The sequence below is a fragment of the Myotis nattereri genome (genome assembly GCF_964212035.1).
Source record: "Myotis nattereri genome assembly, chromosome: 2".
NCBI lineage: Eukaryota > Metazoa > Chordata > Mammalia > Chiroptera > Vespertilionidae > Myotis > Myotis nattereri.
Genome location: NC_138076.1, coordinates 41749121 through 41810068, shown reverse-complemented (window position 1 = coordinate 41810068; position 60948 = coordinate 41749121). Strand labels below are relative to the sequence as shown.

The 60948-nt window shown below is 39.7% G+C and overlaps 1 protein-coding gene across 1 annotated transcript; it reads left to right on the top strand.

The window, feature by feature from the left end:
* The first annotated feature begins 3552 nt into the window (after window positions 1-3552).
* Window positions 3553-35360, top strand: RAP2A (RAP2A, member of RAS oncogene family). The gene is made up of 2 exons (XM_081082510.1): window positions 3553-4033; window positions 31565-35360. Exons 1-2 carry the CDS (start codon window positions 3720-3722, stop codon window positions 31800-31802), a joined length of 552 nt encoding a protein of 183 aa, XP_080938636.1. The 5' UTR covers window positions 3553-3719; the 3' UTR covers window positions 31803-35360.
* Window positions 35361-60948: the final 25588 nt, after the last annotated feature.

Sequence of the window (60948 nt, the reverse complement as noted above, 5' to 3'; positions counted from 1 at the left end):
ATTAAATTATTTGCATACTTGCTTCTTGCTGTCATTAGAACATCCCAGAACACCATGTATTTCATTCCACCTTTTCTAACATCTTTCACAGAAACCAAGAAAGGAGCTGGGTTTCCATGGTAACAGAAGTATGATAGTTGGGGGTATCTGGGCATAAGTGAAATAACTCTCAGATTCAGTGGGGAGAAGAGTAATAAAGTTTTTCTTTTTTTCCTCTCCCAGCAATGCACTTCAGAAGCTAGAGACCCTGAAGTGTCACTGTACAGTGTTAAGTCTTCACAATCATACAGATTGACAGCTCTTGGGGAAAATTCGATTTCATTTCATCTCATTTTTATCTTGTCTGTCTCATAAACATGTAGACACAAATTTTTATTAGGTTACTCTCAAAATAGAACATTCATGCTGGGGATGATTAAGGACAGGGAGACAGACACCCAACTCCCACCCAAATCTTCAAAATTCTCTACATGTCCTGACATCCTTTCTTATAGCAGCTAAACCTTCAACCAGCATTTCACATACAGACCACCATACAAGACAATGTATGTGTTTCTACTTACCTTTCTTTTGCCTCTTAGTGAGAAAAACCCACTTTTATGGCAGCATTGTGAATGAAAATGAGGCCTGTATCAGACATAAGAGGTACAACTATCCTGAGACCTACAGTCTCTACACTTCTCCTGCTCAAGGAAATCGGCATTGATGAAAGGTCAGGGAAGATAGCCGGAGAAAGGTCAAAAAGTTCTCTTATTCTCTGTTGTCCTAAGTGGAGTGACAAAGGAGCAAACTCACTGTGTGTGTGTGTGCATGTGTGTGTGTGAACTTCTATCAGATGCACTACAATCCAGAGCTGCTCAACTTCTAGGGACGTAAGAAATGAAACCAGTTGCTTAAGCTTACATCTGGACCCAGAACCCAAATGAAAATTTCTAAAATAAAGTAAAAATCACTGAACCTTTACTCCTTGCAAAGTGAAAGGCTTTTCAGCTGCACTGGAATGCAAGGCACTACCCAGGTACTAAACAGAGAGAAAATTTGGTGTTTCTTAACTCTGTTAACACCTCCCCCACCCCCCCACCCCCCAAAAAAAGCCTAAGAAATTCTTATCACAATGCACAATTTGAATTTTAAAAGAGACAGACTGTTACTAAGCTAACGTAACCACAAATGAACACACATGTTTTACACAAAATCTAAGGCTTCTATAAACCTAGGTGAACACTGTGTTCTTCTATAAAATCTCTTGAAACATCCCTTCCAAAAAAAAAGCTCAGATATGAAGCTTCATTTCATATCTATGTGAGCTCTCTTAATTTTAATTCACTTATTCACATTACTAGATTAGAATAAAATATCAGATCATCTTTAGTTTCAATGATCTTAAAACATTCTTTTGCAAATTGCCTTCACTGCCAATTCTGGCAGCTCAGATATAACTTTTCGTATGTGATATAATCAAGAAATAATGACCGAGTTATATTCTACTACATATTTTGACAAGACACGTGTCCTCCATTATTTTAAACAAAAACTTGGTGTGTGTTATACTATAGATAGATAATGCAAATGTAAGTTATCCATTCTAATATAATGGAGCGAAAAGGGCACTGCCAAATTGGAGTGCATCTATGTAGAAGTTTTGATAAGTGACAGAAAAGATGATAAAAGAACACCTGGTTTTTCAGGGAACTCAGATCAGAATCCCCTCTACAGGACGACCTTGTGAGGAAGAGAGAGAAGAGGTATGCCATGATAAAACATCAGAACTATAGAAACATACCGTTCCCAAGAAATGTGACTCAGCAATGGATGAATGCAGACTAGTTTGAGAAGGACATCATTTACGGAAGGTAAATTCAGTAACAATTACAAAATATAATCCAGAATACTTGGGGCTATAACTTCTAAATTTGACGTTATGGGTAAGAGAGAGTGTGTAATTAACATCTAGCAATACAGAGAAACAGAAGGTAAGTTTTAGAACTGAACTGTAGGAGGGACGCACGGAGGACCCGTGCAGCTGCTGCAGTACGTCTCCTGAAGCACGGAAAAACGCCTCACCCTGCAGACGAAAGTCCCTGTTTTCTCCATTCATCCCACAGTTCAGCCCACAGCCCTCAGCACTATTTTCATGCTCGTCATTTAGGTAGGATGCCGCGGAGACAGAGTTAAAAGCGGCATTCACCATTCCCGCCTGAAAAGCATCTTGCTCCAAGTCCTCAGCCTCGGACTCCTCCCAAACCCCGCTAGCCCTGGGGCTGTCTCCACACTCCCCGCCCTTGGCGGCAGGGAATCGCGAATTCTGGTTGGCTCAGCTCGAGCTTCGTCATTCGTCAGCTCACCTACGATTGGCTGGCAGCGCACGCGCAGGAGCAAACGCCCCGCCTGGCCTGGCAGTGGGAGGTGGGCCGGCTGGTCCTGCCACTAGCGGTTTTTCCCCTATGGGCGGTGGGAGAGGGGGCATGGGAAACACGTGGTACGAAGCGAACCTCTATTGGCCAAGGACGGTAGCACGGGGTCCAGAGACGCGATCTGGTTGGCTGGAATGAACCCCAGCTTCCTACTGGTCTCCTAGCTGGCTGTTACTATGAGGCGCCCCGAGGCCCTCTCCTGCGGTTCGGGGTTCCGCGCTCCCGGTTTTCCAAACGCCCACAGTTGACAGGGCGTGGGAAGGGCTCCATTTCAGCCCAGCGCTGAAGAAGGCGGGGCTGGGGGAAGGTGGCCCAATTCCCGGCGATGTCCCCGGGCGTGGGCGGGTTTTCTTAGTCTCTGGCCTTCGTCTTGGCATGGATTGCAGTGATCTGTCACCTCTCACTCAGTGTCCTGACCCTTAAAACAGCGCTAAATTTTATTGTATTTATGTTCGGCCCCTTAAACAAAGCTCTCTGTGTTTATACAACTTAAAATTCAAGCTCTCCGGCATGCTGACAGACTGGGTTGTGTCGGGAAAGACCCTCATGCTAAGGCCGCCTTTTGGACCTTGTCGGTCTCTCCTTTTCACTTCCCTCCTTAGATACTGCTGGAGGCTGCTTTGGTCCCAATCTAACCTCTTGTCCCCGCCAAATTCTGAGCGTGGGATTCTCAGGTTGACGCGGTTCCCGGCGCAGGCGGACGAACTGCGCACGCTCAGTACGCCCGCCCAGCGGCGGGCCAGGGAGTGCGGGCCAGGAGGTTGTTGAGTGGCAGAGGTGGTTGTTTACCTAAGTGCGGGCAGAGGCTTCCGCCCCGCGCAGAGCCTCCCGGGAGCGCGCGGCCGGTCGCCTAGGCGACGGGAGAGCGTGGGCGGGGCTGCGCCTCCGGAGCCCCGCCCCTGGATGCCGAGCCCCGCCCCCGGCAGCGCTGCGGCTGGAGCGTGGGCTCGGGCGCGCGCTCCGGCGCCGGGGAAAGCGGCGGCGGCGGCGGCGGCCGGCGGAGAGCTGGGCGTGGAGGCGCGAGGGGCGGGGCGGGAGGACAGCACTGCGGGCCGGCGGCTCCGGCGGCTCCCACTCGCTGTGCGCTCTCAGTGCCCGCAGGCGCCTGCGGAGCCGCATTGCCGCTCGGCTCGGCCCATGCCCGCCGCCCCCTCCGCCGGCGCCCGGGGGGCTGCAGCGGCAGCGAGGCGGGAGCGGCCGCGTCAGGCGGCGGGGTGGGCCGCCGGGGCAGGGTCCAGGGACGCAGCGCGGCGGGCGTAGGTCTATGTCGCGGGCGGCGGCGGCGGCGACGGCCGCGGAGGGACGATGCGCGAGTACAAAGTGGTGGTGCTGGGCTCGGGCGGGGTCGGCAAATCCGCCCTGACCGTGCAGTTCGTGACCGGCACCTTCATCGAGAAATACGACCCCACCATCGAGGACTTCTACCGCAAGGAGATCGAGGTGGACTCGTCGCCGTCGGTGCTGGAGATCCTGGACACGGCGGGCACGGAGCAGTTCGCGTCCATGCGGGACCTGTACATCAAGAACGGCCAGGGCTTCATCCTCGTCTACAGCCTCGTCAACCAGCAGAGCTTCCAGGACATCAAGCCCATGCGGGACCAGATCATCCGCGTGAAGCGGTGAGCGGGCTCGGGGCGGGGGCGGGGGGCTTCGCGGGGCGGCCGGGCGGCCCCCGTCCCGGGGCCGGAGCGCCCTCTTCTTTCTCCCCGGTGCGCGGGGGTGGCCGTGGACGGATGGAGCGATCTAGGAAACTGTCTCTAGGGTCTTAGGCTTTTATGATATTTTTTTCCATGTTGCCAGCATCACTATCATCATCTTGAGTCTCACATTGGAGTGCTTTGTTTGTTTTCACACCTCCAATTTTGCATCCCGCGAACCCAACGGCGCAGCTCTTTGTCTCATGGATATTATTAGTAGCGCTTGGGCGGAAAGAACCCCAAAGGAAACAAAGTTTAAAACTTGCAGAGAGGCTTGAGGGGTGAGTTGGTTTGTGATGGGAGGAGGGCAGCTGTGCAAGGATAGTGGAGACATGTTCAGACTGAACGAAAACAAAAAAAAAATCTACCTTTGCAATATTGGACAGCAAACATGACACATACAGTGTTGCGTCCTGTAAAAAATGTCAAGTCGAGAGGAAAGAGACCTTGCTCATCTCATAAGCGATTGAATGGTGCCAAGACGTTTTAAAAATGAACTCTTCAATTAGGGTGAAACTTTAAAGACAGATTATCAGATTATTTGAAGACATCCTAACAGCGCAATGGGGTTGAGAGAATATTAGCATGTAGGAGCTCAAATATGCCGTTCACATTAAGGAAAACGGCTTAACTTTTTAAAAAATTTACCAGTAGCTACCTTACCCCTCTCCCCCTCAAAAAAAAAAAAAAAAAAAAAAAAGGAGGGGAAAAGAAGGCATTCCTGGAAACAAAACAGAAGTTTCTTCAAAGTTGTGACAAGTATATTATCTTTTTTTTTTCTGTTTTAAAAGTATATTATCTAATGTAAAGTTCATGCAGCTAAGGTCTTTCATAATATAAACTATGTATTTTGGAAATATGGCTGGTAGTTTCAATGGCTTAAAATGTTTGTTTTTGTCTTAAATTGACTGCATTTTTCCCTATTTCAAACATTAGAAGTGTAATAATATCTTAGTTCAAAGTTTTAGCAAATTTTTCTAATTACTGTTTAATTATATATTACTGTTTTGTCTGGGTCTTATAATTAGGTAATACTTGCTTATAATTTTGATATAGTATCTTTTTCCCCACATAATTCTGCCTATAACTTAAAATTAGGAGACATTTACAGAAAGATAGTTGTAGGTGTACAACCACATCACAAGTCAGTTTGAGTTTACTCAGTGAGAAAGAGCAAGGACCAAGTCACGCGTACTCAAGGGGTGCTCAAGAAATCATTATCAGCGGTGGGTTTTTTAAAAATGCTTTTATGGATTTTAGAGAGAGAGGAAGAGAGAAGGATGGGGTAGAGAAACATTGATGAGAAACATCAATCAGCTGCCTCCTGCACGCCCCCTACTGGGGATGAAACCCCCAGCCTGGAATCCAACTGGTGACTTGGTTCATGGGTCCGTGCTCAACCACTGAGCCACACTGCTGGGCACCAGCGGTGGATTTTTAATCCAACATATGGATCAAAGGGGAAATCCTCTCCCCAAGACCACCGTCCCCATTAACTCATTGATTATATACTGTAATACCTAAACTAAAATGTTGAATATTATTTCTTCGATTAAATTTCAAACTAGAATAAAGTAGATCTTTTCATGGCCTCTGCTGCTGTCCTAAAATATGAATCTGACAGCTTTTTACTTCTCCATTCTCATTTAACAATGTGTTTTATTTAACCCACTGTATCTAAAATACAGTATTATAATTTAGTTCTGGCCGGTGTTTCTAAGTGGTTAGAGCGTGGTTCGATTCCGGTCAAGGGCAAGTACCTGGGTTGGTTGCAGGTTCGAAATGGGCCCAGTCTGGGCACATATGAGAGGGAACCAATCCATATGTCTCTCCCTCCACCTCTCCCCCCGACTCTCTCTAAAAACCAATGAAAAAAATATTCTTGGGTGAGGATTAACAAAATAAATATATAAAATATCATTCAACATATAATCAATATTCAAAAATTGATGTATTTTACTTTCTTTTTCATACTAATTTTTCCTTTTTGTTTTTTTAAAATATATATTTTTTTATTTTAGAAGAAGGGAGAGGGATAGAAAGATAGAAACATCAGTGAGAGATAAATATTGATAGGCTGCCTCTTGCTCGCCTCCTACTGAAGTTTGAGCTCGCAACCCCAGCATGTACCCTGACCGGGAATTGAACTGTGACCTCCTGGTTCATGAGCCAGTGCTCAATCACTGAGCCATACAGGCTAAACCAGCCGTGGGCAAACTACTGCCCGCGGGCCGGATCCGGCCCTTTTGAAATGAATAAAACTATTGAAAAAAAAGACCGTACCCTTTTATGTAATGATGTTTACTTTGAATTCATATTAGTTCACACAAACACTCCATCCATGCTTTTGTTCCGGCCCTCCAGTCCAGTTTAAGAACCCATGGTGGCCCTCGAGTCAAAAAGTTTGCCCACTCCTGGGCTAAACCATACTAATTTTTCAATATCCAGTGTGTTACTTACATTGTGGAACATCCCAGTTCAGACCAGCCATGTCTTAAGTGCTCTAACAATAACTACATGTGGCTGCTGGCCACCATATTGGATAGTGCAGGTATAAGTGTATATATTTTGGACTTAATGAGATATATTTTAAAGTGTCCAACACAATACTTGAACAAAGAAATTGCTCCAAAATTCCAGTTGTTCTTTTATTAATAATAACTTTGTCACCTTTAAATTTTATCCTTAATATAAATGTAATATTATAGAAAATAAATTTGTGGTTGCATCTTTAATTTCTAGTGTAGACACGATGAGGCTAAAAAGCAGTTAAGATAAAAACAAGATTTTGTTGGTCCTAGTGAGCTGGTTTAGTGGATAGAGCGTCAGCCTGCATACCAAAGGGTCTCGGGTTCAATTCCAGTCAAGGGCACATACCTGGATTGCAGGCTCCTCCCCGGCCCAGGCCCTGGTTGGGGCTCATGCAGGAGGCAACCAACCTATGTACTTCTCTCACATTGATGTTTCTCTCTGTCTTTCCTTCTCTCTTCCACTCTTCCTAACAATCAATGTAAAAATATCCTCAGGTGAGGATTAGCACACACACACCCACAAAAGGTTTTGTTGGTGTTCTCTTAAAATACTTTTTCTTATTAAGGTCTAATGTTAAGGGGCAAAAGAATGAACATTTAACTTCAAGTCTAGTGCTAATGTATGGCCAAACAGTGGAAGAGAGCTTTTCAATTGTTATTGTATGGAAGGTTTTGCTTTAAAAAAAAAAAATGTGAAACAGGCCAGTACTCCTTTAAATATTTACAAGTGCACAGATATATACATATGTACACAATCGTTTTTCAAACCAAGTGGGCTAACTGAAAGTTACTATATAATTTATATGCTTTTTTTTTTAACTTTGGATGAGATCACACAAGGAAGAGTGATAGGGATACAGAAAATGTTTCAAGTGGAATAACACTAGAATTCTTTCTGATTTCATAACTGCTTTGCTCATTCCTCCCAGTGTAAGCCATGGTCCAGACTTGAAGTATCCTTGAACAAGGCATGTTATTCTTAGGATAAAGCCCAGGAATCCGCAGTGTGACCTTCCCAAGCATGCAGAGTGCGCTCTTGGCCTTCCTGCCTTTGCAGCCTTACCTCTTGCAACATTCCTCATCCCTTAGATGCCAACACCCAGACCTTCTTTCAGTCTTTTCAGAGTCTGTCTCTGAGCTTTTCTTCTAGTGGAAATCTTCTGCCTTTTGCAGAGTTAATTCCTAGACTTCCCCCTCAGGGAAGCTTTCCTCCTCCTCCTCAACTGAATAACTCCTTCCCATCTTCCCCCTCTAGATTAACTTCTTGCCTCACCCATCTCCCAGCCACAGGTACTTCAGACTTCAGTGGCAACCTGTACTTCCCTCTTTCTGAGGCACTCATAAAGCTTAGTTATTTGTGTGGTGATTTATATACTGTTGATCATTAAACTCTGATGTGGGCAGCACAGCTACTGGTACATAGAAACAATCAAGAAAAATATGTTGGAAAAAACTAGGGTTCAGAGAGGAACATATTTTTATTGTCCTTTGGCCTCAGTTTCCCCAAACATTTTCATTTTATAGATGGAGGAAATGGTTCTTTAAAGTTCATTTTGCAGATGAGGTAGGTGATCTTCCTTCAGCTCTAACATTCTGTGAGAGTTCTTATATCTAGTTAGGGCAACAGGATCAGAGGTAAAGTTTAATATGAACCATAAAAAATCCAGAGCACAGGCCAGCATTATGGCTCAGTGGTTGAGCGTCAACCCATGCATCGAAAGTTTGGTGGTTCTATTCCTGGTCAGGACACATGCCTGGGTTGGGAGCTCAATCCCTGATGAGGGGGTGTGCAGGAGGCAGCCAGTCGATGTTCTCTGTTATCAATGTTTCTACCTCTCTCCCCTCCCTCTCTCTCTCAGAAAAAAAAAAAATCAATAAAAATATGTTTTAAAAAAATCAGGAGCACATCCGTGGCTGGTGTGGCTCTGTTGGAGCATCATCCCGTGCACCTAAAGCTTGCCAATTTGATTCCTGATCAGGGCACATACCTAGGTTGCGGTTCAATCCCAGTCAGGGAGGCAACAGATCGATGTTTCTCTCTCTTTCCCTTCCCCTCTCTCTAAAGTCAGTAAAACATATCCTTGGGTGAGGATTAAAAAACTAAAAATCAGGAGCACAATATTAGTGGGAAAGGACATGGGAAATACATAGAATATGTTTGTTAGCTATTAATGAAATAGACCAGATTGGCTAAACCAGGAATTAATATAGAGGTGTGAGAGGAGGTAAGGCTTAAAAATGTGAAGTTACATGATAATAAGGTTGAAGACTTTGGACTTGATCTTAGAAGTCAAGGACCATTATCAAAATTATTATAGAAATAGTAACATGGTGGTGATATGATATATGGCTTAGTGGCAAAGAACAGTCAGGAGGAATAGTTGTAAAATATTGTAATATTCTATTGTTTCTACATGAAGTGTAAAGGTTCTGAATTAGCATGGTGTTTTTAGTAACAGAGAGAATGGATGGAATTAATGTTGTAAAGAATGAATTAAAGTGAATGGGAGAAAAAGAGGGAAAGGTCGCAAGTAACTGACATTTTGAAAATGAGTGAATAGAATTATGGCGGAATAGCTGGGGAAGATTATTTTAAGCTTTGGAGATAGTAATCATCCACATAGATCCACCTAATAAATAATTAGTATATTTGAGTAAAGCCTGAAACATCATTTATGTATGAATATAAAAGACTCAGGGTGAGCTGTGTAGTTCAGATTTGTAGAGTGCATGAAATCTATTGTGTAGAGTCTAGAGATAGAAATGAATGAATATGGCCAGAAATAGAAATTAGAAATGAATATAGCCAAGGATAGAACTTGAAAGTTGTAAGCTATATGGAGACTTCATACTTCGCAATAGGCTAGAAGGCATGGGGTGTTTTAAGATTGGGAAAAAGGCTGGAAAAAGGTGGTTGCTTTGCACTACCGAAAGTGAATAAGTTTCTGTGTTTTTTTTTATTAATATTTCTATATCATATAAGTGATTACTTTCAAATGACACAAGTGATTTCACTTTTGCTCTTCAAAATAAGAAGCCGTATAAAAACCTACTCTTAAAGTAGAGGCAGATTGCCAATTGCTACACATAAATCTTGACTGGTAACAGATTGGTGCTGTGAGCCAAAACCTGGGAACACATCAAATGATGTTTGTTTTAAGTAAGTGAACTTTCTGGAGTCTATCACCATTCCTTCCTCCAGAAACACCTCCTTGCCCAATTTGATATCTCCAGGAACCAAAATTGTAATAAAAATCTGGGCCTCCAAGGTACAGATCATAATAGCCATGAGTCACTTTTTACAACCCAATTTTTTTCTGAAAGGGAATGTTTTTTAAGTTCACTTTGCAGATGGAGTAGATGGTCTCCTTTCAGCTCTGACATTCTGTGAGTACTTCTATCTAGTTCGTTCACTGAGAGAAGAGGTAAAGTTTAACCAGTTAACTGCCACGCGTCCAAAATGGAAACGATCCCCACACGCCACGATATTTTGAATTTAATTTAATTTAAAAAATCAATTTGCAATGAATATTATAAAAATAAATATATTACTGGGAGAAACTAAGATAGCGGCATAGATAAACACCAGGAAATTGCTCCCTCCCACAACAACTTCAAAAAAAACAACATAAAGACAAAACGGACATCATCCAGAACTACAGGAAGGCTGGCTGAGTGGAAATTCTACAACTAGAAGGAAAGAAAAGCATGCTGAGAGCCAGAGGAGCTGCGGAAGTAAAGTGCAGAGGTACGGAGGCTCGTGCGCGCAGAAAGGGGCTGGCACCTGAGGGCGTGGCTGTCTTTTTGAATCGGGAGGGAGTCACAAGCTCCCGACTGCTCTGAACTCCGGTTCCGGGAAGTCTCTGGGGACCCAGGACTCATACAGGGAGAAACTGGACTGTCTGGCAGTGGGCAGAACTGGGAACTTGAGGTCGGCTTTCCCTCAGAGGTGCTTGCAGCAATTACCTGGACACTAGACGCGCGACTCCTTAGGGCAGGGCTAAGGATTTGCCATAGCTGCTTGCTCCGCCCTTTGGTTCCCTGAGACCCCGCCCCACCCAAGCTTCAGCAGAGGCTTTTGCATATGAATGCCCCGGCCTTTGCAACCTGAAAATTACCTAACTACAGCTGAGCCAGACAGACCCAGAACTTCCAAGAGAAGGCCCAAGGCCCCACAGCGGCTTGCATTGCTTCACAGCTGGGCCTCATCAGGGTACCTCCAAACTCCAAAAAAGGAAGGGGAATCTGCAGTTCTCTTCGTAGCTCCTGCTGTGTAACCTCAGGCAGAGGCTAAATTAGCACCTCCTTAGATCCAAGAGCCAGTGTACCCAGTGGTCAGAGGGGCACCATCCAGATATCAACCCCTCAGATCCATAAGGGACACACTCAGGGTGCAGACTCAGTGAGCACCAAAACCCCACTGAAGCAAGTCTTGCCCCAGAAGGGTGTCTTCAGCACAGAAGTTCTCCCACTGCAGACACAGCTGATTCTCACTGCCAGTTGGCCTGGAGGTCAATTCCTCCCAGTGATCCTACAACAATCAAGGCTTAACTACAACAAGACTGTGCACAAAACCCACAAGGGGGTGCACCAAGAGTGTCCACCTCAGGTAACTGGGGAGGCTGAGCCACTGGGCCCTACAGGACACCTAGCACACAAAACCACTCTACCAACACAGGGAAGCATAAAAAATGCGGAGACAAAGAAACAGTCACAAATGACAGAAATGGAGGAAAGCAAACGACTGGATATAGAGTTCAAAACCACGTTTATAAGGTTTTTCAAGAATTTTATGGAAACCACCGATAAATTTAGTGAGATCCTCGATAAATCTAGTGAGACTCTCGAGGATATGAAAAAGGACCAACTAGAAGTTAAGCATACACTGACTGAAATAAAGAATAATTTACAGAGATCCAACAGCAGACAAGAGGATCCCAAGAATCAAGTCAAAGATTTGAAATACAAAGAAACAAAAAAGACCCAACCAAAGAAGAAAAAAGAAAAGAGATTCCAAAAATATGAAGATAGTGTAAGGAGCCTCTGGGAAAACTTCAAGCGTACCAACATCAGAATTATAGGGGTACCAAGAAGGAGAGAGAGGGCAAGATATTGAAAACTTATTTGAAGAAATAATGACAGAAAACTTCCCCTTCCTGGTCAAAGAAATAGACTTTCAAGTCCAGGAAGCGCAGAGAACCCCAAACAAAAGGAACCCAAAGAGGACCACACCAAGACACATCATAATTAAAATGCCAAGAGCAAAAGACAAAGAGAGAATCTTAAAAGCAGCAAGAGAAAGACAGTCAGTTACCTATAAGGGAGTACCCATACGACTGTCAGCTGATTTATCAACAGAAACCATGCAAGCCAGAAGAGAGTGGCAAGAAATATTCAAAGTGATGAATGCCAAGAACCTACAACCAAGATTACTTTATCCAGCAAAGCTATCATTCAGAATAGAAGGTCAGATAAAGAGCTTCACAGATAAGAAAACGCTAAAGGAGTTCATCACCACCAAACCAGCATTATATGAAATGCTGAAAGGTATTCTTTAAGAAGAAGAAGAAAAAGGAATTCTTACCATTTGTCACAGCATGGATGGAACTGGAGAGCGGATAAATACCACAGGATCTCACTCATTTGTGGAATATAAGTAACAACATAAACTGATGAACAAGGACTGATCCAGAGACCGAGAGGCATTGATTGGACTGTCGGGCCTTGGAGGGAAGGTAGGAGAGGGTGGGGGTAAGGGGGAAAGACCAACCAAAGGACTTATATGCAAGCATATAGGCCTAACCAATGGACACAGACAACAGGAGGGGTGAGGGCATGAGTGGGGGGTGGGGGGGTAGAGGGTAATGTGAGGATAAGGACACATATGTAATATCTTAATCAATAAAAAACATATATATAAAATAAATAAATAAATAAATATATTACTCACAATTCGGTGTTCTTAAATATTTTCAGTTGGAAATCCTCATGAAAACTGATTTTAAAGTCGGTCTATAGACGCTTATGGCAGGCAAATGGTTAATATAAACCTTAAAAAACCAGCAGCCTGTGATCTGCAAGTCTTATCTAGTTAAGATTTGGTAATTATATTAATAAAGTCTATAATTAGGGGAATCATTATAATGACTTTTTAAAAAATATATTTTATTAATTTTTTACAGAGAGGAAGCGAGAGGGATAGAGGGTTAGAAACATCGATCAGCTGCCTCTTGCACACCTCCTACTGGGGATGTGCCCGCAACCAAGGTACATGCCCTTGGCTGGAATCGAACCCGGGACCTTTCAGTCCGCAGGCCGATGCTCTATCCACTGAGCCAAACCGGTTAGGGCCATTATAATGACTTTTTAAGGAGAGGGGACAAAAGTAATTTAAATAGCCTGCCAACCATTCTACTGCACACAGTCAAAAATATCACCTGTCTCTGCACATTGATAAATCCTCTGACAAGAACAAGTGAGGGATTTGAAAGGTGACGTGGCTGACCATTGAATGAGAAATATTCAGGCCACTAAGCAAGTTGGGTAATGTTGACTTTCTCGCTCTCTTTTAGGAAAAAGTTGGATAATTACTTAACAGATGGAGGAACTGATAAAATGTTTCTAGAGGATACAACCAATGGAAGTGCCAACAAAGTTGGAAAATGTTTCATTTGAGTAATTTAATTTCTATACGCTATTTTCTGTGAAATTACATATGGCACATAAAAATGCATACATTATACTTTCATACACATTTCTAAGCAGCCATCTTTAAAACCATGTTTACCATACTTAATATAAGGTGTGTTTTTTTCAAGGATAATTTATTTTTACACAGTTCTTCTCTTAGCCATTGTCTTCAGAACCTAAGTCCCTGGGGAAGGATGTGTGATTCTACACTTAGGGTTTCCTTTGCTTCTGTTTCAATTTTGCCCTATTATCTGTTTCTCTCCATCTGTTCTGACCTACTGTGTGTGTTTGTTTTTGTGATTGTATGTTCTTACGTTTTTTTGGCCTATTATATAACAAGAGTTGTAAATTCTTTAAATTATTTTTGGAAAAATATTTGAGTGTGTATATGAGTAGACTTTTAAATGAGCTTAAACTGATGGACACAGAATAGTAGCAAAAGTAAAAATTAAAGATAGTATTCCTGTGGGAAATATATCATGAAATTTTAGTGGTGTGCAGAGATATGCCATATATATTTGCCTTTTTATTTACTTGTTACTTTGACAGTTGTGGTTCATTATATTAAAAATTATTCTCAGCCTGACAGGGAAAAGTTTCTTAAACATACATTTATGCTTTATCAGGTCAAACTGAGTCTTTCAGTAGAATAGTATCAATAAATGTTAATGCTATAATTTTAGACATCTGCATTTTAATAAAAGGTATAAGTAAAATATAAATATATTGGTAAAGTTTAAGTTTATAAAATACTTAAAAATAGCTAACCTTTAGTTACTACGATTTTAACATGATATATACCGAACATAATATTTGAATAAATGTAACTTGAGACTTCTAAAAGATTGAAACCTTTTTTAAAATATCAGACCTAATACAATAGCCCAGTTATTTTCCCTTTTATTCTTGTAGGAAAACTCTAATACACCTACATTACCCTGACTTTTAATATATTTCAGTTAAATTAAGCGTCACTGCTATGAAATAATATTTTTTTAAGCCTGTGAGTCAAAGTAAGGCTACTGGGTATCTGAATCAAATACCAATAGCATACTATATTGAAGTCATGGTTTGGGAAGTCCAGAAACAAAGCAACAATTGGAATCGAACCTGGGACCTCTGGTCCGCTGTCTGACGCTCTATCCACTGAGCCAAACCAGCTAGGGCTAAAGTGTAACTTTTGAGAAAGTATTTATTACTGTTTGTTGTGCATGTTAGAAATATAAGGACATACTTCTGTAATTTTGTTTGTTCTGATAAGGCAGGATAGGGCTCTTGTTCAGACTAGTATGTGATTGCAGGGATTCTCTAGTACTGCAACAGGTTGCTGAGGGGGTTTTGGAAACTGATGTTTTGAAGCGGTTTGCTGCATCTGTCCAGGAAAATATATTGATTCAGCTCTCCCTATAAGGCAGTAAAACTAGATGAAGATAACTATACTTACATATGTATTAAAATCAATTAGTAAAATCACCCAAGAGAAACATTGTAAACCTTTACTTAAAACATTTAGTATTACTTCTCATGCTTTCCTAGGAGTATCCCCTTAAAAATTAATAATTCAAATGTGGAAATCCTACATTATATTAATAATTCAGTACATATTAGTATTTTCTTCTTTACTAGGTATCTTTGCAACTCTCCAAATATGAAATCTTAGAGTGTTTTTCTGTTTTTGCATGGAGAGTTTTGTTCTAAATTCATCCTACTCTTAACTTAGTTCTCCAGTGACCATGACAAATACTATATATATAATAATTGCTGTAATTCAGTGTTTTATTTAATTGTGCATATTGGTCTAATCTCATCGTTGAAGACAGTTAAGCGTTACTGTCATTAAAGCTGAGCTCCAGTACATATTATATAGTTAGGGTAAAGTTAACGTCATCTGTCTCTCAATTTCCTCATCAGTAATATAATGTAATAAACAATGAGGTACTGAATGTAAAGTGTTTCTTTACATAGGAGTTCTAAAATATCAGTAAAAAATGTTTCACCAAAATTTAGATAAATAGGATTAAAGTCCAGGCATTTATTTGACTTTATAAAACAATGTACTACCTCATGATTTCTTAGGAATGAGACTCAGTTGCCTTCTCATATCCAGATAAATTATATAGCTAATCTAGTATTTCAATTCCATTTTTTCCTTTGCTTTCTCCTCTTTATCTGAAATGATAGTAGAGTATGTTAGAGAACCTAGGGCACAGACGCTGATTGCTTTGAGTCTTTCTCTTGCCCTGGAGACTGTTGGCTTTAAATGATGGCAGTATGTTTTTGTGGCTCACAGAAAATGGTGATGATTTTTTATACATATAACTTAAATATTAAAAATACTTTATAAAAAGCAGTCAGGCATAAATATTAAATATTTGCTAAATGACATTTTTCTTTTTAAATGTTGATAGTATTACAGATGTTTCCCATTTCCCCCTTTTTTCCCCCCTCTGTCCAACCCTCACCCCACCCTAGGTGACATTTTTCTTTTTAAAAATGTTGATTTAGACCTTTTTAAAATATATTTTTTTATTTTTATTTATTTCAGAGAGTAAGGGAAGGGGGGAAAGAGAGAGAGAAATATCAGTGATGAGAGAGAATCATTGATCAGCTGCTTCCTGCACACCCCACACTGGGGATCGAGCCCTCAACCACAGCATATGCCCTGACCGGGAATTGAACCATGACCTCCTGGGTCATAGGTCAATGCTCATCCACTGAGCCATTCCAGCTGGGCGATTATAGACCTTTTTATAAATTCCAAAAATTGCATGGGATGAAGGTAATGTTAACAGTCTTGATGGATATATATAGTGATGTGTTGACAAGCGTTTTAATAAATTGATTCCAGAAGAAGTTTTATCTGTGTATAGAAGTCATCACTGTCAACATCAAATACTATGGCTGAAGCCACATCATTTGTATAACATTGCCCTGGGCATTACGCAAAATAAGTACAAAATAACTATCTGATAAAAATTTACTATAAATAAATATATATTTGACAGTGTGGAGTTAATTATATATCTACACAGGGTGTCTCCAAAAATATATATACACACTTTAGCAACTGATAGCTCAATTCTAAAAATGAAATACATTTTAATAAACACCCCCTTTATAATTATTCAAAGTGTGCATAAACATTTTTGGGGATACTATATAAAAATATTTATAATACCAATAACATTGTTTTTATCAAGCCACCTAAGGATTTTTTTGTGTGTTCTAAATAATTATAGAAGGTCCAACTTCTTTTTTTAAAAATTTTATTTTATTGTTTAAAGTATTACAAATAGTACATATGCCTCCTTTTTTTCCCCATTGACCTTCCCTCAGCCTCCCCAACCCCCTCCCACACACACACACACACATGCCCTCACCCCCCCTCCCAGTGTCTCGCGTCCATTGGTTATGCTTATATGCATGCATACGAGTCCTTCAGTTGATATCTTACCTCCCCCCAACCCTCCCCAGCCTTTCTGCTGTTGTTTGACAGTCTGTTCAATGCTTAAACTTTTAATGCCAACAATTATATACAGCAATCCATGATTTACAGTGGTTCAGCTTGCGTTTTTTGTTTGTTTTATTTGATGATGGTGCAAAAGTAATACACATTCCATAGAAACTGCACTTTGAATTTTGATCTTTTCTTGGGCTAGAAATATATGGTTACAATATTCTTGTGATGCTGGGCAGAAGCACTGAGCTGCAACTACCAATCAGCCATGGGATCATGAGAGTAAACTGCCAATACTGTATAGTGTAAGCATGTTCTTGATGATTTTGCCCAACTGTAGGCTATGTGAGTGTTCTGAGCACATTTAAGGTCAGCTAGGCTAAGTAAGCTATGATGTTCAGTAGGTGTTAGGTGTATTAAATGCACTTTTCACATACAGTATTTTCAATTTACAATGGGTTAATCGGGAGGAAGTTGAGGAACATCTGTATTAATTTTTTTATATTTGTAAATTTGATCCTCCTTGTAAATATCTTATTTTCTGTTTGTATTTAGTCATAAATTACATGAGCAGAATTATTATTTTAGAAAGCAGTAGAAAAGTAAACTGATTTATAGAAAATTGAGAGAAAACAATAGATTAGTTATTGTCCAGGGAAGATAGCTGGGATAGGTTTTTTTTAATGCAGCAATAGTTATCTGGAAAAAAATGAAATATTTTTAAAGATATTATTGAAAGTAAATGATGAGTGAATGAATGGCTGGCTGTATCTTAACTCTTAAAAGGTGCCAAATGGATGCAAGCACCTACCATCTGCTCTCACAGTTTATCTGCCCCGTGTCATTCTGCTGGTCCTGGCCACACATACCTAACTGCACTTCGATGCTCACATTTTTTATTAAGAATATAACATCAAAGTTTAGTTTCAGGAGAAAATCTAAGACTATGTGTATATTTTGTTACTGCTTGCATTAGTAGTCTGCAGCCCTGGCTGGTGTGGCTCAAAATGTGGTGAGTTCCATTCCCAGTCAGGGCACATACCCAGGTTGCAGGTTTGATCCCTGGTGGGGGCAGGTCCAGGAGGCAACTGATTGATGTTTCTTTCTCCCTCTCTCTCCCTTCCTCTCTTTAAAATCAATAAAAAACATATCCTCAAGTGAGGATTAAAATAATAATAATAATAATAGTAGTCTGTATTGCCTCCTCCCCCTTTACTCCATTCACAGTATAGATTGTTTATAAAAGTAGTTGACAGCCTGGCCAGTGTGGTCCTGATTAGGGCACTTGCCTGGGTTTCAGGATCAATCCGCAGTGTGGGGCTTGCAGGAGGCAGACGATGAATGATTCTCTCTCATCATTTATGTTTCTGTTGCTCTCTCCCTCTCCCTTCCTCTCTGAAATCAATAAGGACATGTTTTTTTTTAAGTAGTTGTATGTAGTGCCTAATTCATGTTACAAAAAAAAAAAAAAAAAGAAGCTTCTTCCATGCGTTTGGTGGTAACCTGCTTCAGTTTTGACATCCGGCCCCCAGTACAAAACTCAGTAAACATTTGTTGAATTTATGGATAAAGAATAAAAATAAAACATTGTAGAGAGTGTACATCCAAAAATGCTTTTTCAGCCTGGTGACCATGGATATGTTTGCATTGTTTCTGTGACATTTTTGCTATGGGCTGCAAACTGTCATATTTGAAGATCATCACTTCATTAGCTCATTCTATTTTGTGTGCCTGTGAAGTATCAAGAATTAATTCCAGCGCTGGACATATGGCTATGTAGAAAAATATACCTGGCCCTTTCCTTGCTGAGGGCCCAGATGTAACTGCAAAGGTAGCATAGCTGGCTCAAGGCAGAAACAAAACTATTTCAAAAGCTTTATGGAGTTTTGTTTTCTTTTTTAATTACCCCACATTGCCTTACTAGAGCTTCAGAGCCATGGTTCATGTCTAGTGACTTGCCTTAGCAATGTTTGAAGTGACAACATGAATAGGATAAAGAAAGATACTTCCGTTTAAAGAATTTTCTGCCTCTGAATAGAGGGAACACTATATATCCTGTCTCTCTCAAATCTTTTTCACAAGGGTTAATGATCTTCAAGCTCAAGAGTTAGATTTGACTTTCCTTGCCAGGGGGATGGAAGCTAGAGATAGGAGATAAGATACTAAGTAAAAATTTTTGTGCTGTTTTACAGATATATCACCACAATTAAGATTCTAGAACTGATTTACTAACAGATGGTTTGTGAAAACTTACAAAAGAATAATTAGCATTTCTGTAGTATTTTATAGTATCCATAATACTTTAAACTGCTTAGTGTAATATCTGGCAGTGACTAAAACATCTTCTTGCTATTATTAGTCAAGTCATCACCGGCATCTTTCTGACATAATACCTAAGTATCATTAATATTTCTGTTTCACAAATAAGGAACCTGAGGCTCAGAAAAGTCACATAACATATTCAAGGGATCCAACTTGGGTCTTATTTCTAAATCCAAATCCAATTCTCTCCCCTTTTGTAGTGCATTCCATCTTGATTTTAGCCAGTGACTAAATTGTGGTTAGCCTTGACTGTGAACATAGGGATAGACTTGATCTAGTCATTATAAGAGCCTCCATATTTTTCCAAGGTAGTGGATTAGGGAGACTGGGAAAGGGGTGGGAAATTGGAGGTGAGACCAGTTAGGAGTCTGTTGCATAGCTCAGATATCTCAGATATGAGTTATTTGGGAATGAAAGTGGTTTTATAGTGGGGATGAAAATAAAGGGACATATTTTCTCACATCCAATTAATTCTTGCTCTGCCCATCCCCTGTAATCACTAGTATATTTGACCTGTTGTTACAGCTTCTCATCTCAACCTGATTACTACTAGGGACTATCGGAGACTTTTTGCTTTACACCCATTCTCCCTTGCTTCCACCATGATTTCTTATAACTGTTTCTAACTTCTTTTACTTCAGTGTTGACGTGAAACCTGTGAAAGTATCTGTAGCTCCTCATTCTCCATTGGCAGCTGCTGGGCACCTAATCTCTAACAATAATGATAGTTTTCAGCTCCTTTCTTTATTGTGCATTTGTTTTGTTTTGCCTTTTCCATCTGTCACCTGTTACTTCTCCTGGTTCAAATGAAAAAAACCTCCTTAATAGATAGCAGTCAATCTTATGACAGAAGAACCAACCAGTTACATGTCATATATATTTGATGTCCTCTTCCCCCGAGCTGTTTACTGTTGGAGAGAAGAAATGCTAATTCTATTGGTCCAATAACCTGAGCTTTCTTGAAAGCTGGTAGATTTGTGTGTGTGTGTGTGTGTGTGTGTGTGTGTTTTGTGTTTTTTGGGGTTTGTTTTTTTTTACTTTTATTTGGTGCTGTTTGTATTTAGTAATTTGGAAATAAATATTTTAAGATCTTACTATCAAAAGAAATTTTCCAGGACAAAGCTCTTCTATTAATAATTTTTAAAGTTCTAAAAAGTCTTAGTTCGTCATAGCTTAGATGCATCCTTAAGTCCTCTTCATTCAAAAGTAGCTTTTAAAAAGTATTTGTAATTTGAACTTTGTATACCAGGTACATATAAGTTTTCATTCATAAACTTTTTTGCCAAGAGTTCTGAAATGAAGGTGTGCTGAGAATATATATATATATATATATATATATATATATATATATATATTTTAATTTATGAATTTAGGTAACAGTTCAAATTGCATATTCCTGAACAATTGACTCAATTTAGTCTTTTCAATTATAATAGGTGAACCTATTTCTTTTTGTTTTGTTTTGTTAATCCTCACCTGAGTATATATTTTTGCACTGATTTTTAGAGAGCGTTAAAGAGAGGGAAGGGAGTATGAAAGAGAGAGAGACAGAGAGAGATGGATTGGTTGCCTCCCACACGCCCCAACCAGGGCTGGGTATCGAACCTGCAATTCAAGTACATGCCCTTAATCAGGGATTGAACTCTCCACCCTTCCATGTATGGGCTGATGCTCTAACCATTTAGTATACTGGCCAGGGCAAGTGGACCTATTTCTTAATGCACAGGTTTCAGATTTCAACTCTCATTGAAGATATGTCTGAACACCTTTGTTCCTTTGGTAAATTACAGCTGAGTATTCTTCATATATGTGTCCAAGCTTGAATTTTCCCTGCTATTTAAATTACATAAGAAGATAATACTTTATTAACAGATTTGAAAATGATATTTTTGATTTGGTAACTGAATGTACATTAAAATGCAGATTGAAAGTTAGCTACACATTAAAGTATCAAATATAGACCAGCAACTGCTTTACTCTACCTTATTCTGGTATCTCAGATATTTTGCTTTTTTAAAAAAAAGGTTCAACTGGTTTATTTAGACAATTTTTGCATTTGATTCCTAAATGATAAGGCATGAGGCTTCTAGTTGCAAACACTTCCTCACAAATAATGCATTAGTTGTGTGGATAATCTTCATTTCCAATAAATAAAAAAACGACTAAATTTAGTCATCATTATATTTTTTCTTTTTTACATGGATATTTGAAGTATTGTGTTTAAAGTTTATTAAGAACACCATGTACTATAAGTTCCTTTAGAATAGTAGTTATTTGGATAACCAAGATAATTTTAAACATGATCACAGTGCAGGTATATTAGGAACAGAGTAATAGGAGGCATATATGGTCGTCCCATTGGAATCTTATGCTCTTAAGTCATAAGATAAAATTATCATTCTAAATACAATAGTTTACACATGGATCATTACTTATTTTGTCAAAACCACTACCCACCTTGTCTCCTTCAACCAGTCCATTATTATGTATTTTTGGTGCTCCTCCAAAATATATTTAAAATCTTACCTATTTTTACTATTGTTGCCTTCATCCCACTTCCAGTCATCTTTATCTGTTGCCTAGAACACTATAGTCATCTCCTAACTACTTTCATGCTGCTTGTTATGTCACTAAAATCCATTTCTGTATACTAGCTATGCTGATCCTTAACACATAAGCCATGTAACTTCACTGCTGAAAGACCTCTAATGGCTTTCTTCTGTTCTTAGAACAGCACCCCCTGGTTCTTCTTCAGTCATCTCTCATGCTTTTCTTCCCCCTCGCTCTTTATGTTCTAGCCATGCTGGTCTTGTTTGTTTTTTCCTTGAATAAGCCTAGCACTTTCCTACTGCCTGTCTGTTATATTTTATTTTCCTTATGTCTAAAATGTCCCTAGTTTTTTTATGGCTAACTCAATTCTCAACTTCAAGTTTCTGCTTGGATTTCATTTCCCTAGTGATGCCTTTATTGATCACCTCATGTAATATTGGTCTGCCCAAGTTATTGTATATTAATCAGTAGTAGTTGCTTTCTTTGTTACAGCTATCACAGTCTTTATATTGTTTGTTTGTTTGTTGTGTTTTCCCTAACTTGAAAGTAATCTCTAGCTCCTTATTTGTCTATCCTATATAATAAAACCCTAGTATGCAAATCGACTGGTCACTATGACGTGCACTTACCACCAGGGGGCAGATGCTCAATGCAGGAGCTGCCCCCTGGTGGTTAGTGCACTCCCACAGGGGGAGCGCCACTCAGCCAGAAGCTGAGCTCACGACTGGCGAGTGCAGCGCAGGTAGCGGGAGCCTCTCTTGCCTCCGCAGCAGCACTAAGGATCCCTTGGGGGATGTTTGATTGCCAGCTTAGGCCCGATCCCCGAGGGTTCCCAGTCTGCAAGAGGGCACAGGCTGGGCTGAGAGGACCCTCCCTCGAAGTGCACGAATGTCGTGCACCGGGCCTGTAGTTGTAAATAATGCTGCAGTGAACATATAGATGTATATGTCTTTTTAATTTAGTGCTTTGGGTTTCTTCAGATAAATACCCAGTAGTAGAATTGCTGGGTCTCTTTTTGTCTCGTGGTAGCCTTGGTTTTAAAGTCTGTCTAGTCTGGTATAAGTATTGCTATTCCAGCATTTTGTTTGTTTTTATTTTCATGAAGTATCTTTTTCCCTTTATTTTCATTCTCTGTGTCTCCTTTCACCTGAAGTGAGTCTCTTAGACTGCATATGTAAAGGTCTTGTTTTTTTATCCATTCAGCTACCATATGTCTTTTGATTGGAGCATGTCATTCATTTGCATTTAAACTGATTATTGATAGGTATGTAGTTATTGCCATTTTATTATTCATTTTTTAATCCTTTTTTTTTCTCTTCTTAAAAAAAGACCCTTTAACATTTCTCATAATACTGGTTTGGTGGTGATAAACTCTAGCTTTTTATTGTCTGGGAAGCTCTTTATCTGTCCTTCGATTCTAAATGCTAGCTTTGCTGGATAGAGCAGTCTTTGTTGTAGGTCCTTCCTTTTCATCACTTTTAATATTTCATGCCAGTCCCTTCTAGGCTGCAAATTTCTGTTGAGAAACCAGCTGATAGTCTTAAAAATATGGAATGCTTCATGAATTTGCCTGTCATTTGTGCCAGAGCCATGCTAATCTTCTCTGTATCATTCCAGTTTTAGTATATGTACTGACAAAGTGAGCACCCTTAATGGTTTTTTTAAAACATTTAAAATGCCTGAGTTACATGGTCGTGATCAGTTGATCCCTCACAATCAAACAGTTAGAAATCCAGTCTTCGGATAAAATTTCTATTCTTGATTTCTATGAAAGCAGATTATTTTCATTTACAATGGCATGGAATATCCCTGAAAGCTTTAAATATCTTATTAGTATCATTACTCTCCTTAACTTAATTTTTACACTACATTTACAGTTTCTCTGTTCTTCTTCAGTATGAATTCTGAAACCGAGAGAAAGTCAGGGCAAAAGATTGTGGTTTCCTTTCATTATTTAAGCTAAATTACCAGAAATGCCCTTTAAAATTAAATATTTAGTCATGTCAAAACAAGTCACTTTAGAGGAAGAGGGCAGCCTTATTTAGCTCATGTTTTTCTTACAAGAAGTACTGATGTTTCATGCAAGCATGCTGTGGTAGGAGACTTTACCTCCCAGCCAAAAACAGTCCTTTCTGTAGAACTGCCATAATATTGTATTGAAAGATTAAAAATTTCTGTTCCAAGGGTGGGGAAACAGGCACTCTTAACTTAAGCACTGTTGTTTTTAGTATGCATGTCAGGATGTCCTTTGAGACTGTGTGTGTGTGTGTGTGTGTGTGTGTGTGTGTGTGTGTCTGTGCACGCATATACACACAGCAATCTGATGAACTAACCTAGAAATAAGGTTTTTCTGGTTCAAAGGGTGTGCCAGACACTTACACACATATTATGTGCACCTTTGAGACAGAAATCACACTTCTAGGTATAGTTCATCAGATTGTTGTTTATGTTAGTGAAAAAAGTGAGGGGATGAGAACCCTTCATATGCATTAATGGGGGGTGGGAATAGTTAAATTATGGTATAGTTATTGCATAGATTCTATAAAATGGAATACTGTGTAGTCATAGCATGTATTGCAATGGAAAGCTTCATGATAGTACATGAAAATTGAAGCTTCTTTTTTATAAAAATGTATAACTATATGTAAATAGACTAAAAAGATATACAGCAAAATAATTATAGTGGTTAGTCTCACGATGATGAGAGTAAGAATGTTTCTCATTTTCCTCTCTATTTAGTTTTTTCCAGAGACTATTTTTTCCTAAGTACTATGTATTTAATATGAGCAAGGAAAAAAGGAAGAAAACCTATTTTTGTTGCATCACTAAAGAAGTTCAAACATAACTTTAGTAAAATTGTCATGGAAGTGATTTAATCATCAAGTATTCTTGACATTTTGCCTTTATAACACATCAAACGCTTGTAACTATTCATATTTACAAAGCTGCCTCACTAAGTCCATCAACATTGTGCAGCTAAGTGATACTCAAGCCAATATTTCTGAAGTTTCATTCGATATATTAAGCAGTTGCTTAAAAGAACTAGTTTTCTTTATTAATACATTATGTAATCATGCTCATGAATACAATAATATGAAAATTCATGTTAATAACACAAGTATTTGTTCACAGACTATAAACAGCAGCCACTGTATGACCTTGGTCATGCTCTTAAAGGAAATATCAAGGAAGATGCACTAAAGTTGATGAGAATCCAGCTGATGTTTAAGATGTGGACAAGATGGTATCCTGCTCATGGTCAGGTTAACAATAATACATACGTTAAATATTTTTAGAATTTTGCATCTTCAACTTTATTCCCAAGTGATATTTAGAAAAGGGACAAAATGAACACAATGCACAAAACTATTAATAAATATAGGACATGGAAAGAAGTAACTGCCATCCCCACTAACCAAATGCCTAGTTTTCCTAGCAGTATAGTTGACCCTGTCATATTTGTCACATTTGTCTGCTGAGGCTACGTCTGCTACCCAGATTCCTCAGTCCCATTTAGCCTCAAATGAGCAAGTTTCCTAGCTGCAGGATTTCTGGCTGCAGGAGTTGCAGGAGGCTATCCACCCCACAGGCCATTTGCTATTTCTTGAATCACCATACCCACTCGCACCAGCTTTCACATTGTCTAGTCCATATCCTGCCTGAAATACTCTTCCCCCAGGTTCTTGCTTGGCAAACTCCCTTACTCCCTGCATGTCTTTGCTCATAGGCTCGTGTAATTTCAAATTGAACCTGTGCCCAACAGCTCCTTTGCTGATGTACATTTTCTTTTTCCCATTGCGCTTAACACCTTGCAGTAAACCTATAATTTACTGTTGACTAGAGGCTTGGTGCACAGAATTCGGGTAGGATCCCTAGTCCTGGCCTGCGATCAGGGCCTTCCTTCCCCGGCTGCCAGCTGCAGGCTGGGGCCTTTCGCCTTCCACGCCGCCCCCTGGTGGTCAGCACACGTCATAGCTAGCGGTTGAGCTCCCAGTTGGTCGAACTCCCGAGGGGACAATTTGCATATTAGCCTTTTATTATATAGGATGTTTGTCTCCTCTGCTAGACTATCATTGTGAGGGCAGATATCTTTGTTTTATTCATTGATGTATCTATAGGTGCCTACAATAGCATCTAGCACATAGTAGTCTCTCATCAAATAAGTATGCGTTAAATGGATGAATAAATATACATGATTGTTTATTATGAGTTACTTATGCAGTGACAGGCAGTTTCCAATAGAGCCTTCAGTATTCACATAGTTAAAACCATCCCACGTTTTTGTGTTTCAACAGTATTGTCAGTGAAATAGAACTGCCTTGGTCCTGAAGTACTTTCTGCCTATGAGTCAGCATGTTGGCTGTAGCTGCTTTGGTTGGAGTCGAAAATCTCTGCTGCTTGGTGTCCTGGCCCCACAGAATCTGTTGAGGTTTTCTCCTACCTTTTGGCCTTCCTCCTGATGTGCCCTTTCGTATCTCTTGTAAAGTTCGGCCTGCTAGGTGTTGTTCTTAGACCAGAAGCTCTGAGCAAATACTCTGGTATGTGTGGATTACAGGAGTGACCCGCTATGTCTGTTCTGATTTTAACTTCAGAGCTTAAGAACATCTTAGAAATTCTGTAGTCCAATTCGTTTTAAAGTTCAAGAAACAGAAGAACCAAGAAATTAAGTTAATTTTCTAAATTCACAAAACTAGCTAGAAGCAGTTCTATGACTGGAATACTTTGAGTGTCTTGCTGCTGCTGTTTGTTTTCTGTCCTTTTAATTTTTTTTACATTTTTTATTGGGGTGGCATTGGTTAATAAAACCATACAGGTTTCAAGTATATAACTCTACAACACATCATCTGCATAATGTACTGTGTGCTCACCACCCAAAGTCTTTTCTGCCACCATTTTACTCCCTTTTGCCCTCTTCGGACCTCCCTCCAACCCCCTTGCCCTCTGGCAGTCACCATACTGTTGTCTATCTGTTTTTTGCTTGCTTGTTTGTTTGTTTTTGCTTAATCCCTTCACCTTTTTCACCCAGTTCTTCAACCCCCCTCCCCTCTGACAGCTATTAGTCTGTTCTCTCTCTATGAGTCTGTTTCTATTTTGTTTGTCAGTTTATTTTGTTCATTAGATTCCACAAATAAATGAAATCATGTGGCATTTGTCTTTCTTTGACTGGCTTATTTCACTAAGCATTCTACTGTCCAGGCCCGGCCAGGCTATCACAAAAGGCAAGATTTTGTTCTTTTTTATGGCCAAGTTGTATTTATTCCATAGTGTTACTGTACCAAAGCTTTTTTATCCACTCATCTACTGATGGACACTTGGGCTGCTTTTAAATTTTGGCTGTTGTATATAATGTTGCCATAAACATAGGGGTGCATATATTCTTTCAAATTAGTGTTTGTTTTTTAATATGCCACATCAGAGAGCAAAACCAGTTTCCTCATGCCCTCTTCTATTCTGTCAACACAACTCTTTGGTTTTTCCCTTCTCCTCACTCATCTTCTTAAGGAGGGTCCAGGTTTCTCCAAATCTTATTTCCACGTATAGGACCTATTCCATCATCCCAACCTAAAGCCACCTAACCCTTCCCCACATGTGTCTGTATTTGGGGAAGGCAGTTTCACTTTTCTAGTTCCTCATTACTGTGATACTCTCAGCCTGGGGACCGGAGAAGGGATAGACTGACATCAGGTAGCTGCTGTACTCCTTTTGACTCCTTCTCTTTCTCTTTTGACTGTCTGACCACACCGCACCAGCACCCTGACTTGGTTCACCTCTCCTCAGGAGCTCTTCACCTCCCTTGATTAGTATCTCCTGCGTCTTAACTTACTGAAGCTGTGGTCTCAGTGTGCAGAAGGGGAAAGAAACACAACACTACATTTATCTAGTACTTTTTCCTGCATTATCTCCTTTGACCTTTTCAGCAACCTTTTGTGTTAAGTGGGAACAGATATTCTTGTTCCCTTTTTTACTGACAAGGAAGTGAAATACAGATGAGTAGCGTAAATGATTTGCTCTGTCTTTCAGCCTCTGAGTGGCTGGACTGGAAACTGAGCCTCCAAATCCTAGTTCAGGGGTCCTCAAACTACGGCCCACAGGCCACACGCAAATACAAATATTGTATTTGTTCCCGTTTTGTTTTTTTACTTCAAAATAAGATATGTGCAGTGTGCATAGGAATTTGTTCATAGTTTTTTTTTAAACTATAGTTCGGCCCTCCAACGGTCTGAGGGACAGTGAACTGGCCCCCTGTTTAAAAAGTTTGAGGACCCCTGTCCTAGTTTATATCTTTTCCACTGTCTCCTATTTTAGTGTTGACAGAGAGACAAAAATGAATCACTGATCGGTATTATGAAATGCACATAACATCTTTTCTTCCTGAAGATCTTATTCAGTCTTTTAAAGTATTCTGAGAATGTGAATCTGAGTTTCTTTAGCTTCTTGGTTTTAGAAAAGACCTTGGGGAGGAGGGTCTCTCTCTGAAGCATGCCCACATCTTTCTTCCCTCTCAGGTGTGCAACTTTACTTTTCTCTCCTAAACTCTGTCTCCACGAGACTTGCAACCACAGGAGCAACAGGCAGTGGCAGTTCATCCCAGGCTAACCCCTGAACCTGCCTGCAATGCACCCTTTTCTCTGACCTTTCAGTGCGCTAACAGCAGCCCCGCCTTGGCTCACTTCTGTTACTGTGACTGTTACTTCTCAGTGAGTCCATACTGCCCTGTGTGGCTCACTTCTTTGTTTCTAGACTCTAGAAACAAATCTAGAATCTAGAGCAGGGACCCTCAAACTACCGCCCGCAGGCCACATGCAAATACAAATATTGTATTTGTTCCCGTTTTGTTTTTTTACTTCAAAATGAGATATGTGCAGTGTGCACAGGAATTTGTTCATAGTTGTTGTTTTTTTTAAACTATGGTCCGGCCCTCCAACGGTCTGAGGGACAGTGAACTGGCCCCCTGTTTAAAAAGTTTGAGGACCCCTAATCTAGAGGGTCAAAGCAGCCCTGCCTGGGCTCCCTCCTGTTGCTTCTTCTATCCTAAGCCCTTCCCTTGTTTCCCTGTCCCCAGCTTTAATAAACAGACTCTCAAAATCAGAAAGAAGAAAAAAGACGACTGAGTTTGGCTAGTGATCTAATGGACAGGTTAGGTTCTCTGATACTGACTAAATTACCATCTTTATTTAACAATTATTAAATGTTATTATATATAGACCTATGTTTGCAGTATTTTGTTGCCCTTTTGAGAATCTGTTGGTAATATTTATTCAGAGTCTTTATTCAAACAGTATGCCAGTTCACAAGTTTTGAAAATCTACATATTTGTAGTTTTTAATTAAAAAATACAAGAAATATTTTTTACATATAATACTCTTTTGAAACTAAGAAGTATTTGTTACAATATTTATCACTTAACTAGTAATATAAAGTGATGTTTTGTCACTCCTTTTTATTATTACATATTGTGAACAGATTGAAGTTAATTTTTAACTTAAATTCAACCAGTTTTATTGAATTGTATTAATGTTTATTTTACTTCACTGCCAAACAAAGCATTCTAGAGCACACTGTAACATATATATATATATGTGTGTGTGTGTGTGTATATATATATAGCCTCATAAGAAAAAGAAAATGCAGTTATATCTTTGCAAGTATAACAGATTAGGAACTGACATTGTCCTAACACTGTAGGCAGTGTTTGCTCCCTACAGAGCTTCTCTATACAGCAGGTCAAGAAGGCTTATGTGTGAAGCAGCTGATGTATTGGGTTTGTAATGCAGCTTCGTTCTCATTGCCATTTGTCCACCCAGAGGCCAAGGATACACATCATTGACGGTGTAAGAGTCCTGGATGTGGAAAACCCTTGTGTCCTGTGTTCAGAGCTCTCTGTGTGACCTGAGGCCAGCAAGCATAGGCACAGTTGGTTTACAGTGCATTCATACAAAGCTCTTTGATGTAAATTTTCCAAACCCATTTTCTGCAAGATGGTAATATCCAAATTCTAGCTTTTACTGTGGATGTTGTTCTCCCCGCTCATTTTTAAGTTGTTTTTATATTTCAGATTGCTAAATGGCACACTGCCTAGAATATGCCCTCATATTGAGACCACTCTCGGTTTGATCTAGTGCCAAAGGAAAAAAAGAGAGATTCTGTTGGGAATATAGTTTGCTTTACATGTTAGGGTGAGTGAGAGAACCATCTTGAAAGGATGATGAAATTGTAGAAGTATTGTCGCTAACATTCCTGCCTGTTTTTCCTGAATGATAAAAATTCTGTACGACTCCTGCCTCAGTGAAGTCTTGGCTGTGCAGTTTTCTCTTCTGACAGATTAGCTGTGTCCAGTCACATTTGTTATCACTTGTGTGCAGTTCTGCAGTTTACTTCTTTTATAAATTAGAGATGCATTCTGCTTAAGGGAAGGTACACACACACACACACTGGTTTATATTGCAATCACAAAAGCTTTTAAAATGATGTTTAAAGTAAAACTGTTATACAGTGAATAACCATTGTAGAAAGTATCATCTTTAGGTTCCAAATTGATTTAGGATCTTTTTGCTTTGTTCTTTTCATATCATTTGTTATCTTTATTAGTTTAGCTTTTACCAGATATGTTCATTCAGAGACACCTTATCTTAGTCTAGTCTGGCTGCTATAACAAAAATACCATAGACTGGGTGGTTTAAACAATAGACATCTATTTCTCTCAGTTCTGGATGCTGGAAAGTCCAAAATCAAAGCTCTGGTAGATTCAGTGTCTAGTGAGGGCTCACTTCCCTAGTTCACAGACTGTTCTTTTTGCTGTGTCCTCACTTGGCTGTAGGAGTAAGGGTGTCTCTTACTAGTATATAAGGGCACTAATCCCATTCATGAGGGCTTTACCCTCATGACCTCATGACCTCCCAACAGCCTGACCTCCTAAATACCATTACATTGGGAATTAGATTTCAGAATATGAATGGGGTGGGGGAGGCACACACACATTCAATTTCTAGCACACCTATTCTAGTTAGGAAGGAAAAGAAGAGATAATATCAAATTGAAATGCTTAATCCTTGTCAGACTGAAAAGAAACATAATTATCTTTCAACTGGCTAAAATATAATCTATAATAATAAAAGCATAATATGCTAATTAGACTGGACAGCCGTACAACCTTCCGGATGTCCTTCTGGATGACCTGGACAAAGCTGGAGCTGCAAGGGCTGAGCCCCTTGCACGAATTTCGTGCATCCGGCCTCTGGTCTATAATAATAAAAGCATAATATGCTAATTAGACTGGATAGCCTCGGGACAAAGCCAGGCTGCGAAGGCCGATGCAGCAGCTGCAGCTGCGAGGGCCAAGCCCCTTGCACGAATTTCGTGCATCGGGCCTCTAGTAGTTTTATAAAGGGATAGAGTGTAGCTTTTTTTGAAGGTTTTCATCCTCATGATTTCTACAAGCTTTTTTCTTATTTTGGAACTATTAGAACATGATCAATTTTGTATATTTCAGAGAATAGTAAAATGCTGATAATTATAAATTGTTTACTCAAGTATATTACTTCATCAACTGAAATGTTAAAAAAATATTGAGAAAGCATCTCTTATAATGAAAAAAATTTAAAATAATTGATCTAAGAAGATTTATTCTGAGAATAGTTTTCCAGATATATCTGAAAAGGTAAATTGATTTTAAAGGGTGTGTAATTGGTTAATTAAAAGACATCATTTAAAAAAACCTGTATATGATTCACTATGGGAGCCTCTGCTGAATGTCCTGAGGTAGATATCTGTCAAGCCAGTGGGCAAATAAGTTTTCATGCAACAAAAGAGAATATTTGTAGTAGAATAATAGAGAAAATACATGTTATCTGAAGTTTGTGCTAACTTTTACAATATATGTGTGTTTTGTGTATTCTCTCCTAGGTATGAGAAAGTGCCAGTCATCTTGGTTGGGAACAAAGTGGACCTGGAAAGTGAGAGAGAAGTGTCATCCAGTGAAGGTAGAGCCCTTGCTGAAGAGTGGGGCTGCCCCTTCATGGAGACTTCTGCTAAGAGTAAAACAATGGTGGACGAACTCTTCGCAGAAATTGTGAGGCAGATGAACTATGCTGCGCAGCCTGACAAAGATGACCCATGCTGTTCTGCATGTAACATACAATAGCATTCAGAAATGCCGATCCTGGACAGGCTTTGCCCAGTATCATAGGTGATACAAGCCTCGTCTGCCCGACTGCAGAGTTTGCAGGATGTGTGGTGTGAATCTATGGTGAAATAGCAGCCCTCATTCAGAATTCAGCAGTGATTGTCCGTTGATATCTCTGAGTAACATTTGGGTTCAGTAACTACAGTTTTCACCATTGTCCTCAGTCTCCTAGACACACCTGCAACTTTGAGGCATAGCCAATCAATCTACAGGGTGATCTCCTTTGAAAGCAACGATGGCATCGTCGCTGAGTTGACCGAAGCAACTATTGTATAAAAAGTAATCATGAGAGAGAAACCAGAAGAATTCCTATGACCACTACAATTAAAATATTTTATCTTCTGTAAAAAAAAAATAATAATAATAAGTAAAGGAGAAATATTTTCCTACAAGAGTACTGAATTTCAGGAATTGAGATAGTGCTTCTAATCAATGTATTCTGTCAAGTAAGATAACAGCTGACCTGCCAACAGCATTACAGGGAGAGATTCTTTGCTCAACTGACACATTTCTGTTTTTCAAAATTGATGCTTAATTGTAGATGTTATTCTAATTTGTGACACAGAACTAACTCATGCATCAGTCCTTGCTAGAGCAAACGTCAAAACAGGTTGTGTAAACATACAGTCTCGCTTTAGAAGTGTAAAGTCACCTGCTTTGCCACAGAAAATGGAGGCTCTCACAAGGGTTTGATCTGAATTAAAGCCCCAAACCCACCCTCTGATAATCAAGCAGATATGGTCTTTATTACATTTCTGAACAAGAAGGAAGCAACTGTGATGCAAAGAAACTGCGCAGCCTTACTAACAAGAAGCGTTCTAGTAGTAGCTGAACTAGTACCATCATGTAAGGAAAATGAAGCCATGTTGCATCCATATGTTCCCGTTTGCAGAAACCTCACAGGACAGTACAAGTATTTTGCATTTTTATGTTTGTTAAAGCAGCAAATTCCTTCTTGCCTTTAAGGGCTATGGTTGTGGTGTGATTCTTGGTTAACCTGCTTTCCAAATCAAGTTTGCTTGTAGCAGAGCTTTATTGCAGGCATTTAAAAAGATTGAATAACCATGTGAAATAATTTGGGCTTAAGAGTAGAACATAAATTATAGAGTGGAATGTAAGAGACAAAAAAAAAAGTCTTTTATCTTTAATTTTCCTGGAGAATTATATAAAGATTTTCCTGTAACAATTTTGCCCTGATTACTGAAGTGGCAAATAAAGCTAGAGAATATTTTGTTTTGAAAAGGTGCTCAAGCTTCAACATTTCTGGTTTTCATAGCCGTGAAGTATTTATCGTTTGCATGACTAATGGCACAGGAAAAACCTATACAGTCAAGTGTAGGAAGGTTTTTTACCTAACCTCAGAGTTATAAATGCTAAAGAGAGTACCTTAAGCTGATTCTCAAGGTAAATTTGGCCTTTGGAACTGCAATATCGCTGAGCCTGTGGTCTACATACCACCCCACATTTTGTTGTTCCACACTCTTGTGCAAGTAACCTCTGGTCTTATGTGTGTAACTGAGAGAATAGTGTATGTTGTGTGTGCATGTGTGTTTTATCGTTCCTAAGAATTTGGCACAAGTCAGAGATGATCGCCTATACTGAGAATCCGTGCTGCAGAAAATAATTATCAAAAACATCTTTTTCTTTTAAATTATTTATGTGTTTGTTAAACATCATTGAAATCATTGGTAGCCCCCAGTGTTTAGTAAACTGGCAGTAAGCTTAAAGGATAGAAAAAAGGTGGGTAGTAACTTCTTATAGATGAGAAAACAAGTGTGTGGGTAAAACCAGGCCAGAGTTGTTAAGTCTGAATTATGAATGTTTCCATTCTTCAGTATAGATTTTTTTTTAGAAACCCCCATTATGAAGCACCTTGTTTATAGGACAAAAAGTTCTAATCAGTTTCATTGAAACAAATTTTATCGTGTAAAAAAGTTGATTTGACTCAACCTGTAAAGAAATCAAAGGTTTAAGAAGGATGATTTCTCTACTGAAATACAAATATTTGTTAGTGAATTGGTTGAGTTTTGACGCCTCTAACTTCTCAGAATGATAGAATTCCATATTTAACAGCAATTTATGACAACTAAGATTCCACATTAGAAACCTCTATAAAGATTCTACAGTTTTACCTAATGGATTGCTATGCAGATAAGAAAAATAAGTTTAATAATATGGAAGGTATGGCAAAATGTAAGGTGAAAAGATTATTTAAAAATTGGGGTTTTAGTTAGAAGTGTTCGTGTCAGACAGTAAGGTGGGCTTTCACTGTAAAGATGTTAATAACTAACTTGGCTGCCTGATCACAGTGTTTCCTACGTACTTGGGGACAAAACGTCAACGGTGATATCCAGTAACGTGGAAACCCTCGTGTGCTCTTACTGTTGGTATTTCATCTGGTATGAATATAACTCAGCTTGAATGAATGTGTTTGTTGAGATGTTAATAAAAAGCTTAAGAACAGGAAGATTAAATTTGTTGTCACATGAAATAATAGTGGCTACAGAGAAATGTTGGTGACCTTGTATCACTATTATTTTATGCCCTGATCAGACTAGCAACTAGATAAGTGGAAGTTTTTCTAACATGCCTTAAAAATATTATGGTTTGATCCAAAGACCCACTTTTTTTTTTTTAGCTATTTTATAAGTTTTCTTGGTTTTGCTTTGTCTTGTTTTACTTTTATACAAAGGCAGCATTTGTTAAATTTTTGTTGTTGTTTTATGTTGCAGCTTTTTTGGGTTCTTTTAAGCTGTGATAGTGACGGTAACTGATGCTTTTCATTTTTTTCAACTTACACAAAACAAGCCAGCATCTGATCAAAAGTATTACATAAAATCTTTCTTAAACTATTGAAAGGTGCTTTGATGATTTTCTCCTTTTGGTTTGTAGAATTAGGACCGAGCGTGACTCTAATTACTACAGTTGCCATCACTTTTCTGTGGTAAAACTACTGATATTTGCTTTTCTATATAAAAAATGTTGCCTAAGGATGTCTGCTATTTGTTTTCAAGAGTTGTCCAGTGGGAATGTTGTCTCTTTATGTGTGAATATGAAAGTGCTTATTTTGTTTGTTGCTGTTGGTTTTTGTTTGTTTGTTTTTTTAGTTTTTTGTTCTTCTCGGTAGTCCTGTGTTAGCACTGGGTAAGCTTTAAATGTCTCCTTAGCCAATCAAATCTTAAAGACTATGGGGGTCTTTTCTTTTTTTAATTAACATGTCATTGTGCATCTATTAAATCTTGATCAGGGTTTCAAGAATGACTGCAGTGGATTTTGGAAACAGACTTATCATTATTGATTTGGGGTTTCCCAGAGATAAATATAGTTCACAGTTAATTGTTGAGCTCTAATACAACTGACCATTTAAAAATTTAACAACAGCTTATTGTTTTGTAACAATGTCAGTTGTTAAACCTTGACATTTCAATTAAAACACGAATTGTAGTTATAACTCTGCAAATTCAACAGTTGTATTTGGAGTTAAATTATTTTAACAAATAAATTTATTTAATGAAATTTTCTCTGGATTTTATTTGGTTTTGTACATGTTCATGATTGAAATGTGTTTACCACATACAAAAACAACTAGAAATTGCCACCAAATGAATTTAATACTCTTCATACAGAGATATTCAAGCTGAATAAAATTGAGAATTTATCATATTAAAAGGGAGGTTAGGAGTTAATTTTCATACCCTTTATAAAAAAAAATAACACGATTTAAAAATCAGCAGTTGCAAATACATATAAACTTATCTCATAGTTTTATACATATTTTATTTTCATTTTCTGCCCACAAGTTTATTCAACACAAAATAATGCTATCTGGCTAATTTGAAGTCTCAGTGCTAATCTTAACAGAACTGTTCTAGGTAACATTACTAGTAATTAGCAGTTGCTTTATGGTCTTGCTAGTATCACCAAAACGCATCAGTGTCCTTCCAGTGATGGCTTGGAGCTGTCTTTCTGGTCCTGTGGAGTTTGAGGTGCCAGAAGCTGGAGGTAGCTGGTGGACCTGCCTGTTCTATATGGGGCCCTGTGAATGTTGACAGATGCTGTTAATTATATACAGCTTCAGCTGCTCTGATAAGGAGCCCATTCATTCCCAAGCCAATTTAAACTATGCCTTTTGGTTATGTTGCCTTCAATCTCTGTTGAAATCCCCTGGCAACACTCCACCAGTGTAGAAGCTCCATTGTGTTAGGATATAAGAATAATTTGAATGAAGATAACAGAGGTACTGTTGACAGAATCTCAAATATTTAAAGGAAAATGTGCCTGTGTTTTAGCACCATAGATAAATATCTTCTGGTTAGCTTTCTTTATATTCTCACTTGAAGCATTTGTAAAGTATTTAAATTAATCAATTCTCGTTTCAATTGGAAGAATTTCTTTGTGACAAAAAAAATAGTATTTTGAAATTCTCCCAAGTTACACAGTTTATTGATTGTTAGAGGTCCATGAATGGACATGCAAGTAGCTGAAGAAATAAGGTGCCACCCAATTTGGAGCCCATCTGACCTCTGGACCTTTCTTTCTTAATTTCAAATATCCCTGTTTAAATTCTAATAAGAATATAAATTCTGCCGAAACCGGTTTGGCTCAGTGGATAGAGCTTCGGCCTGCAGACTGAAAGGTCCCGGGTTCGATTCTGGTCAGGGGCATGTACCTGGGTTGCGGGCACTTCCCCAGTGGGGGATGTGCGGGAGGCAGCTGATCGATGTTTCTCATCGATGTTTCTAACTATCTCTCTCCCTTCCTCTCTGTAAAAAATCAATAAAATATATTTTTTTAAAAAAAGAATATAAATTCTAGTAAGACAGTGACACTTCATTGGTTAAATGGGTTTTGTTTTGTTTTTCTGGTTTTTGGTTTTTTTTAAATCCTTTATGGTATTAGGTTTTTAAAGATCTGCCACTCTTCCAGGTGTAAGGTGATGTGTTATTTCTTGCAGTATTTTCTTAGAACTACTCTTCATGTTATTAAGAATTCCTCCAAGACTTATTAGTGGAGAAGAAGGGAGGAGACTATCTACTTAAAAGATTAAATACAAACACCTTTTTAAGTACACACAAATTAGGAAAAAAGAAACCAAAGAAATGATACTTGGTTTAGGGGAATTTTTTATAAGCTGCTCCCATTTCAAAAACTCAAAAGTATCAGCCCCAGCCAGTTTGGCTCAGGCCCTCAGACTGAAGGGTCCCGAGTTCGATTCCAATCAAGGGCATGTACCTTGGTTTCAGGCTCGATCATCGGTGAGGGTGCAGGAGGCACTTGATGTGTGTCTCACATCGATGTTTGTCTCCCCCTCCATTCCACTCTCTAAAAAATAAATGGGAAAAATATCCTAGGGTGAGGATTAACAAAAACAACCCTCAAAAGTATCATATTTCATTGCTTTTTATCATATGATTACAATTTAAAAATGACAGCATGTGGGATATAACAAATTTTTATCTTTAAAAAATTAGATATTAGTGAAAAATACAAAAATAAAAGGAAAAGCCATCCAATTCCCTAGTCCACAAAAACAAAACAAAAAACATATTAACATTTGTAAATCATTCCAAACATATTTCTATGCAGATACACACAAGACATAGGTAGAAGGATGAATAACTCCATGCTACTCATGAGAAACTGGCTATAAAACAAATCATCCAAGGTCACTTGACTAATAAAGTGGCAGAGGTAGGTGCAGACCCAAGCTTCTAACTTTCAATCAACTTTTCCTCACTGTTAATTCTTCTGGTGAAGTGATTTCCACTTACCCAGGCTCATTCAGCTATTACTCATTGAGGGTTACACCTCCGTTTAACATGATGCAGCAATACACAAATAGGCAATACATCATCCCTGATATACAGCTTAATTCTGGCTACTATAACAAAATACCATAGACTGGGTAGCTTATATAACAAACATTTATTTCTCACTCTTCTGGAGGCTGGGAGGTCTATGGTTAAGACTGACAGATTTGGCCCAGCCCGTATGGCTTGGTGTTTGACCCTCCACCAAGAACCAGGAGGTCACGGTTCAATTCCAGGTCGGGCACATGCCTTGGTTGTGGGCTCAATCCCCAGTGGGGAGTGTGCAGGAGGTAGCCGATCAATGATTCTCTCTCATCATTGATGTTTCTCTCTCTCTCCCTTTCCCTTCCTCTCTGAAATCAATAAAAATATACATATTTTTAAAAGTGACAGATCTGGTGTCTGGTTAAGGCCCGTCTCCAGGTTGCAGACTGCTGACTTCTCACTGTAACCTCATTTGGTGGAAGAGAGAAGCAGCTCTCTGAGGTCTCTTTAATGATGATACTAACCCCATGTGTGGGCTCCACCCTCATGCCTAATCCCATCCCAATACCATCACACTGGGGATTAGGTGTCAAGGTATGAATTTTGAGGGGATTCAACCATACAGTCTATATATGGCACTAGTTTTGTCTCCTTGCCTTTCCCTTTACCTCAAGTAGATACAAATTAGCCCTACTGGCAAGAAATAATTCATTTGTACCTTTTCTTCTTCTGCCTGCCAGTACTCCAGTAACACAGGCCAAACCGGAGTCCTGGGCACAGCCCACAGAGGCTGCTGCTGGCTCAGTTCTCTCAACAGCCGGCATGACCAGCCTGATCTCTTCCATTCTGAGAATTTGAGGCATCTGGATGCTGGTGGGTGGGGGTGGATGGCAATACAACAGAGCTCCAGGGCTCCGCTGTTGTAGGATGTGTCTACTTCCTAAGGAAGTGTTCAGGCTAACAATGGGATCTGCAAGAGGCCAGCTCCTGGAGGGTGGACAGCGGGGCACTGAGCTAACTTGGGGACAGTAGCAAAGCTGGGGGGATCAGAGGGATCGATGTCAGATACTACACTGAAGAATAAATCCTGGGTCTATGCCTACAGTTAAAAATTAGACTTTCTTTCTTTCTTTCTTTCTTTCTTTCTTTCTTTCTTTCTTTCTTTCTTTCTTTCTTTCTTTCTTTCTTTAATTTGTTAATCCTCATCCAAGAAAATTTTTTCATTAATTTTTAAAGAGAGTGGAAGGGAGGAGGAGAGAGAGAAACATCAATTGGTTGCCTCCCACATGCACCCCCGACTAGGGTACGGGATCGGGCCTGCAACCTAGGTATGTGCCCTTGACCAGGAATCAAACCCAGGACCCTTTAGTCCAAGGGCCAATGCTCTGTCCACTGAGCTGAACCAGCTAGGGCAACATTTTTAGATTTTAGTGAGATCTTTAGTTTAAAATGTCAGGATTGGAAAGCATTTTCTAGGCTGCTCCTACAAAATGAGGGGTGATTCACATATACTTAGAGCAATGGAAATAAATCATTTTTAAGTGAGGAACACTATGAAAGCCAAGAAATTATATACTTTTAGTGGAAGGACAGTAGAATTTCTGTTTAAAGAATAACAGCAAATAAAAAAGTGAACCAAAGCAACTGGGACTTCATTTATTTAGCCCTCAGTCATGTCTCCATGGTAAGAAAGTGAAAAAGCCAGGACCTACAATCTGTGAGTCTGGTTCCAGAGGGAGATCTGCCATGGAACATTCCAGCATGTGGACATTCTTTATTTCTTTGGATAACTTTTCCCCCATGTGTGTTCTGAAGAGGTCTTATACCATGAGATGTTTTGCAGGAAATTATTCTAGAGGTCAAGTAAGTTTGAAAACTGAATAATACATCTCACTTCTTGGAAAAGGCCCTGAAAAAAATCCACTGATTTTCTAAAACTAATCTGAGCCCAGGACACTCTCTTCATGGAATACATAGTAGTATGCTCTGGAGCAAAACTTGGGGAATGTTGCTGTTAGATATTTGCCTTCCAAACCGTGCTGTGGGGACTCTGTCCAGGTCTCAGGGCCTGGGTCACCTGTGAAGCTGAGACTCTAGTGAGAGAGAGTGAAAGAGAGAGAGAGAGAGAGAGAGAGAGAGAGAGAGAGAGAGATGGCGAGCTCACTATGGTCTCTGTCCACTTTCCTCAGACTCATACTTAACCTTTGCCCTCAGAGCTTACCTGCTTGAAAAAAGTAAGAGGAGGAAGAAGGAAAGAAAAATCAAGAAAAATGTCAAGTCTAAACAATGACTGTTTTCTCCTTAAAGCCTATAGTGGCCGCTCTTTATGTCTAATCGGCCTGGCCACCGTGGCTCAGTGGTTGAGCATTGACCTATGAACCAGGAGGTCATGGTTTGACTCCCAGTCAGGGCATATACCCAGGTTGCCGGTTCAATCCTCGATCATGTAGGAGGCAGCTGATCAATGATTCTGTCTCATCATTGATGTTTCTATCTCTCTCTCCCTCTCCCTTCCTCTCTGAAATCAATGAAGATATATTTTTTAAGAAAAAAGAAGATATATGTCTAATCGTAGGCCAACTCACGACAGAGTGTTTTTTCTTAGCAGATAGCAGCCTGGACTTACTCCCCACACTATAGTACCCACCCCATTGCATTGTGACTCACCAGTGTCCTTGACCTTGGCCAATGTCAGGAAGTGATGAGGAGGTACCATTAAGAAAGCACTGGCTGACATCAAGAAATCCCTGAATCTTACCCTTGATCATCCTCATCTCATCCTTAAGAGATATATAAGCTTCTGTGTACCCACAGTCACGCAATCACACACAGACACAGACACACACACACACACACACACACACACAGACACCAGGGTGAGGGAACAGCAATTGCTTGCTGGAGATTTCACTGTAGAACTGCAGTGAAGAATACTAGTGCACTAACTGTACTCCCACAGGCTCAGGTTGCCGAGGAACCTAGAATGAGAAGCAGACCAGGTTGCCCATTAACTGATTTGGTTTATGGATTATTTAACAGGCCCATGAAATGAGATTATCTTTCTTCCTAGAGAGGTTTTTCTCCCAGAGAGCCTTTGTAATAAAGAGGCAACTGATAAGACCTGGTGGTAGACACCCGGATGGGAGGAGATGTTTTGAGGAGCATGAAACCTGGAATGTCCCTCTCCTCCCCCAGCAGAGCTTCTTTCTGCTGCAGGGAGCCTGTCAATGAGCTAGTCAGAACTAGTAACCCCACTATCTCTGAAATGTGAACATAGGTCACTGTAGCACCTTAACCAAATTTAGTCTACAAACCAGTTCATCTGCAATCTATAATAATAAAAGCATAATATGCAAATCAACCTAACGGCCAAACAATGGGACTGTCCGGATGACCACACTATGACACCTACTGGTGCCAGGCCAACCAAGGCAGGTGCAATGTGATTGGTCAGAGGCCCCACCATTGCCCCATGATCACCCTGCAGAGGGAGGCCCAGGCTGTGGCAGGTGGGCAGGGCCTTTCTCTGCGGGGCAATCGATCACTAGGCTTCGGGACTGCAAGAGGGCACAGGCCAGGCTGAAGGGACCCCCCAACCCCAGTGCACAAATTCATGCACCTGGCCTCTAGTCCTATATAATAAAAGCCTAATATACAAATTGACCAGTCACTATGACACGCACTGACCACCAGGGGGCAGACGCTCAATGCAGGAGCTCCCCCCTGGTGGTCAGTGCACTCCCACAGGGGGAGTGCTGCTCAGCCAGAACCCTGGCTCATGGCTGCTGAGTGCAGCGGCAGTGATTGGAGGCTCTCCCTCCTCTGCTGCAGGTGGGCAGTAAGGAGCGAGGGGTCCCGGACTGCGAGAGCCCCGGACTGCAAGAGGGATGTCTGACTGCTGGCTTAGGCCCGATCCCCAGGGGAATTGGGCCTAAGCTGGCAGGAGGACACCCCCTGAGGGGTCCCAGACTGTGAGAGGATGCAGGCCGGGCTGAGGGATGCATGCCACTCCCCCTCCTCCCCCCGGTGCACAAAATCTCATGCACTGGGCCTCTAGTCGGTTAATAAAGAGTTTACCTTTGAGGTTGGTTTTTATTATTCATTAATCCTCACCTGGGTATATTTTTTAAATTGATTTTAGAGAGAGAGGAACTGGGAAAGAGAGAGAAACATTAATTGGTTGCTTCCTGCAGACGCCTAGACTAGGGATGGAACCCATAACCTAGGTATGTGCCCCAACCTGAAGTCTAACTGGCAATCTTTCAGTGCACAGGACAATGCTCCAACCAACCGAGCTACCCAGCCAAGGTTGAGGCTTGTTTTTTTAACTGACCAACAGCAGACCTATAGTAAGATGCCCAAACCACCAACCACATCAAGATATAGAACATTTCTGTCACCCAGAAGGCTCCTTTGTGCTCCTTCTCAGTCAGTATCCACACCCCAGAAGTAACCACTGTTCTCACTTCTATCACCAGGGGTTAGTTTCACCAGTTCTTGAGCTTCGTATCAATCAAATCACACAGTCTGTACTCTTTTGTGTCTAGATTCTTTTGTTCAACATAATGTCTGTGAGATTACTCATGCTAATACTTATAATAGCAGTTTGTTTTTTCTTATTGCTGTATAGTTTTCCTGTGTAAAAACATACATTTATTTATACAGTCTATACCTGATGAGTATTTGGGCTGTTTCCAGTTTGGGTCTGTTATGAATAAAGCTATGAACATGCTTGCAGATGACTTTTAATGGACAGACACAATGCTCATTTCTTCTAGGTAAATAGCTTTGAAGGGAATTGCTAAGTCACAATAGACAGTGTTCTCAAGTGGTTGAACCAGTTTACACAATAACAAGCAATGTGTGAGAACTCAGTTGTGCCATGTCACAGGATGGATTCCCTGGGGAGCAGGCTCAAAGCTCAAGTGTGCAGGATGTTTATGATGGAGTGCCCTTGGGATCAACTCCTGTGGAAGAGAGTAGTAGGAAGTAAGATTGGACAGAGGAAGTGGAGTTGCAGTGCAGGCCAACAACCTGGGATTGGGGTGGGACGTTAGAATGGCCTCTCAGAATTGTTCCACGTTGGGCCATCTGTCACTGTGACCTTGAATCAGATGCAGCCCAGGCACACTCTGAAGGACTGGAGATGGAGGCTGTCAGCAGCGGGGGCAACAATCACTTCATTGAAAGGAGCTCCAGGCGGTGCCTCAGAGTGTCTACCGCACACCCACACGCAAACCTAATGCCGTCAGTGTTTTTCATTTTAGTCATCCTGGTGGGTGTGTAGTGGTATGTCATTGTGGATTTCACTTTGTATTTCTCTAAGGTCAGTAATATTCATATGCTTATTGGCCGTTGGTTATCCTCTTTTGTGAAGAACCTGTCTTTTGCCCATTGTTTAAGTGGGTTGTTTGTCTTTTCCTTATATATTGGTAGGAATTCTTTCTTTTCAATTGCAGTTTGCTTTCAACACTATTTTCTATTAGTTACAGGTGTATAACACAGCAGATAGTAGACATTCATATAGGTTACAAAGTGCTCCCTCTGATAATTCAAGTGCCCAGCTGGCACCATATATAGTTATTACATTGCCCCTAACTGTATTCCCTATGCTTTACCAATCCCATCACCTTTTGTTACCCTGTCCCCCAACACCCCCTACTTTGGCCTCCGTCAATTTGGTCTCAATATCATATATTTGTATTTTGTTTGTTTGTTTATTTTGTTCTTTAGGTTCCCATATAAGTAATGATATTATATGATTTTTTTTTTCTGTCTGGCTTATTTCCTTAGCATAATATCCTCTAGGCCCATCCAAATAAAAAGAAATAGTAGGATTTCTTTATATTTTCTAATATGTATTTGTAAATACACTATCCCAGTCTGAAGCTTGCCTTTATCCACCTTGTTGGAGTCTTTTCATAAACAGAAGTCCTTAATTTTAATGAAGTCAGCGTACCAATCTTTTCTTTTATGATTAGCTATTTTTGTATTCTTTTAAAAAAAATCTTTCCTCACTTCAGGGTTGTTCTTTTTAAAATATATATGTGTTTAATTGATTTTTTTAGAGGGAGAGGAAGGGAGAGAGAGAAAAAGAAATATTGATCAGTAGAAAGAACAGGAAACAAAGAAGGAACGCAGCGGTAAAGAACAAAAATGGCGACTAACAAGTTTCTATCAATAATAACTTTAAATGTAAATGGATTAAATTCCCCAGTCAAAAGGCATAGGGTAAATGAGTGGATAAGAAAACATGACCCATATATCTGCTGTCTACAGGAAACCCACCTCAGAAAAAAAGACGCACACAGACTGATGGTGAAGGGATGGAAAAAGGTTTTTCAGGCCAATGGAAGTGAAAAAAAAGCCGGGGTAGCAATACTTATATCTGACAAATTAGATCTCAAAGTGAAGGACATAAAAAGAGATCAAGAAGGCCACTTCATAATACTAAAGGGAGCAGTCCAACAAGAAGAAATAACTCTGGTAAATATATATGCACCCAATATAGGAGCACCCAAATACGTAAGAAATCTTCTGGAGAAGATCAAGGGAGAGATTGACAGCAATACAATCATAGTAGGGGACCTTAACACCCCATTATCGCCACTGGACAAATCCTCTAAACAGAAACTCAGCAAAGAAACATCAATCCTAAATGACTCACTAGATCAGATGGAATTAATTGACATCTTCAGAACATTTCACCCCAAAGCCACAGAATATACATTCTCCTCAGGTGCACATTTGTCATCTTCAAAGATAGACCATATATTGGGTCACAGACAAAGTCTCTTCAAATTCAAGAAAATTCAAATCATATCAAGTATCTTCTCAGACCACAAAGGCATAAAACTGGAAATCAACTACAACAAAAACAATCCAAAAAAATCAAACACATGGAGACTAAATAGCATGCTATTAAACAACGACTGGGTCACCACTGAGATCAAAGAAGAAATAAAAAACATCATGGCAACGAATGACAATGAAAACACAACAATCCAAAACCTATGGGACACAGCAAAAGCAGTCTTGAGAGGGAAGATCATAGCTCTACAAGCCTACTGCAAGAAACAAGAAACAATGAGAATAAATGACCTAACTCTACAACTCGAAGAATTAGAAAGAGAGCAACAAAAAAAGCCCACTGTAAGCAGAAGGAAGGAAATAACAAAGATCAGAGCGGAGATAAACGACATAGAGACCAAAAAAACAATACAAAAGATCAACAAAACCAAGAGCTGGTTCTTTGAAAGGATAAACAAGGTTGATACACCTCTAGCCAGGCTCACCAAGAAACAAAGAGAGAGGACCCAAATAAACAAAATCAGAAATGAAAGAGGAGAAATAACAACAGACCCCATAGAAATACAAAGGATTGTTAGAAAATACTATGAACAACTCTACTCCAACAAACTAGACAACCTGGAGGAAATGGACATATTCCTAGATAAATACAACCTTCCAAAACTTAACCAGGAAGAATCTAAAAATCTCAATAGGCCAATAACTATGGAGGAAATCGAAGCAGTAATCAAAAAGCTTCCAGCAAACAAAAGCCCGGGGCCAGATGGCTTCACAGGGGAGTTTTACCAAACATTCAAGGAAGACCTAAAACCTATCCTCCTCAGACTATGTCGAAAGATCCAAGAGGAAGGAACACTTCCCAGCTCATTCTATGAAGCCAACATCACCCTAATCCCAAAACCAGATAAAGACAATACAATGAAAGAGAATTATAGGCCAATATCCCTCATGAACATAGATGCCAAAATCCTCAACAAAATCCTAGCAAATCGGATCCAGCAGTACATCAAAAAGATCATACACCATGACCAAGTAGGATTTATCCCAGGGATGCAAGGATGGTACAATATCCGCAAATCAATAAACGTGATACATCACATAAACAAATTGAGAGAAAAAAACCACATAGTCATATCAATTGATGCGGAAAAAGCTTTGACAAAATCCAACACCCTTTCTTGATAAAAACTCTCAGCAAGATAGGAATTGAGGGATCATACCTCAACATAATAAAAGCCATATATGACAAACCCACAGCCAACATCATAATCAATGGGCAAAAACTAAATCCATTCCCCCTAAAAACAGGAACAAGACAGGGATGCCCCCTCTCACCACTCCTGTTCAACATAGTACTGGAAGTACTAGCCATTGCGATCAGACACGAAGAAGAAATAAAAGGCATCCAGATTGGAAAAGAAGAAGTAAAACTGTCCTTATTTGCAGATGACATGATACTGTACATACAGAACCCTAAAGACTCCATCAAAAAATTATTAGACTTAATAAATGAATTCGGCAATGTAGCAGGATACAAAATTAATGCTAAGAAATCCATGGCATTTCTTTACACCAATAGTGAACTTACAGAAAGTGAAACTACAGAAGCAATCCCATTTACCATTGCACCAAAAAAATTAAAATACCTAGGAATAAACTTAACTAAGGAGGTAAAAGACTTATATGCTGAAAACTACAGGACACTGAAAAAAGAGATAGAGGAAGACATAAACAGATGGAAGAATATACCGTGTTCATGGATTGGTAGAATCAACATCATCAAAATGTCCATACTACCCAAAGCAATTTATAGATTCAATGCAATCCCCATTAAATTACCAACGGCATATTTCACAAATCTAGAACGAACGTTCCAAAAATTCATCTGGAATAAAAAAAGACCCCGAATAGCTGCAGCAATCCTGAGAAAGAACAAAGTAGGTGGGATCTCAATACCAGATATCAAACTGTATTACAAAGCCACTGTTCTTAAAACAGCTTGGTACTGGCACAAGAACAGACATATAGATCAATGGAATAGAATAGAGACCCCAGAAATCGACCCAAACCACTATGCCCAATTAATATTCGACAAAGGAGGCAAGAGCATACAATGGAGTCAAGACAGTCTTTTCAATAAATGGTGTTGGGAAAATTGGACAGATACATGCAAAAGGATGAAGCTAGATCACCAACTCACACCATACACAAAAATAAACTCAAAATGGATAAAAGACTTAAACGTAAGACGGGAAACCATAAAAATACTAGAGGAATCCACAGGCAGCGAAATCGCAAACATATGCCGAAGAAATTTCTTCTCTGATAATGCTCCTAGGGCAATGGAAACTAAAGAGAAAATAAACAAATGGGACTACATCAAAATAAAAAGCTTTTGCACAGCAAAGGAAACCATCAAAAAAAACAACAAGAAGACCCACTACATGGGAGAACATATTTACCAATGATACCACCGATAAGGGTTTAATTTCCAACATTTACAGGGATCTCATGAAACTTAACAAAAGGAAGATAAACAATCCAATAAAAAAAATGGGCAACGGACCTAGATAGACACTTTTCGAAAGAGGACATACAGAAGGCCGAAAGACATATGAAAACCTGCTCAAAGTCACTAATTATACGAGAGATGCAAATCAAAACGACAATGCGTTATCATCTCACACCTGTCAGAATGGCTATCATCAACACATCAACAAACAACAAGTGTTGGAGAGGATGTGGAGAAAAAGGAACCCTTCTGCACTGCTGGTGGGAATGCAGACTGGTGCAGCCACTGTGGAGAACAGTATGGAGTTTCCTCAAAAAACTAAAAATGGAACTCCCATTTGACCCTGTGATCCCACTCCTAGGAATATATCCCAAGAAACCAGAAACGCCAATCCGAAAGGATATATGCACCCCTATGTTCATAGCAGCACAATTCACCATAGCTAAGATTTGGAAACAGCCGAAGTGCCCATCAGCAGATGAGTGGATTAGAAAACTGTGGTACATATACACAATGGAATACTATGCTGCGGTAAAAAAAAAGGAATTCTTGCCTTTTGCAACAGCATGGATGGAACTGGAGAGCATTATGCTAAGTGAAATAAGCCAGTCAGAGAAAGATAAATACCACATGATCTCACTCATTTGTGGATTATAGAGAACAACATAGACTGATGAAAAGGGACAGACCCAAAGACTGAGAAACAGCAATCAGGCTATCAATCCCCAGAAGGAAAGTAGGGGAGGGCGGGGGTAAGGGGAAGAGATCAACAGAAGGACTTGTATACATGTATATAAGCCAAACCAATGGACATGGACAACGGGGGGATGGGAGCATGAGTTTGTGTGTGGGGGGGGGAGGTTGGAGGTTAAAGCGGGGGATGAGGACACATTTGTAATACCTTAACTAATAAAAAAAAAAAAAAAAGAAGTGGGGAAAAAAAAATCTTTCCTCACTTCAGGGTTGTTCTTTTTAAAATATATATGTGTTTAATTGATTTTTTTAGAGGGAGAGGAAGGGAGAGAGAGAAAAAGAAATATTGATCAGTTGCCCCAAACCGGGGATGGGACCCACCACCTGGGTATGTGCCCTGACCAGAAATTGAACTGGCGGCCTTTCGGTGCACAGGACTAGGCTCCAACCAGCTGAGCCACACTGGCCAGGGTGCTTTGGGATTGTTTCTTTACCTCTAATACCTCAATGATATGCTGAGTTGACCTTATACAAAAAATAATTGTAGAATAATTAATTTAATCATATAAGTTTCTTGAAGAAATAGAGATACTGCTATCATCATGAGTTAGTCTTTATTTCATATTATTGATGAAATTTAAAACATTTAATTGACAAGTTTGGCTCTTGACCCTAAATGTATTTCACCAAGTACTAACCCTGTGTTGAATAGGAAAAAGGATTCCATGATCAAATAAGTTTGAGAAACCCCTGGTTAAATAAGATTAAGCGGGTTCTTTACTATAGAACCCCTTGGAGTCTCCAGTATCCTAATGTGCACTATGAAACGTAAGAAACAAACAAACAACGGTAGTTACATTCTGTCTCCAAATTATCTGAGCACAGAATGCTCTTCTCAGAGCATTTCAAAGGACTGGTGTTTCATGGGTCTCTAGTTTAGTAAATATATCTAAGACAAAGATATAATGTTCAACAAAAAAAAAAAGGAGGTCACAAAACTGAGTCCAAGAGTCCTTAGTTACATTTTTAAATAGTACTAAAAAGAAGGATAACCCATTTTTATATCTTCATTTGTATACCTCGTTATAGAGGGATACTAGTTAACAAATATAGAAAGATTGATAGAATCAGGAAGTCATCATTTTGCAATCCCCCAGATAAAATTATATTTAAGCAAGGTTGCTAAGATTATTGTATTGGGTAGAAAAGTTATGAAGAAACAGGAACAATTATTTCTTAATTGTTAAGGGAAAGAAGTAGCTTTTCAGTGGAACAATCTAGGTGACCCCCAACTGAACCAACCGATCAAACTTAGCACCACCAGCAATGGGATCAGAATCTCTCACAGGCCTCTGCTGTGACACAATGACAAGCACCTCATGTCACCAATGTGGTGTTCTGGCCCAGAACAGCCAACCTGAATCAAATCATGGGGAAGTGATGATTCTCTCTCTCACAGGGAGCCATCCCAAGACACGCCTTGTGGTGTGCAGATTACTTTGAGCTAAAGGCAATTTTAGCTTCAGGCTCCAGATAAACTTCTGTTTCTCACCTTAACTACCTAGAAAGATTTGAATTATCAGATATAACTTCTTTTGACCTATCTCTAGGTCAGGGCCAACTTCTATCTACTAAAAGTCTATTCTTCTTATCATCATCCTGCAATAACCCATGAAGGTCCTCAAGGCACCTTACCTCATCCCTAGCTCAGAGCATCTTCTATACCTCAATCTCTCTATCTGTGACTCTCTCGTGTATGTGGGGTTTCCATGCATGTATATGTATGTATTATATTTTGTTATTTTCTCTTGCTAATATGCCTCATGTCTACTTGATTATTAGACCAGCCAGAAGAACCTTGAGGGTATGGGAAAGGTTGTCCCCCCCCCTTACCCCAACCCAGAATCACTCAATCCACATGGTGGGACATTCCACAAGAATAGGTTTGGATGCTACAAACATGTTTGTGTAGACAGACAAAACTAGTGGGGTGGAGTGGGGTGCTGTTCTACATTTGAAGACACTAACAAGCATTTTTAAGGAAAAGAAAGGAAACGACGCCTCGACATTTTTCTGCCTTCTCATCCTTCACATGTACAACGTGGTTCCACAGGCAAATTTTTACTGCATGTAGAAAGTCTCAAAACAGGAAAAATGGGCCCTGCCCCGAAGGGAGTGCATCACAATCTCTGTGTGGATCTCTGCAGAAAAATCTAGTCTTCCCACTGATTTGGAACATCCTTCCACTGCAGATTGTCCTCCACTTCCTTCCTGCAGAGAATCGCTGGCTTATGTTAGGGCTTGTTCTTGAGCAGACATAATGTTCCTATTACTCACTGCTCAGAGAGCTGGACTTCTCATTTTTGGCTACCCTACGACTGACCAAAGCGAACTATGAGAGCCCGGGTTCTGCTGCCCGGTGGCCAAAGCGAGAGCAAGTAAGTAACTTGGGAGTTTACCTTGTGAAACCTGAATGAAAAATGTAGGATAGACACCAATTGTTCCCTTAAGCCAGGGGTGGGGAATCTCAGCCCATAGGCCGTATAAGGCCGGCAAAATCATTGGGTCTGGCCCTGACAAGGCCTTAGGGGGAGTTAATTAAATGGTTGACCAAATATAGCGGGCTAATTTTTAAGTTGATAATTTTGTATGGCCCACGACTGATGTTATAAATATCCAAACGGCCCTTGGCAGAAAAGAAGGTTCCCCACTCCTGCCTTAAACTAATTCACAGTTTCATTACACTCTTCTTCCCTCCCTTCCTTCTTTCATCCCTTTCTTTTTGCCAGCAGTATCTTCCATATCCCAGATAGCTGAGTTTTCCCCACAGCCTAAATACGGACAATTGCTATTTAAATCATTAATATTATTTCCTTTTAAGAATGATTTTTCATTTGGTGTGTGAATTGAACATATGTTTTTGTATGTTCAATAGAAGTAACCTCACAGGATGATTTGACCATAAATTCCAAACTGGGCAGGTCATGGTGGGTAGTGATACCTAAGGCATACAACTTCTTTAGTAAAAGATATATATATATATATATATATATATATATATATATATATATATAATATTTTTAATTGATTTTAGAAAGAGGAAGGGAGAGGGATAGAGAGATAGAAACATTAATGATGAGAGAGAATCATTAATCGGCTGTCTCCTGCACGTCCCCTACTGGGATCAAGCTTGCAACTCAGGCATGTGCCCTGGCCGAGAATCAAACCTTGACTTCCTGGTTCATAGGCCTACTCTATACTCATACACTGAGCTGCTGCCGGCTGGGCTAAAAGCTTTATCTTTGCCTCAAGCAAGCCCTGCCCGTTGTTTCTGTACATCAATGTTAATACACCTCTGAAAGACCTCTTTTCAGACCTCTCCTCCTAAAGTGACCCTCAATAGAGCCCAGCTTTGATAACTTCCCGGTAATCAGATCCCTGCCTTGCTTTCTCCCACCTTTCTGTAATCTTCCTTACCTTCCCTTCTTGATTTCAAAAGCACAAAACTGCAAAACTGTCACTCTCCAGAGCATTTGAGATCTTGCTTCCCGGCAATTGTCATCAGTTTTGGCTCAAATAAACTCATAAAAATTCTCTACAGGTTTGGATGTTTCTTATATGAACAGGTAGCTGCTCCGGTTTTCTTTTTGTTGTTGTTTTTAAAATACGTTTTTATTGATTTCAGAGAGGAGGGGAGAGGGAGAGATAGAAGCAATCAATGATGAGAAAGAATCGTCGATCTGCTATCTCCTACATGCCCACTAATGGGGATCAAGCTCGAAACCTAGGCATGTGCCCTGACCAGGAATCTAACCTTCACCTCCTGGTTCATAGGTCAACACTCAATCACTGAGCCACAGCGGCCGGGCTCTGGTTGTTTTTTTCTAGCAATAAATCAGCTCACTTCAGCAACTGCCTTCGTTTACATTCACCATTCAGGGACATGTGATTTGCAACTAAAACATAACAAAATAAAAACCTTTCCTTATCATTCAAATAAATCACTGGTATTCATTGTATATATATTTTTATTGAATTTATTGGGGTGAATTGGTTAATAAAATTATATAGATTTCATGTATACAATTCTGTAATACATCATCTGTATGTTCACCACCCTAATGTATAATTATTTTTTAGATGTGTCACCTATCTTTATTTATTTTTATTTTTATTTTTTTAATTAAATCTTTATTGTTCAGATTATTACATTAGTTACTCTTTTTTCCCACCATAACTCCCCTCCATCCAGTTCCCATCCTACCCTCCACCCTCACTCCCCACCCACTGTCCTCATCCATAGGTGCACGATTATTGTCCAATCTCTTCCCTCACCCCCACACCCCTTTCCCCCGCCCCAAGAATAGTCAGTCCATTCCCTTTCTATGTCCCTGATTCTATTACAATCACCAGTTCATACTGTTCATCAGATTATTTATTCACTTGATTTTTAGATTCACTTGTTGATAGATGTGTATTTGTTGTTCATAATTTGTATCTTTACCATTTTCTTCTTCTTCCTCTTCTTAAAGGATACCTTTCAGCATTTCATATAATACTGGTTTGGTGGTGATGAACTCCTTTAGCTTTTTCTTATCTGTGAAGCTCTTTATCTGGCCTTCACTTCTGAATGATGGCTTTGCTGGATAAAGTAGTCTTGGTTGTAGGTTCTTGGTATTCATCATTTTGAATATTTCTTGCCACTCCCTTCTGGCCTGCAAAGTTTCTGTTGAGAAATCAGCTGACAGTCATATGGGTACTCCCTTGTAGGTAACTGATTTTCTTTCTCTTGCTGCTTTTAGGATTCTCTCTTTGTCTTTTGCTCTTGGCATTTTAATTATGATGTGTCTTGGTGTGGTCCTCTTTGGATTCCTTTTGTTTGGGGTTCTCTGCCCTTCCTGGACTTGTAAGTCTATTTCTTTCACCAGGTAGGGGAAGTTTTCTGTCATTATTTCTTCAAAGAGGTTTTCAATATCTTGCTCTCTCTCATCTTCTGGCACCCCTATAATTCGGATGTTGGTATGCTTGAAGCTGTCCCAAAGGCTCCTTACACTATCTTCGTATTTTTGGATTCTTTTTTCATTTTGCTTTTCCGGTTGGGTGTTTTTTGCTTCTTCTTATTTCAAATCTTTGACTTGATTCTTGCGACCCTCTGGTCTGCTGATGGGAGTCTGTATAATATTCTTTATTTCAGTCAGTGTATGCTTAATTTCTAGTTGGTTCTTTATCACAACATCAAGGGTTTCACCAGTCTTCTTGAGGATCTCACTACATTTATCGGCAGTCTCACCAGTCTTCTTGAAGATCTCACTACATTTATCGGCGGTCTCATCAGTCTTTTAGAGGGCCTTATTAAATTTATCGGCAGCTTCTAGACAGTTCTTTAAAGACCTTAAAAGTGTGGTTTTGAACTCTTTATCCAACAGTTTGCTTTCCTCCAATTCTGTCATTTGTGTCCTGTTTCTTTGTCTCGGCATTTTTTATGCTTTGCTGTGTCGATAGAGTGCCTTTCTGTGCTAAGTGTCCCAATTACCTGAGGTAGACACTCTTGGTGCACCCCCTTGTGGGCTTTGTATACAATCTTGTTGTAATTAAGCCTTGATTGTTGTAGTTATCACTGTGAGGAATTGACCTCCAGGCCAATTGGCTGTGAGAATCAGCTGTGTCTGCAGTGGGAGAACTTCTGTGCTGGAGACACCCCTCTGGGGCTAGACTTGCTTCGATGGGGCTTTGGTGCTCACTGAGTCTGCCCCCTGAGTGTGTCTTTTATGGTTCCATGGAGCTGCAAACTGGATGGTGCCACTCTGACCTCTGGGCTTCCTGGCTCCTGGATCTCTAGGGAGGTGCTAATCTAGCCTTTGCCTGAGGCTATCCAGCAAAAGTCTCCCTGCAGGGCTTGGGCAGGGCTGGTCTCACGGGATCAACAGGGTGGGGTTAGCAATTATGGCTGCTCTCAGTCTTGCCCTCAGAGGCTCTGCTTCTCAGTGTCCCAGTAATCGCTGCAAGCCCCATGGAGAGAAAGCTGCCCTAGGGTTCTGAGCGATGCCAGACAGTCCCACTTCTCCCGTATGAGTCTGGGTCCCTAGAGACTCGCCCGGAACTGGAGCTCAGAGCCTGAGACTCCCTCCCGATTGAAAACGATAACCACGCCCTCAGCCACCAGCCCGCTCCGCATGCACTCTGCACCTTAGTATTTTACTTCAGCACCGCGTGTCCCTGAGTCTCGGTATGCTTTTCTCTTTCCTCCTAGTTGTAGAACTTCCACTCAGCCAGCCTTCCTGTGGTTCTGGATGATGTCCATTCTGTCTTTTAGTTGTATTTTTGAAGTGGTTGTTCGAAGCAGTAAACTCCGGTGTTTACCTATGCCGCCATCTTGGTTTCTCTCCTAATTTTTTTTTTAATGACAAACCTTTTCCCCCACAAATATCACATATAACAAAACTGATTTCTGGTTGTTGAGTTTAAACCAAGGAGACAGTGATGGTTAATGTTTTCCATGGTGTCTGCCAGAAACTCCTCTGTCAGGACCTCCCAAAGCTGCCCATGGCCATGGCCTTGGGCTGGGTGGGAAGGGCTCGGATTCTGGAACCCAGCCTGGACAGGGAACCTGGTGGATGCTTCTTGGGACTCAAGGGAGTGTCCTTAAAGGGTGATTCCTGCCAGGAGTCCTTGATGGGGAAGTGTGATACTAAAAGTGGAAAACCTAAAATAGTGGCTGGCCTTTTCATCACCCCTCCATGGAATTGCAAAAAGTAACAAAAGAATACATCTTTTCTTCTTGTGTTATTCTACCTGCACAGTTCCAAATGTGGCTTCAAGATGACTGTGTCCTCTCTTCTTTCTTCTTACAATGACTTGTCTGCCTCAGTACTGGAAAAATGTTCTCTGACATATTAGTACATCAGTGGCTTAGAAAAACATGATGAAAGGTAAAATGTCCTAGAACTAAACAATATAAGATACCCTAGTCACTCACATTTAATTACATTTGGATGGGTCCTTCGTTGCCATAGAAACTCTCTATCCTCAGGAAGTTTTGGAGGCAGGGATCTCGTCCAAGTTTCACAGTTCTGTGTCTTAAAGAAATTTCTTGTTCTATTTATGAGTTTAGAAGCAATGCTCAAACTTTCCATTGGAATAACATGCAAACTTAGCTGTTGTCAGTTGCTCAAAACAGTTAATATAAAAGGCATTGTTTGTTGTTCATTGTTACAAAATGTTAGAAATTTTATCATTATAAAATTGTTGCAAATTCTATATGGAACTATTTTCTTTCATGTCTATGGGTTGGTTGATGCATTTGCCTTCTATGTTCAATATGGCAGCCATGTCCACATGTAGCTATTTAAATTTATGTTACCTAAAGTTAAATGAAGTTAAAATATAGTTCTTCAGTACAACTGCTCACATTTCAAGTCACACTGCCCACATTTTAAGTGCTCAATAGCTGTAGGTAGTTGGTGGCTATGTATTGACAGACCATTTCCATCACCACTGAAAGTTCTATTGAATGACACCACTTGACAAGAAAAACTGCTTGTATCTGACCTATTACATTGTCCTTGCTCAGAAACAACAAGAGATTAAGAACACGTATGCAAGGCTAGTTTTAAGGGTGTGTCACCTGTATATCACAAATAGCTTGCACTTAAGGAGGACCCCGTGCTTGGTTATTAATGCTCTGTTGTCACAAACTTAAAATTCGTTGCCCTAACCGGTTTGACTCAGTGGATAGAGCATTGGCCTGCGGACTCAAGGGTCCCAGGTTCGATTCCAGTCAAGGGCATGTACCTTGGTTGTGGGCACATCCCCAGTGGGGAGTGTGCAGGAGGCAGCTGATCAATGTTTCTCTCTCATTGATGTTTCTAACTCTCTATCCCTCTCCCTTCCTCTCTGTAAAAAATCAATAAAATAAAATATTTTAAAAAATCAATATTTTTTAAAAAAATTCATAATGGTTTTGAACAAGGGACTCTGCTTTTAGGTACTGGGCTCCTCAAATTATGCAGCCAGCCCTGCACCTGTGAGATAAAGCTTGGGTGCTGAGTTCTTTGTATCCCTTCCCTTGTGATTAGTGTTTTTCCCACCTCCTTTCCTATCATCTATAGAAAGTAAGAAAGGACAGTTGGCACATGGGATAAAATTAAAGTTCCTGGAATCCTTTAGACTCAGTTGTCGGCAAAATGCGGCTCACGCACCACATGCGTCTCTTTGGCCCCATGAGTGTGGCCACGAAGTTTCAATCGCACTGTACGTGCGTGCCCGCACGTGGTATTTTGTGGAAGAGCCACACTCAAGGGGCTGCAGTTTGCCGACCACTGCTTTAGACCATCTCAACAGAGATCCTCATTAGGGATTCAGCTTTTAATAACGTCTATTCCCAGGAATTCTAGAAGCCTAGAGCTGCATACTGGCACCTCCAATATTAAGGGAGAGTTGGGATCTCTCATGAACAGGTGTTTTCTAACCAGGATTCTGAGTTGCCCACAGTAGAATTCCTTTCCCTTAAACAGCCTGGCCAGAGCTCATCTTTAAGCTTTAGCCTGATTAGTTTTATTCATTATTCAGTCATTCCTTTATTCTCACAGTCATTTGTTCAACAAATATGACACATCTGTTATATATGAGACACTGTTACAGGTCTGAATAAAAAAATTATGCGACACACACCTACTGTTGCTATCTGGTAAATTACATGCTGTGATTAACCCAACATTAACAACAGATACAGGAAGAAAAATCAAATGCAACCTGAGTATCATCCAATATTTATTAGTTACCATGTTTTCATGATCAAATTAAAACAAAAATAATAAAAATAGGATGAATGTAGCACCAGTTCTGACTGATTCATGTACTGTGGCATGAAGGAGAAAGTTTTCTTCCAACAAAATTTTGGTTAGATTTTTTTTTTATGTAGCTGCCAGAAAAAGAAAGAAATAGCACAGGCAATAACAATGTTAGTAATAATACAGTAAATACCAAAGTCATTTTTACTTGCATTGGGAATTCATTACATGGGGTACTTTTCTGAAAAATTTGATGCTTAATTATGTTGCGTTAAACTAACATTTGTATTGGTGTTGTGTTCTGTGAGCTTGTACGATCCAGGTATGTGCCCCATGACAGAGAAAGTAGCATGAAATTTGCAAAGCCAGAGACACTCAGGCTGAGAATTGAAATGTCATTTTAAAAAGTACTTATTTCTCCTTTTAAGTTCTTGGGGGCTTGCAGGAAAGCATACTGCATAAATTGACCAGGAAATAGTGCAAAAGGAATATAAAATAGACAAATTGGAAAAAAAAAACCCACCCCCCAAACAGGGATAAAATTATTGTTTACAACACATGCCAAATATCCTGAATTTCTGAAAGCTGAGCTCTTCACACTTGATTCTGGGTTCCCTGGCAGCCAAAGTCAAGAGGAAAACAAAACTATGTGATTTCAAATGTCTTGAGATAAAGATAACTCTGGAGGTTTGTTCCAGATGTTCCCATGGATCCCCATTAAGGGAGCCCAGTATGATGCAGCAAATCATACCATCCACCACAGAGCTACAGGTCCTGTTTAGTCTTGTGATCCCTGTCACTCATTTTATTTTTCCCAGTGCTTAATGTTTGTGGAATAATTTTGTGTATTTTCAGCAAAAGGGCAGGTTTTGAAATATTCTACTTAGAATATTATCAAGAGGTGCGGTTGTTTGTTACTGTCAGATTTCAGGCACAGTGATAACCCCAATTGCTGGCAAACTTTTACAAATGAAGTGAATAAAAAAAGGACTCTCAAAAGTTTTCTTAGAGTTTAGGGGCCAAGGTTATTTTATAGAAGGACCCTCCTCAGATCCTTCATAATAGGGGGAATGGTGGGCCTGAAAGTGCAGGAATAAAGGAAGAACAAAAGGAGATATGGGGCAGAAAAAGTTAGCCCAGGTGAACTTAGAATCCTACCTGGTAACACTGAGGATGTCCTGTGGGAAGATGCTAGAGTCTAGCTAGCAGCTAGACATTCAACCAAGAGGCAGAGATAGAGTCCCGGAGCTCTTTGGGCATGACGTTCAGTTAATATCTGGGGGCCATGAAGCCCATATTGTATTGGGTATGTGGGTTTTGTTTTTTCTTTCTATTATTTAGAGGTGGCCACCTCTGCCTCAGCCCCCGCGGCTTCATCCAGAAGGTCATCTAGTCTAATTAGCATATTATGCTTTTATCTACACTAATAAAAGAGAAACATGCAAATTGGTGTCACTCCACTACGCTCACTAGCCAATCAGATGAGTATGCAAATTAACCCAACAAAGGTGGCAGTTAATTTGCATACGCAGGCGCGGAGCAAAGACTGAAGACAATGTAGAAGGAAGCCAAGCGCTGCAGAAGGGAGTGAAGCTGAGGAGAAGCAAGCAGGGCAACGAAGACAGGAGGGAAGCAAGCAGGGTGGCGGAGGCGGGAGGGAAGCAAGCGGGCAGCGGAGGTGGGCTTCGCTCCCTTCTCTGCTATGCTCTGGCTGCAGGAAGCCCTATTCTTGCAGGAATCTTCCTGCAATGGACCTCTAGTTATTATAGATAATGATATATAATATTATATATAAATGTTATGTATCATGTCATATACAATTTTTAGAGCAATTTTAGGTTCACAGAAAAAGTGAGAAGTACAGAGAATTCTCATATACCTCCTGCCCCCATACATGTACAGCCTCCCCCACTATCAACATTCCACACCAGAGTAGTACATTTGTTCTAATCAATGAACCTACACTGACAAGTCATTATTGCACACAGTCCATAGTTTACATGAGGGTTTACTCTTGGTATTGTACATTCTATGAGTTTTGACAAATGTAAAATTGCATGTGTTCCCCTCTATAAACCTATATTTTTAAATGATATATAACATTACACTTGTTTTTATGTGTACAACATGATTCTATATTTGTATATATTGCAAAATGATCATCACAAAAAGTAATTAACTTTCGTCACCAGACATAGATACCAATTTTTTTTCTTGTGATGAGAACTTTTAAGATCTACTCTCTTATAGGGTATTATTAACTATAGTCACCAGCTATACATTATATTCTTGTGACATTTATTTTAGAACTTTTACCTGCCTTCACCCATTTTATCCACCCCTACCCTCACCTCTGGGAACCACCAATCTGTTTGCTGTATCTCTGTACGTGTTTTACATTTTTGTTTTTAGATTCCACATGTAAGTGAGATCATACAGTGTTTGTCCTTGTCTGACTTACTTCACTTAGCATAATGCTCTCAAGATCCATCTATGCTGTCACAAATGGCAAGGTTTTATTCTTTCTATGGTTGAATAAAATTCCATCATATGTATATAACATTTTCCTTATTTATTCATCCATGGACAAGAGCATATATTTTTATTCTCAGGAAACCCCAGTTCCTGTAGTCCTGTGGCTAGACTTGCTTGATCATGAGGTTTTTAAAAGCTCAGACTTTGGGAATAGCCAGAACCAAGTTCTCCCATTCGACAGCATAAATCAGTGGGTTCTAGGGCACTGGGGTGAGGTGGATAGTGGACCTTCAGCTCAAGAGCTTTTTCTTATTAAGTATAAGTTTGACTTTCTCTAGTCCTGGTCTGGAAAGCTATACATTCTAATGGGAGGTAGAAAGAGCATGTATAATGGAAAATAATAGAGTGTGAGATAAATCTAATTAGGAAAAGCCAATTATAATCTTATCTCAGAGGACTGAGGGCTTAGGGAAATGCACTGAATTTTAAAGTTAATTAGGCAATACAATGTACCATTTGTTGAAAATCTTTCTAAAATGTATGTGTTCATTTCAAAGGTATAATAGCAGCAAATTTGGGGTTTCATACACATGCGTCCATTAAATTGCCCATAAAAATACTGAAAACTAAAAACTGATAAATTGGCAAAGTCAAGATGGCATTTCCACTAACTTCATTATTCCTATATTTTACCACAGTTTTAACACACACACACACACACACACACACACACACACACTAACTTAAAGGTAAAATACTAGAAATAATCTCAGTATGGTAAAGGACAAAAACAGATGTTCCTTAAATGTAATTACCATATCATTAATATTTGAACTGTGCTAGAAGTTTTCCCCAATTCAATAAAATAATAAAAAGACAGAGATAAGAAATTAAGAAAAAATATTGCAGACACACAATTGTATGTATATTTGGAAAACTTAGGAAATCAAATAGTAAACTATTATAACTAAAAAAGAACACAAATCAGTGCTAACTGCTTTAGTCAATTAAAACATAATAAAGAAGCCCTAACCGGTTTGACTCAGTGGATAAAGTGTCAGCCTGTGGACTGAAGGGTCCCAGGTTCGATTCTGGTCAAGGGAATGTATCTTGGATGAGGGCACATCCCCAGTAGGGAGAGTGCAGGAGGCAGCTGAATTGACGTTTCTCTCTCATCGATGTTTCTAACTCCCTATCCCTCTCCCTCTCCTTTCCTTGCTGTAAAAAAATCAATAAAATATATTTTAAAAAATAAATATAATAAAGAAAATGTCCCACTCATTATTATAAAAAAGGAAAAAAACCAAACAAATAAAAAAAATTCCTTAACAAGAGAGATGAAGAAGCTATGTTGAAGGGAACATAGCAAGAGTGGCTGGAGGATCTAATACTATGAAGATGTTAATATTTTTTGGATTTAATATATATCCTAATGCAACAATAGTCAAAATGTCAGTTTTGAAGGAATTGATAAGATGATTATGTAGTTCATCTGGAAAATTGGAAAGGAAGAGATCAGACATTTTAATAATGTGAGAAATGCTGGGGTGATAAATCTTGGGTACCTAATCTTAAAGTGTCTGCTGAAAAAAAATTAAATACATTTTTATATATGTATCAGAGTTGGGCCTGGTTGAAACTGTACCAACTCTTACCTGCTATCTTGAGCAAATAGCTACACTTTTTTTTAAGACAATCTTTTTATTTAGAAAATTATTATAATCCTATCTAATAAAAGAGAAACATGGTAATTAGCCATACCTCCACTACCCTTCCCATTGGCTAATCAGGGCGATATGCAAATTAACTGCCAGCCAAGATGGCGGCCGGCAGCCAGGCAGCTTGAAGCGAACATGCCTCTGCCGGCCTCTGAGCTTGCAGTTTGAAACATTGTTACAAATATAGAAGCTAAATAAAACCCCAGAAACCTGCTTTCAGCCAGCCGGGATCTCAGAGTTGGAGTTGAAACAGTGTTTCGATTATAGAACCCAAACAAACCAGATACCTGCTTTCAGCAGCCAAGGCCTAAG

What these genes read in the sequence shown, in the direction of transcription:
- RAP2A (XM_081082510.1), top strand. Translation starts at nt 3,720, where the DNA reads ATGCGCGAGTACAAAGTGGTGGTGCTGGGCTCGGGCGGGGTCGGCAAA. An exon ending in CAGATCATCCGCGTGAAGCG is followed by an intron (nt 4,034 to 31,564) that starts GTGAGCGGGCTC and finishes ATTCTCTCCTAG; the next exon opens with GTATGAGAAAGTGCCAGTCA.